This window comes from Mercurialis annua, linkage group LG6 (genome assembly GCF_937616625.2).
Source record: "Mercurialis annua linkage group LG6, ddMerAnnu1.2, whole genome shotgun sequence".
NCBI lineage: Eukaryota > Viridiplantae > Streptophyta > Magnoliopsida > Malpighiales > Euphorbiaceae > Mercurialis > Mercurialis annua.
Window position 1 is genome coordinate 10,448,203 of NC_065575.1, and position 71,583 is coordinate 10,519,785.

The 71,583-nt window shown below is 31.7% G+C and overlaps 7 protein-coding genes and 1 long non-coding RNA gene across 9 annotated transcripts; 7 read left to right on the forward strand and 1 right to left on the reverse strand.

Moving 5' to 3' along the window:
- Window positions 1-8,427: 8,427 nt before the first annotated feature.
- On the forward strand, window positions 8,428-11,930 carry LOC126686443 (enolase 1, chloroplastic). Its single transcript, XM_050380493.2, has 7 exons — window positions 8,428-9,031; window positions 9,698-10,005; window positions 10,362-10,516; window positions 10,594-10,911; window positions 11,073-11,219; window positions 11,322-11,372; window positions 11,464-11,930. Exons 1-7 carry the CDS (start codon window positions 8,646-8,648, stop codon window positions 11,527-11,529), a joined length of 1,431 nt encoding a protein of 476 aa, XP_050236450.1. The 5' UTR covers window positions 8,428-8,645; the 3' UTR covers window positions 11,530-11,930.
- Window positions 11,931-12,091: 161 nt separating this feature from the next.
- LOC126686446 (plant cysteine oxidase 3) lies at window positions 12,092-16,236 on the reverse strand. The gene is made up of 5 exons (XM_050380496.2): window positions 15,930-16,236; window positions 14,354-14,505; window positions 13,685-13,847; window positions 12,682-12,882; window positions 12,092-12,531 (listed from the first exon to the last, which is right to left on the reverse strand). The coding sequence occupies exons 1-5, from the start codon at window positions 16,141-16,143 to the stop codon at window positions 12,404-12,406; spliced, it is 858 nt and encodes a 285-aa protein (XP_050236453.1). The 5' UTR covers window positions 16,144-16,236; the 3' UTR covers window positions 12,092-12,403.
- A 5,422-nt stretch (window positions 16,237-21,658) lies between these two features.
- LOC126686445 (protein STRICTOSIDINE SYNTHASE-LIKE 10-like) lies at window positions 21,659-23,053 on the forward strand. Its single transcript, XM_050380495.2, has 2 exons — window positions 21,659-21,905; window positions 22,650-23,053. The coding sequence occupies exons 1-2, from the start codon at window positions 21,661-21,663 to the stop codon at window positions 22,969-22,971; spliced, it is 567 nt and encodes a 188-aa protein (XP_050236452.2). The 5' UTR covers window positions 21,659-21,660; the 3' UTR covers window positions 22,972-23,053.
- A 298-nt stretch (window positions 23,054-23,351) lies between these two features.
- Window positions 23,352-23,812, forward strand: LOC130015683 (protein STRICTOSIDINE SYNTHASE-LIKE 11-like). The gene is made up of 2 exons (XM_056106324.1): window positions 23,352-23,367; window positions 23,427-23,812. The coding sequence occupies exons 1-2, from the start codon at window positions 23,352-23,354 to the stop codon at window positions 23,810-23,812; spliced, it is 402 nt and encodes a 133-aa protein (XP_055962299.1).
- A 1,284-nt stretch (window positions 23,813-25,096) lies between these two features.
- LOC130015624 (protein MIS12 homolog) lies at window positions 25,097-29,359 on the forward strand. Its single transcript, XM_056106094.1, has 7 exons — window positions 25,097-25,410; window positions 25,500-25,557; window positions 25,657-25,776; window positions 28,080-28,172; window positions 28,299-28,402; window positions 28,903-29,034; window positions 29,125-29,359. Exons 1-6 carry the CDS (start codon window positions 25,289-25,291, stop codon window positions 28,922-28,924), a joined length of 519 nt encoding a protein of 172 aa, XP_055962069.1. The 5' UTR covers window positions 25,097-25,288; the 3' UTR covers window positions 28,925-29,034; window positions 29,125-29,359.
- Window positions 29,360-34,457: 5,098 nt separating this feature from the next.
- Window positions 34,458-35,404, forward strand: LOC126686453 (uncharacterized). Its single transcript, XR_007643964.2, has 2 exons — window positions 34,458-34,998; window positions 35,198-35,404. It is a non-coding gene; the product is annotated as an uncharacterized LOC126686453 (long non-coding RNA).
- A 4,038-nt stretch (window positions 35,405-39,442) lies between these two features.
- Window positions 39,443-41,856, forward strand: LOC126686444 (protein STRICTOSIDINE SYNTHASE-LIKE 12-like). Its single transcript, XM_050380494.2, has 3 exons — window positions 39,443-39,725; window positions 40,202-40,471; window positions 41,290-41,856. Exons 1-3 carry the CDS (start codon window positions 39,496-39,498, stop codon window positions 41,771-41,773), a joined length of 984 nt encoding a protein of 327 aa, XP_050236451.1. The 5' UTR covers window positions 39,443-39,495; the 3' UTR covers window positions 41,774-41,856.
- Window positions 41,857-64,859: 23,003 nt separating this feature from the next.
- On the forward strand, window positions 64,860-68,997 carry LOC126686451 (protein MIS12 homolog). Of its 2 annotated transcripts, XM_050380501.2 has the most exons (7): window positions 64,860-65,101; window positions 65,191-65,248; window positions 65,333-65,452; window positions 67,709-67,801; window positions 67,932-68,070; window positions 68,515-68,646; window positions 68,737-68,997. In XM_050380501.2, exons 1-7 carry the CDS (start codon window positions 64,980-64,982, stop codon window positions 68,796-68,798), a joined length of 726 nt encoding a protein of 241 aa, XP_050236458.1. In that variant the 5' UTR covers window positions 64,860-64,979; the 3' UTR covers window positions 68,799-68,997. The 2 variants fall into 2 exon arrangements, with proteins under 2 accessions (XP_050236458.1, XP_050236462.1); XM_050380505.2 differs by lacking the exon at window positions 65,333-65,452 and having other exon boundaries at window positions 64,861-65,101.
- Window positions 68,998-71,583: the final 2,586 nt, after the last annotated feature.

Here is a 71,583-nt window from a genome sequence, read left to right on the forward strand (position 1 = left end):
TTGACACAGAAAGGTGTTAAGTTTGAGTGGACTGACAAGTGCGAGGCGAGCTTTGAGAAGCTCAAAGAGATTTTGACTACAGCTCCTGTGTTAGCTTTGCCATCTGGCATTGAGGGGTTCACTGTGTATTGTGATGCTTCCCGTATCGGTTTGGGTTGCGTTCTGATGCAACATGGTAAGGTGATTGCCTATGCTTCTCGCCAGCTGAAGAAGCATGAGGTAAATTATCCTACTCATGATCTGGAGTTAGCAGCTGTGGTTTTTGCTCTCAAGATTTGGAGGCACTATCTGTACGGTGCGACTTGCGAGATCTTTACTGATCATAAGAGTCTGAAGTACATCTTTGATCAGCGTGAGTTAAATCTGAGGCAGCGAAGATGGTTGGAGTTACTGAAAGACTACGATTGTTCTATTCAGTACCATCCGGGCAAGGCTAATGTGGTAGCCGATGCGTTGAGTCGCAAGTCTTCGGGCAGTTTGGCCCATATTTCTGAGGTTGGGCGGAGACCCATGATTCGCGAGTGGCATAGTTTGTTAGCTTCGGGTTACAGGTTTCAGATTTCGCAGAAAGGTTGTTTATTGGCACAGTTGCAAGTGCAACCGGTTTTGATTGATAGGATCAAAGCTTCACAAGCTGAGGATCCACAATTGAAACGGATTATGGATGAGATCCATCTGGATGGGAATTCTGAGTTTGTTCTGGCGGACGAAGTTCTCAAATACGGTTCTCGACTGTGTGTTCCGGATTCGGATGGTTTGAGAGACCAGATTCTGGAAGAAGCGCACAAGTCAGCTTATAGTGTTCATCCGGGTTCTACCAAGATGTACCATGATCTCAAGGGTACGTACTGGTGGAGCGGAATGAAAAAGGATGTTGCAGAGTTCGTGTCTAAGTGTTTGACTTGCCAGCAGGTAAAGTTAGAGCATCAGAGACCGTTTGGATATCTGCAACCGCTACCTATTCCAGAGTGGAAATGGGAGCGAATCGCTATGGATTTTGTGGTTGGTTTGCCACGCACCCGACAGGGGTATGATTCGATTTGGGTGATAGTTGACCGTTTGACCAAGTCAGCTCACTTCTTACCGATCAAGGTTACTTACCAGGCTTCGAAGTTGGCACAGTTGTACATCGATCGGATTGTGAGTCTCCATGGTGTACCAGTGTCGATAGTTTCGGACAGAGGTTCAGTTTTCACCTCTCGGTTTTGGAAAGCGATGCAGGAATCTTTGGGTACGAGATTGGATTTCAGTACTGCTTTTCATCCTCAGACTGACGGTCAGTCTGAGAGGACTATTCAGACCTTGGAGGACATGCTCAGGATGTGTGTTCTGGATTTTCAGGGTAGCTGGGATACTCATTTGCCTTTGATTGAGTTTTCCTACAACAACAGTTACCACGCTAGTATCGAGATGGCACCTTATGAGGCCTTGTACGGGCGCAAGTGTCGATCTCCTATCTGTTGGGAGGAGGTTGGCGAGCGCAAGCTCTCGGGAGCAGAGATTATTCAGATTACCTCAGAGAAGGTACCATTGATCAAGCGGAGATTGGAGACAGCGTTTAGTCGGCATAAGAGTTATGCTGATCCGAAGAGAAAAGACATGGAGTTTCGGGTTGGAGATTTCGTGTTTCTTCGGGTTTCGCCTATGAAGGGCGTTGTGCGTTTTGGTGTTAAGGGGAAGTTAGCACCGAGATATGTTGGTCCGTATGAGATCATTGAGCGTATTGGAGCAGTGGCATACAAGTTAGCGTTGCCACCAGATATGTCGTTGGTTCACCCAGTGTTTCACATTTCCATGTTGAGGAAGTGTATTTCTGATCCTTCTCATGTGATAGTACCGCAGAGTGTTGAGATTGACCATGAGTTATCTTACGAGGAGCAGCCTGTTGAGATTGTTGATACGCAGGTTCGTAAGTTACGGAACAAGGAGATTCCGATGGTCAAGGTTTTATGGCGGAACCATTCTGTTGAGGAGTGCACGTGGGAGACCGAGTTGGATATGCGGAATCGCTATCCTTTTCTATTTCCTTGAGGTACAAACTTTTGATTGCTACCTGATTATTATGAATCTTTTTTTGATATTTGAGTTAATTTTGTGCTATGTGTTTATGGTGTTTAATTCGAGGACGAATTTTAAATTAGTTGGGGAGAATGTAATACCCCGTAATTTTTTTTTATATTTTTGAAGGTTTTTCGGTAATTTTTCGGGCCTTTTTGATTTTTGTGGTTCGATTAAAGGTTCGGTTCAAGTTTGGGTTTGATTTTTCGGTCCCCTTGTGTCTTGGTTCAACCAAATGGTTGAACCAAGGAGAAAAACCCAGGTCTCATGAGAGACCTGAGTTTTTCTCGAACGGTCTCGTTCGAGACTGTGGCTGTCTCGAACGAGACAGTGCAATTTTTGCACTGGTCTCGAACGAGACCAGCCTGTCTCGTTCGAGAACCAGGCTTAGCTGCTAAGGGCAGTTTTGCCCTTTCACCAACCCGTCTTTGCCTCACTTTCTAACCTAACAAACTCCCTTGAATCAGCAACTTTTCGATCCCAATCTTTTCACCACACTGCAATCAATCTCCAGCCGCTTTCCATACTCAAAATCGCTGAGTATTATCGAGCTAATCATCAACCAAAGTTTGGTGAAAATCTTGGTAAGTTTTAATCCAACTTCAGTTTTGATCAATAAACGACGCCTCCGTTCAAAACTGATATCTCACTCGTTTCAGACCCAAATCCAGTTCCGAAAGGTTCCAGTCAAAGAAGACTCACGTATCTACAAATCCCAATTTTCGTTTCGTAATACGGTACGCTATATTTCTCGTATCAATCGCCGCCGTTTTACCGTTTTAAGAAATTCTGTTTTTGAGTTCTAAATCGATCTTCCTGAATTTTGATCCGTTTGGCAGCCGTTCGGAGGTCGAAATCAATTCCGTTTGTTTCCCGTGAAAGTAGACTCACACATCTACGTTTCTACACTTTTCGTTTGTCAAACGGTACGTAATCGAACCCGTAATGATCGATGCCGTTTCATCGTTTTTCACGTGCTATTTGGTTCTAATTGTTAGTTTGTTTTCTGCCGGTTTTTGTTATAATTGATAGGCTATGTTCTTGTGATTCTGAGTTTGAGTCTTACGGACATTGATTCATAGGTTTTAGTTTTACTTCTATAGCTTCTTGAATCGTTCCTTATCTTACGGATTTGTTGGTTGGTTGTTCGGTTTCGATTTCAGTTCTTAAGCTTCACTGCTATGTTTTAAATTGTCCAGGGAATGTTTTCTTGATTTGGAGATGCTATGTAATTCTTGAACTCTTGATTGTTGTCCTTGATTCATTGTGTTAATTTTGGTTGATTAATGAGTTTATAAGGAATTGATGTTTTGAGGTTTGGTTTCGTATGTGCAATTATATAACCTGGGCTTGTTTGAGTTTTGAATTGGAGAAGAAGGGGTAGGTGGCTATGCATGATTGGTTACTTAAAATTCTGAATTGGTTAAAAGTCTGTTTTAACCATTGAAATATTGTGAGTAAATTGAATAAGTGCTTAAGGTTAATTATTAACTAGTTATACCTTATTATTTTGAGTTTAAAATACTAAAATGATTTCGACTTAATTATTTAGCGGTTTAAATAATATTATTTTATAATTTGAAATTTCTCCGGGCACTAATATTTTAAGTTTAAATTAAATATTAATTTAGTTATAGTTATACATAAAATTAACTATAATAAATAAGTATTGGGGATTTTCTTTTATTTGAAAGTTTGTCAAATTAATTATATTATTTTTAAGGCATAAAAATAATATTTGAATATTTAAAAATTAAATTAATAATTATTATTAATTATTAATTAATTGTTAGATTGATACTTTTGGCTTAGAATGCCTTTGGAATTAAATTATATTTTAGCTTTGTTTGTTATTTAATTATTTGAGATATTTGTCGGTAATAATTAATTTCTTGGGTTTCAAGCTATTGAGTTTTATTTTAATTTTATTAATTATAAACTGTGGTTTATAAACTCTGGAATATCAGTTGGGTCGGTTTAGACTTGGGTCACCGACATGTGGGTTTAGCTTGGTAGTTTTGAAAAACTCGGCTAACCCACTATTTGAGGAATTGATTTTATTTATCAATTAAATATTATTTTAATAATATTTTCGGATTGAATTTAAGTACGGACTCAATAGTCTTGAATTAATTACGGCATTATATTTTATTTGGGAATTGTATTTCTCTGTGATTTATCTGGTTATTTAATTGTGCTAGTCCTACGTGGTGTCTAGTGATCTTAGAGTTAGGGGTCAACGGATTTTAACCTATTTATTATTTTAGACCCGTCGACTGCTCGTGCTTCGGAGTCTACGCAGGGTTAGCTGTTTGCCAAGATCACGTGGATAAGCAAGCAGTGAGTTTGTAGTGCTATTTACCGCTTTATTAAGTACCGCATCGTATTTTAATATTATAAATGTTTGTGAACTGTTTTTACGGATTATGGATCTGGATTGAAACGAGCTACTCGATAGGCTTATATCGAGACTGTGTGCACCGGTAAGTACTCTGGGAAACGGCAGACTAAAGTCTTGCTCACGCTGGTATATTTATTTGACGAGGATTTGTTCCCGTCCACTCTGGGTTATCGGTATGCTAAGTCATACTTACGCTGGGATCATTTCAATACTGTTTTTCCATAATCATATTATATTAGTATAAAAATGTTTTGATTTAAGGGTTTTAAACTTAATAAATGTAAATAGTATTGCGAACTCATCTCAGTATATCTGACCCCGTTGTTTTCCCAAATTTTCCAGGTTTATGATTTGAAAGCTGGTCCACTCCGATTCTTTTGACTCCTCGGAGGTTTTTATGTTATTAAACTAGTTTCTATTTTTCGAACTCTTAGACCGCAGTAGAACTAGTTTATACATTACTTATTATTGTACTTTGGGATTGTCGATTTGAGCGACTATTTATATTTGCCATGTTCACTCTGAAATATTATTTATTTATATATAAGGCATGCTGTTGAACTTTTCAGATATTTAAGTTATTTATATTGTTTATTGTTTTTCCGCAAGGCTTGCTACGGGTTTTGGTACGACCATACCCATACCCTAGCGCCGGTCACGATCCACGAAATTGGGTCGTGACACTTTCTTTATTCTTACAATTCCTATTAGTGGGATTAATGCTTATAATTACTTGATCACCAATTACATGATTAAAAATCGATTTGTTAGTAAACGTCATTAAAACAAGTTGGTTGGAAAAGCTAATAAGAACATAATATAAAACATGAGTCCATCCACTATGTTTGTGTTGCGTTGTCTATGTGGATAATTTATTTATAATGCTTTGTTTATAATTGTCAGATTATTTTCTATTATTCTTTAAACTGTAGCAATAAGGACGATTCGGGGTAATCGGGTTATAATCAATAGGTTAGCATCCCCTACAAAATAAGGGGTTAACAAGATTTGATCTATCCGTCGTTGCAAAGAATACTTAAAATGGGATTGATATGAGTTAAATTTGTAAGAAATCAAAAACCCATACGAAAGCAATATTCTATGTTTTTTTGTTATAATTGTCAACTTCTTTTATTTAGTATTTAGTATTTTCATTAGTTTAATTAAAAATACAAAAAAAATCATATTCGATTGTTCAAATAATAGTTAGCTAACTATTTTGGTATTAGATTCATTTCTCATGGGTTCGACACTCTACTTACTCTTTATTACTTAATCACGATATTGTAAACTTGTAATTTTGTGCATCAATACTTTAGAGCTTGAGCGTATAGTATTCATTAATTTCAACTACTTTTGCAAAGAGGCCAAAAATTTTTGGCTTGAGACTTAAAAGCCTTAAATCTTAGTCTTTTTTTAGAATCAAGGAAATTTCATTAAAGATCGAAACAGTTCCAATCGTAAGAATTCAGGAAATTTGAATATTAATCTTGATGACCTGATAAGGAACGAGCATTACACGCTAAAGAGTGTGGAGCTTAATTAGCATACCGTCCTACAAAGACAAAAAATAAATTAGAGAACTGTTCGCAAGAAAAATACAATCATCGATCAACACATTGCCTTCTAGAAGGCCCGTATTTCTGATATGTGAAATGACTTCGAGCGCATCCGACTCGGCTACTAGATTATTCCACCCTTTTAACCAACTAAGAGCCTCTTTGATGCCTATAATTTCTGCTTCTCTAGCCGTATAAGTGCCTAAGAAACCAACATGTCTAGCTTGCATCACAATCCCCTTCTCGTTTCGACAACATATCCAACAGCTGTTCTACCTTATTCACAAACGTCGCTGCATCAATGTTAAACTTCAACCAAACCTTATTCGGACGAACCCAGGAAATAGCCTCGTCATCTTCAGCAAGCTGCAAGTCTTTACCACCCTTATTAAATCCCCTAGCACATTTCCAGGGCAGCAAATGATGACCAGTCGAGTTTACCAGAGCTAAAACTGGCGAGGTCTTCTTTTTCCAAATGATGTTATTCCTGTTTTTCCATAATCTCCAATAGATCATTTCCATAAGATCCCGATCCTTTAATTTTTTTCTCTATCAACCATTTGCAGCACCATCAGAAGCCTTTTAAGTTCAAGTCAGATCCAACGTCAATATCAGCTTCCTTCCAACAACTTGAAGCAAGCACACAATCTCTAACAAGATGAATATCAGATTCTGTCCAGCTGCTACAAACCTGACAATCATAATTGATAAAGCCCTCCTTAGTAATTATTAGCGGTGGGCAAGAAACCGGAACAAAATCTCTAAAGGAAATTATGAACATGAAACGGCACATTGAGATTCCATAACATGTTCCAGCAATCTAACATACTCCCATGTAACGTAGCATCCAACTCCCCATGCAATCTTTTATATACACTTTTAATAAATAATTTTTAGCATCTAGAGTTCAAGTCCAACTATCTTTAATATTTCTAATACTAAGAGGAACTGAAAGAACCTTTCCATAATCAATACTATCAAAAATATCTTGAACCACATCCATATCCCACTCTTTCTCCTCCATTTTGAACAACTGCCACACACTACTGTTCTATAAACCTTCCACAATATTAGGTGAAATAAAACTTGTGTCTTCAAACAATAACTAAGGGTCACCCCAAATATTTGTATATACCATCACCAATTCTAACTCTCATTCCTTTTCTCATCACTTCTTGGATAACAAATATGCTTCACCAAACATAACTCAGATTAGTTCCTAGTTTAGCATTTAGAAAATTAGACTTAGGGATATTTGACTCTAAAAGTACGAGTCATAAGAGAGTCATTTTTATTGATTAGCCTCCAAGACTGTTTAGCTAACATAAAAATATTAAACTCGTGAATTTTCTTAAATCCATTTTCTCCGAATATTTTTGTTTTATATAATTTATCTCAACTAGTCCAACAAATCCTTTTTTTTCTCCTCTCAATTTCTATCTCATCAAAACGAGTTCCATCATTGTCACCACAAATATTAAGGGGAATAAGAAAGACATTCATAATATAATTGGACAATGCTTGTGCTACCATTTTTAACAAGATCTCATTCCCACCTCTAGAAATAATTTTCGAATTCCACTCGGTAATTTTATTTCATATTTTTTCACCAATAAAATTGAAAATTAGATTTTTATTTCTACCCACAAGAGAAGGTAAACCGAGATACTTGCTTTGATCACTAACTTCAACCACTTGCACATTGCAAATATTGACTCTAACATCAGACTTAACATTGCTGCTAAATAAGATGTTGGTTTTCTGAAAATTTATCTTCAGTCCCAAAATAGCCTTATAGTGTTGAAGAGTGGAAAAAAGATAGCATTCGTCTGCAAACAACAAGTGGCTGATCGACGGGGCTCCTCTACAAATGACTGCCCCATGGATCTTTGCCTAAGGCTCTTTCTCAAATAACAAGCAACTTAGCCCTTCAGCACGTAATTATGAATAAATAAGGAGAAAATGGGTCACCTTGCCGCAAACCACATAGAGGGATAATCAGGTTGTCTGCAGATTTTAATAAATAAATTTACAAGGACCTGATTTAGAAAAACACAAAAATACAGGAACTAAAATAAATATTATGCCAATAAAAAAGCTGCAGAGTCAGTCCATTGATTGGAGAAATTCTTGTGTGAACCTAGTTCGCCACGTAGGATTATGAACCCTCCATTAAATACATGACACGTGGCGTAATTAAATATCATAACCAATCAATAAATAGCATTTAATTCTTATTAAAAGATCACTAATTAATGTTATATTTATTGATTGGTTATGATATTTAATTACGCCACGTGTCATGTATTTAATAGAGAGTTCATAATCCTACGTGGCGAACTAGGTTCACACAAGTATTTCTCCATTGACAGAGAAACATGCACAAACAGACTAGTTACAACATAGTTACACAACACTTACCTAACCCAAACTTTTGTTGGCTTTTGGCCTTTGCCACCCGCCACCAAAGTCTCAGTTTATAAATAATAACGCCCCTCCCAACACCAACAACCATCTCCACCTAGCTTTCATCGCCCCTCGGCGGACATTCCTAAACCCACCACCACACCACCATCACCATAAAGAACCAAACTTCACACCACCCACCTAAAAAAAAACTCACAAAAATGGCAGCTTTAGCCGCCACTTCGCAGCGAGCCCTTTTCAACCCTACTTCAGTCTCCATTCCATCAAGGAATTCTCGGTCTTTAGTTGTCCGTAACTCTGTGACTGTTGCACCCTCTTCAGCTACCAAGATTGCTAAGGAGTTCAAAGTGAAGTCTGTGAAGGCTAGACAGATCATTGACAGTAGAGGGAATCCAACGGTTGAGGTTGATCTTGTTACTGATGAGCTTTACCGATCTGCTGTCCCCAGTGGCGCCTCTACTGGGATCTATGAAGCTTTGGAGCTTAGAGATGGTGATAAGAGTGTTTATGGTGGTAAAGGTGTGCTTCAGGCTGTTAGGAATATTAATGATGTTTTGGGTCCTAAGTTGATTGGTGTTGATGTCAGGTAATTATCAAAGTTTGTAACTTTTTTCTTTTTTGGGTTTATGATTGTTGGATGTAATGAAATGTTTGCTAAATTGTCTGTTGATTGGTTGCTTATAGTTGGTTTTGCTTGAATCCTCGTTGTGTCTAGGATCAATTTTATTTTGGTAAATGTATAAAGTTGAGCATCATTTTAAATGAAATGTTATTGAGTTTTTTTCTTTTACATAGATAGCGTTCCGACTATTAGAGTCTCGATTGTTAGATGTTAGTTGCAGAGGCGGGTTGGAACCCGCAACCTCATGTTGCACTTGGAGACGCCTTAGCTAAGCCTATAAATTATTGTATAGTACAATATTGAATTATGTGTTTTTTTTTTTGGTTCTTTTTTGCTATCTTTGTTTCATGTTTGTGTTGAAATCTATACTACTAAAATCATTGTTTACCAAAAGTGTTGCTTGCATATAACAAATTTGTAACTTTTGAGTGTAGGGTCCTCTGCCTTTGGAATTATGGAATAGTTTAATTATTGTGGGCGCAGACATGTTAATACTGCCCCAATTACCATGATATTTGGCACATTTTATGCCTTGGATATTTTTCATGCCGTAGCAGTTGAGTCCCGTTATTTGCAGATTTGTTGGTTACGAGGTTAATTATCAGAGTGTTGCTTTTTCTGTTTCTTTAGAAACCAAGATGATGTGGATGCTGTCATGCTGAGCATTGATGGAACTCCAAACAAGTCTAAATTTGGAGCAAATGCAATTCTTGGGGTCTCGTTGAGTGTATGTCGAGCTGGTGCTGGCGCCAAAGGAGTGCCTCTGTACAAGCACATTCAGGAATTGTCAGGAACAAAGGAGCTTGTTATGCCAGTTCCGGCTTTTAACGTGATTAATGGAGGCAGTCATGCTGGTAACAATTTGGCCATGCAAGAATTTATGATACTACCAGTGGGTGCAACCTCATTTGCGGAGGCTCTTCGTATGGGTAGTGAAGGTTAGCTAACTAATTCTTTGCTTCGATGGGTCTATTTTAGTGGAATCATTTAGTATTGTAATGTGGACTCAAAATTGGAAATAGCTAGTGCCCTTATGTTGTGTCCTTTTCTTTTTCAAATTGTTTGGCTAGATCAAAAAGAAAAGAACAAAATTGAAACTGAATCGCATCTTTTTAGTTGTTCGACTGATGCGAATCAAAATCACCATTGGAATGAAATGATGAATTATCATCTATTTCAGAAGTTATAGTTTGCCTGCAATTCTTTTGTAGTTATATATGCTTGGGTACTTCAAAAACTCTCCATTCTTGAGCAGCAGATGACCGGTATTTTTGTTGATGACATTATGTTTCAGTTTATCATACACTTAAGGAAATTATCAAGAAGAAGTATGGACAAGATGCTTGCAATGTTGGCGACGAAGGAGGCTTTGCTCCTAATGTTCAGGATAATAGGGAGGGACTAGTTTTGCTCATGGATGCAATTGAAAAAGCCGGCTACACAGGGAAGGTAGGTTGCTTATAGTTTCTTTACCATTTAAACAGCAACTAATGCTGATACTAAATGTGGACTCGAAAATGCTGTAGATTAAAATCGGAATGGATGTTGCTGCTTCAGAATTTCTCACGAAGGATGGCAAATACGATCTCAACTTTAAGAAACAGCCTAATGATGGGGCTCACGTTCTCTCAGCTCAAAGCCTTGGAGATCTCTATAAGGAATTTGTTAGGGATTTCCCTATCGTGTCCATTGAAGATCCTTTTGACCAGGACGATTGGAGCTCCTGGTCTTCACTACAGTCTTCAGTTGATATCCAAATCGTAGGGGATGACCTGTTGGTCACAAATCCAAAGAAAATTGCTGAAGCAATTAACAAAAAGGCTTGCAATGGTTTACTTCTCAAGGCAAGACTCAACTCTGGTCTTGTGATTTTTGTTTTTGTTTTTAATTCTGTTTCCGAACTGTGGATGAGAAAAATTTGTATAAATGATTACTCCAGCGTTAGCAAGTGTGTTTCTCGTCAATCTGGCTTTTAGCTCATGTTTTATTAATTGGAACGTTTCAGGTTAACCAGATAGGAACAGTCACCGAGTCCATTAGAGCAGCACTTGACTCAAAAGCTGCTGGTTGGGGTGTGATGGTCAGCCATCGAAGTGGTGAAACTGAGGACAACTTTATTGCTGACCTTTCTGTTGGCCTAGCGAGCGGACAGGTTTTACTGGCTCAACTTCCTAAACCTTTTCCATCTATTATGAATTTTGGTTTGAAAATATAAAACTAACTCTTCACATCTTTTCTTCACATCTTTGCATAGATCAAGACTGGAGCTCCTTGCAGAAGTGAACGGCTGGCCAAGTATAATCAGGTAAATTGTTAAAATCTATCTTTGTGTTTGAACTTCTATGGTCTAAATGTCATTCTAATAACTTCCTTTTCGGGTTTTAATTTGGCTGCAGCTTCTGCGTATTGAAGAGGAGCTAGGAAATGTGCGTTATGCAGGTCAATCCTTCAGATCCCCTTAGGAGAAAAAGGAACAAAATTTTACTCTGCGGGTTAGGGTAGTGAATAAATAATCATCATGAAACACAATTACACTGGAGTTTGAATATGTAGAGAAAGTTTTGGCGGAACCGGTCAACAAACCAGGTTTTGATTAAAAAGCGCAATTGTCTAATTGATTAGGCAATAGAAACCAGGTTTATTGATCATGGAAGATGCAAGTTTAACTTTGAATAAGGAAGTTTTACCTGAGTGTACCTGTTAAATTATTAGAGAATATGGTGGGAGTAAGTCTGTTTTTAGAAATGTACTAGTTTTTTTAGTTTTTTTAATGAGAATCTGTATCTTCATCGCCCTTTTAAAGCTTTTTGCAGATTTTGGAAGTTCTGGTTGAGTAAAAAACATGAAAAGGTTCAAATGCTAATTGCTATGTTTTTCTTTACTTCTAGGTATTAGATAACTAAATTCTTGATGATTTAGTTACTTGTAATTATAATATCAAAGAGAAACGGTAAATTTTTAAAATTCAGAAAAAATTTAATAATTTTAACTTAATCTTAGGAGCTATCCTAAAAGAATAACAGATTGTTGTAATAGCACAAAAGGTGCAAAGCAGTCACTAGATGGGATCAATCCATGAAGCAAAATACAGTTCATATACATGTTTTGAGTTGTTGAAGGCAAACAACTAACTAAAAGCTTTGTAGGAAAATTTGTACAACTTCATGATCACAACTCAGAAAAGTATTTGTTGATGTAGTCGAAACTGAATATGTAAATTGTAGCCAAAAGAAGTAAAGCTTGCGCAGGCATACTTCTGTGATGTTTGAAATTACTTTTATGATGCTTGAACCAAATGAGATTAGAAGCTTGGATCCTACTGATAAATAGTAAAAACTAAATATTGATAGCCGGACCGGCATATACTCCTGGACGCATGTAAAGAGACTCCGGTGTATCTATCTCCGCTAGCCAAGCATACTCCTCTTCTTTTCCATCACCGATCTCGGTTCCAGTTTCTGTAGCTGCAGGGTAGCATGTTCAACAAGCTACTTAATATCTAAAATTTGGTTACAAGTTGCAATTAAACATTTTCTATCTGCATATCGTCGTTGAAGGGTATTGAAGAAAAAACAAACTACTCTAACAAAAAATACAGGATTAGGATTACTTACAGAAAGAAGAAAAAGGGTAATCGTGGTAGTAAGTACATTTCCTGCCTGCATATTCCCTATAAGGAGGTGTAAGAATGTCGAGCACAGCACAAGGCGTAACTGCAGTGAAACAATGGACATTCCCCCCTTGTTTTGGGTATAAGACTGATGTCGCACACGGAGCCGTCAGAACTTTATCAACAGTTAACTTGGCTAACTTTACTGCCAAAGATGCATAACTTGTCATAATAGTTTGATAACTCAAAACAGTGAGATAAGCATTGCACTGCTGTCCGCACATATTTTTATCTTTTGCTATTTACATAATGTTCTGTTCGTTTAACTGAGTAACAACACAGCACCAAACAATCAACATAAGCACCAACATTCGAAACCTAGGTTGCACGAACATATTGACATGAAAAATACTTAAACAAGAAATGGCAAAACGACATTTACAAGAATATGTCATAAAAAAATGTTTTAGAATTTCAGAATCATTTCTCGAAACATAAACAGAACACCAAAACCCAGGGTTCGACAAGTTTCTATGTAACATAGTTGGAAACAATTAGCCATTTTTAACAGCTATAGGACAAACTATTCCAAGAAGAAGCCTAATACAAGTAGTACATATAATTGCAAACCTAGTACAGAATTTTTCTATGAAAATTAGAAATACAATGGTTCCTATTGACAATCATAAAAGAAAACTATAGCAGTTTCATATAAATTGCACAGCATATTGGTAGAGGAACTTTTCTTCTATATATTTGGTTCAATATTTAATTTAAGAGCTATTAAAGAAAATGACCAAGGTCAGGGTTCCATGCTAATAACTATAAAGAAAAGGAAGTTGAATCGATGCTAACAATTAAACTCAGCATAGGAGCATGCTGACTTAAAAAAAGCTAGAGCCTTGTGTGAATAAAATTAGGAGATCTACAAAGTAAAAGTAGAAAAAGAAAAAGAAAAAAGGTTTTAAACCATATAAGGTTTATAAATAGAAGATGATGAGTCAAACCTGGTGGATAACCGGATCCTTTGTTGTTATGGATACTGGCAGGCTCAACCCAATCATAAGCTTTCACGTGCAAGGATCCGTAAAGAAGTTTGCTGAAAACAGTCATTCCAGGATGGTCATGGAGTGGAATAACTGAAGAAGTAGGAAAACAGAATATACACATCTGCGCAAACAATTAATGTCCACATTTAGCAGTTTTGAACAGCAAGAGTATATTTACCATGTAATTTTCAGATAATATACTTCAAGTAAATGGCAATGCAAGGAAATTGAATAAAATCAAGTGTTAGAGATTGCTTCTCAATATGCATGGTAGAGTTGACACCTATATAAAAGCAACTTCTAGACTGAAGGTGCCATATTGCTTTGCTTCTCAACATGCATGAAAAAGCAGCTACAGAAGGTGCATTGATACTAAAAGATTTTGATGGTTATCAAAATCCGGCAAAAGATTTAATTTAAATAACATGTATACATAAAAGCAAATGAATTAGAAAAAATCCTGAATCCCATGATTACTGAAGCAAGCACAGTAAGCATGATAAATTAGCATCAGCTTCAAGAGTTTGTCTTTTAGATGCTGGCTGATGAAATATATCTATGGAAAGGATCATTGAGGACAAATTATTAAAGAAAAAATAAACTTTGTGATAAGAACTCAAATCTCACCGTAAAACTGTCACATTCATAAATGTCTATGTATGTAATTGGTTGAGACCATCTAGCCACCCTACTCAACCTATTCATTCCGAAAAACCCATGCCCTCGATCATCGTCTGGACTTTCCTCTTTGAGCCCTATGTCTGCAGGTTGAATTGTGTCTGCAAAACAGCAGTAAAAATAATGTATCAAAGCAACAAAGAGAACACGTGGCAAATCTGTAACAGTACACATAAATAGACAAGACATTGGAAATAGAAACACTCCATCATAATTATCCCACTTAATATTATCAGTGGCTAGGTAGAAATTAAGGAGAACAAGAAAGCAGTGATATACTGATAGCATAATTGTGAATCCTCCATGTACTGCAACATAGATGGTTAAATCACTCGCACCAAAAAGATGGACAAGTTTCTCCAAATACAACTCATAGTGTTAGATATTACACTTCAATTAGCAGTTTGATTTTGGTCTAATATACATAGAAAGGCTAAAGCAGACTGCACAAGATGGCCCTTATTGTCGGACACTAAATGAGAATAGCTTTTTCCAAAGATAGTGTTGCTTAAACATTCGGTTTCGTATAGCCTTTCCGACATTCTTTCTTTCTGAACTGCCCTGAATACCTTTTATTATGACCAGTGCACAACTCAATAACATCACAATGCTAGGATAACAGAAAACAATTTGATACCATTCAACTGAATCGCCTATCCGTAGTGAGCTATGGGACTCCAAAGCATCATATAGCTCGCCTATTCCCAACAAGCACAACATTAATTTAAATCCCACTAACCACAATCTCTGCCTATATGCTAGGAGCGCTGTCACATCTTCTACTCTTAAGGAAACGTGCAAACAGACAAGATGATTACTGATGCCTATAAGTACATTACTCGCACAGTTATCTAAGGTTGATCTTTTCTCACTCATTTTACCTAAATATTACTCTAGTGGCTGACTTAGGCGTCATAGTGGTTTTCGGGCAAAATCTTGCCCGAATCTTTCTGACTTCAATTATCCTGCAGGTTATCTCGCGGTAACTCCAACAACAGCAGTTATTCATTAATCATTTCCAGCACCTAACTAAGCCGATCCGTATCACAATTAAAATAATGTACCCACTGCATCGATGAGATACAATACGAATACACACTTGCTAGAATAGCTATGTGATCCACACTATGTTGTACGGAAACTTAGCAAGTCGTATCTTTTGAAATTCGGAAACTTTACATTATAACCTTTTTTTAGAAAAAAGTTATAATTTCGCTGTTTTTTCATTAAAGCCTTCCCGTTTCCCGACCAATATAGGTTCCACATTCTAAAATCTAAACCAACATTCAATTGTCTACAGATAATTCAACAACAAGATTGCAATCATTTCATTTCACTAAGCTTAGCTAAATGTTTCTCAAACTTTTTTAACCTAAGAAGCAAATTGACGTCCATCTTGAAAACTAAAAAACCTAACTAAACATCCACAAATTTAAAGCACCCACGTCACAATTTCTCAAAATTCACCATTAAAGAATCAAACTTTACAAACATAGCAACAAAAAAATACGAAATAAAAGAATACCCAGAAGAGAGCAGAGCTTGTTGAGAGCAGGTGAAGATTGAGAAGGGATTCCAGAAGGTGTAAAAGCGTTATTACAAAGCTCATACAAATCTTGAACTTTAGAAGACGGGGCCATGTTGGAGAAGCACACTGCAAATAAGGGGTTAGTTCTGGCTAACGATGAGACTATGCTTGCAGCCTTATCAGTAACTGCGTGGTGTAATTTGGACAGCATTTTAAAGGGACAGACACAGAAAAATGAATAATTGAGGATTTTTGCTTGGAAGTGTTGGGTTACGTTAGTTTAGTTTGATTGTCGAGTTCTTTGGTTCAGTGCCACATAAGCAGTTGTAGGTAGGGTGCGAGGAATCGAACCCAAATAGAATCAAAACTGTAACAATGGTTGGGTCTTAGAAAAATTACAAAACAATTTTTTTTTTAAAAGTACAAAACAATTTAGTTTGGCGTGTTATTATAAATATTCAGCTTTTTATTTGATTTCAAACTTTTAATTTATAAAATATTATCTTTCGAATACTCTAATTTAACAATATTAAAATAAGTATGTCATTTAAAAAAAAATTATAAAAGTTCTATAAATTTTAATAATTAATTTTATAACAAGTACTTCAAAAATTTACTAAATAAACGAGAATGAAAATAGACTGAATTCGATTGTAAGAGCATCCTCAATGGTATTCTTTAAAATAAAGAGCATTTTTTGTAAAATAAAAAACATCTTAAAGATAAAGAGTGATATTTAAAATTTTACTCCAATGGACTCTTTAATATCAGTTTTTTATTGTATATAATTTTAATAATTAATAATAAAATAAAAGTATTAAATAATAATAATATTAAATTAATTGCCTCTCTAATATTAAATTTTATTTTATTTTATTTTCATAAAAAATATTAATAAAATATTAAATATTAATAAAATAATTTTTTTATTTAATTTTTTGTTCATTTATTTATTCAGTTTTTTAACTAAAAGTAAAAATATAATATTTAAAAATAAAAATAACCATTTTATTTTTTAAATTTAAAAGTTTACTATTTGAAAAATGAAGTAAAGAGTGAAAATGGCTCTCTACATGTGGAGAGCCATTTTCACTCTCTACTCTAAATATAAAAAATAGAGAGTCAATTTGACTCCTAATTTATAGTCAAACTCTTTAATTTAAAGAGTTTGACAATTTTAGAGAGTCCATTGGGGATGCTCTAAGAATGTTTATAAGATTGAAAAGAAGGCTTAATACATCATTTGACCCCTAAATTATACACTTTTATTCTCTGAGACTCTTAAACTAATTTAATATTCTATTGGACCTGTTAACTTTATTTTTTGTTCTATTTAACCCGTCAACTGCAACTTTTTTGCCGATCTGACCTTTTTCCTCCAACGTGGCAAAAGCGCGCGTTTTCAAACGCTTTGAAGCGCGTGAAGGATAATTAAAAAGCATAAATTGTTCTATTGAACACACGAACTACACTATTTTGTTCTATTTGACCCCTGAATTTATTTTATTTTCCTATTACACCTTCAAACTTTTAATTTTTACCCATTTAACCTTCTCCAAAATACAATTATTTAATTTTTATCCATTTAATCTTCTAGAAAAATAAAATAATATTGAAATTTAGTCAAATAATTACATAATATAACTTCTTATATATGTAAATATTTGTTTACATTTCAATAATGATAAATGAAGTTTGTCTGTTTTTGACGATATTATAAAATATAATAAATTTACTATACTGTGATAATATTAAAAAAAGACTATTTTTTTTAAAATATTATAATTTTTAGTGTGTTTCACGAATTTCCAATTTTAATACGCCAGCTTTTAATTTTTTGCAATTTCAAACTTTCAAATCAATTCTGAATTTTTAAAATTTGTGTTAAAATTGGAAAACACGCTAAATTTCATGATTTTTAAAGCCTTAGATGATTTTTTCAAATAATATGTAAAGTACATCACTTTTTATTTTAAATTAAAAAAATATTTAGGCTTAATATATTTTTTGACCTATAAACCTTACCCTTTTATTCCCTATAACCTCTAAACTATTTTAGTGTTCCATTGAACCTCTTAACTATTTTTTTTATTCTATTTAACCCCATGTCAGAAAAACCATGTCAACAATTTTATCCACGTCATCGCGCGTGGTTTGCACATTCCGTGTGAGGGGTTAAATAGAACAAAAAAAAGAGTTAAGAGATCCAAAAGAACACGAAATTAGTTTAGAAGTCGCAGAGAATAAAATGGTATAGTTTAGGGGTCAAATTATATATTAAGCCTTGAAAAGAATGTAGTTTGTAAATTTTTGCCATTTATCCATTTACTCTTTATACACATTTAAAAAAGGCAAAAGATACAAAAAAAACTGCTGAAATTTTCCCAAAAATACAAACACTTCTTTTTGTTTTTTGGGTACAATTCAGCCCCTCATTTTTTTTATTGAACAAAATAGTCCTTCTTTCTATATTGCCGTTAATTGATGACGTGGCTTTAGAAAAAATGTTCAAAATTATATTTAATATTTAAAATATTTACCAATTTTATATTCATAAAAAAATTAACATATTTCCACCCCCTCTATTTAATTAACTCTACCTTATTGAAATTCTTATTAAAATTAATAAAAACCTAATGAAATCAAACTAAACTCAATCGAATCGAATACAATGAAATCTAATTAAATCAAACAAAAACCAATTAATAAAATCATAATTAAACTAATCAAAATATGATTAATCCAAGTAAAAATTAATTAAACCAAATTTAATTCAATTAGAACCTATTCTAAAAACCGTATGCCTTTTTAAAAATTCCCGTCAATTTCAAAACCACAACCGGCCTCGAAATTATCGCCGCTCCCAAAACCACCATCGATCCGAAAACAACCGCGACACAGGTGTGTTCTTAGCAATTGTTCTCGCCTGAGAACAGCAGCTGTCTGTTCTCCGGTAGAGAACAGCAGCGGTCTGTTCTCTACCTGAGGACAGACCTTCATCTGTTCTCATATTTGAGAACAGACGATGGTCTGTTCTCTACCTGAGAACAGACGATACCTTTTAACCATAAATTAGAGCTACTCATAAACTTAAAAAGAATGTTAATGTGTTTTTTTAAAATCTAGAATGTTAATGTGTTTTTTTAAAGGCATAAGGTACAAAAACACTCTTGAGGTTTTTCCAAAAGTACAAGACAGCTCTTTTTATTTTTGGGGTACAATTCAGCCTCCCAGGTTTTTTTATTGAACAAAAACACCCTTTTCTGAACAAAAAAACCCTTCCGTTAAAAAATGACAGTTAACGGTATCACGTGTATTTAAAGTTACAACTTTACGTTAAAGAAAAAGTAATGTTTAAATTATAATAACTTCTCATCTAATTGAATATTAATTTATATTTTTCAGTTTGTTAAATGAAAAAGAAAATAAACGAAAAAAACTTAAAACCACTATTAGTTTAAAGGAGAAGTTATGTTAATTTAAATGTTAAAACTTAATAAGAGAATAATCACAATCCAATTCAAAAAGGAAAAAGAAAACCTTGTACCATTGAAAGAGGTTTACTAAAAGCAAAATGTTAGAGAGAAAAACTATACACTCAAAAAGACATCAAATAAGTCATGGATCAAGTTATATTTATTTAATATTATTGTGTTATTAAATCTTAAAGCCCTAATATAATTGTATTGATTTAATTTTATAATTGTGATTAAATGGGCACATTATATATATATTTCTTATAATAGTTAGAAACATATTATCGTTAAAGTATATTTATATATAAATTGTTAGTTTATATATAAATACTTTAACGATAATATTTTGTAACTACTGTAAGAAACACATATATTATTTGTCCATCAATTACAATTACAAAATTAAATCAACACAATTATATTAGAGTTTTAAGATTTCATAACACAATAACATTAAAAGAAATCATACCTTGATCCATGGTTTACTTGATGATTTTTTGAGTGTGTAATTTTTCTCTCTAATCTTTTACTTTTATTAAATCTCTTTCAATGGTATAAGGTTTTTTTTTCTTTTTAATGGATGGTTATTCTATTTTCTTCTCTCTCTTTATATAAAAAAAATAAGGCTTAACTTTTTAATTCTTCAAGAGAAGTTATTTAGAACATTAATATATAATTTAAATTCTTAATGTTTCATTTCTTTTACTTTTCATTTAAGAAAGTAAAACCTATAAATGTTAAATTGCAAAAAGTAATTCAAGACAAACTTTAATTTTATATTGAATATGAAATTATTTAAATGAAACTTTACTTATATTTTAACGTAAGTTGTAATATAAATTATATTTAATTACAACTTATTTCTTTGATTAAATAACCACCTCACTAACCAATAATAACCATACATTATATTATTATATTGATAGTGTAAGAAACTTTATCATATAATTTAATAAAGGTAGAGACGAGGGTATTATCCCAATAGTTTAATTTATTAAAAACTAATAACCATTATATTAGTTTATATAATATTAGAGTTTAATTTGGAGCTCAAAATTATATTATGGTATAGATAGATATAGATTGTGGTTTCTCTGGAAATAGAGTAGCCACCTCGTAGGACTAGGAATGCGGTTTCTACCGATTAAAAGTTTCATTCGCTTATGAATGTATATGTCGTGCATCTAACTTAAAGATTCATATTTGTAGACACAATTGATTTTTATACTTCCATATTTTTTTTATTTTATTGATTTAATTGTATAATTCGAATTCGGCGTCTCTCCGGTTCCGGCCCGTTATAGACCCGACTCGGGATTTGACCGCTCATGGTTGGATTTGACTGGTCCGATTTATGGTTCAATCTAACCATGACCATCTTTACTTTATTTGTTGGACCGACCACCCAACTTTTTGGGTTAAAGTAACGACCATTCTCCTAAATTTTATTTTTTTCACAAAACTTATCCTTCATGTTTTGATTTTTAAGAAAATTTAGTTATTAAATTTCAACTTTTATACAACTAATCCCCTCAAATTTTATTTTGTACAAATTAGCCATTTTATAATGAAATTTCTAGTTTCATCCCTGCAACCGACCACCGCCAACTACCATCTCTATCCACCGCCGACCACGTCCAACCACCACTTAAACTCTAAACTTTAACCATTAAATATTAAATCTTAAATTATTATAGAGTATAGAATGTAACTGTTAAAAAAAATCTTTGCACAAAAAATTATGAATCGGTAATGTAAATTTTAAATAGTGAATCATAGAGCATAACTTTTTGGAAAAATTCATACGGAGATCTCTGTACTATATCATTTTTGTTCTAAAAATTCTTATAATAATTTTTCAATTTTTAATTTCTCTACTTATCTAATTTTTTAGTTTTAGATATCTTTTTTAGTTTTTTTCGGTCTCTCTACTTACAATAATTTGGTAAGTAGAAGGACTAGAAAAACCAAAAAAAAAATAGTACTAATATTTTCAAAATAAAAATGTTATAGTACATGGACTTTCACATGGGTTTAACCTAATTGTTTAATAAATTTGATCTTTTGGCATCATTATACAAATGGTTCAATTGTTGACTTTATTAAACCTAGAAATTAACCCGCTCAACCCTAACTCTATTCATGCAAGTTGAGAGGGTCCTCACAAGTAATTAATTAAAGCAACGTTTAGCTATACTTGTATATAAACTGGCAGTACGTACGCACCACAAAAAATATATCAATTTGTAGCCATGGCTAGCTCAATGGTAGTCATGGTTTTGAATATATTTTTGATTTTGTTCTCTCTTCTTCCTTACGTTGTTTTTTCTTACTCATTCAGCCGTCTCAATTTGCCATCGCCAGCCATAGGTTCCGACTCTACTGCTTTTGATGCGCTTGGCCAAGGACCTTACACAGGTGTTGCTGATGGTAGAATTCTGAAATATCAAGGCCCTAACGTCGGTTTTCAAGATTATGCTTTTGATACCCCTAACAGGTATATAAATTTTGTATATCTAATAAATTTTTAAAAATATAAAATGATTGTCATGTGAAATTTATTTAAAAAAATTATAATTAAAATAAAATGAATTGAAATTCGGTCATTAAAATATAATAAAGCGATTATTTAAATATCCTTAGGATTAGTTAACCTACATTTTTTATTAAATTTGTTTCAGTTTGATTAATTATTATTTATATTTTATTTCAAATTGAAAGTTCTTCAACCTGAATTGTCCTATATATGATAGTCAGATTTGTCATATATTACAATATATACATGTCGGTTAAAAACCACTAAAATATTTTCCAGTTCTTCTAATAATGCATATTAAAATATTGTTTTTAATATACTAATGATTAACTTTTTTTTACTATTACATTATATTTTATATCAAAATTATTATGTTGTTAATAAATTTTGTAGAGTTCTTTCCAGCTTACTGGTCGGCTTTATTGGAACTAAAATGATAGCAAAACAAAATGTATGAAACGTGACAAATGTGACTGTTAGTAGTTAGTACAATTCAGATTAGATTTTTTAAAATTCTGAAATAAAAATAACATTACATTAATGATTTGAACAAAAAAAATCCTTTAATCATAAAACTATAATAATGGTACACTATACAGTACACTTGTTTAAGGGTGTCGGATTTGAGCTGATTCAGACTAGATTCGACCGAAATAGTATACTGATAGTTTTGAATGCAAATCTGAGCATGGAGTTTTCGAACAGGTCCAAGGCAGTATGCGATGGAAATACAGACCCAAATCTTGGAAATGTATGTGGAAGACCTCTAGGTATAGGATTCTTGCGTTCGACAAGGCAACTCTTCATCACGGACGCTTATCTGGGATTCCTTGTTGCCGGAACTAATGGCAGGCTTGCAACACCAATAGCCACTGCTGCAGAAGGACTGCCTTTTCGCTTCACTGAGAGTTTGGATGTTGACCAATTATCAAGAAATGTCTTTTTCACCGATGCTAGTGTTGTATACAATATTAGGTATTTTTCTTCATATTCATTATCTAAAATTAATAAAATACACTACAAATAAAATAACCATATAATTTTTTTCTCTTTTGATATAGTTAAAAAACTGAATAGTAATTACAAAGTTTAAAATTAATGGTATAAGTGGCAACAATATACTACACTTGTTGGCAATTAATTTTGTTTGCCTAAAAAAATATAATTTTTTTCGTAAAAAGTGGACTAATTTGTTATAAAAATAGTCTAAAAAACAAATATTATTTTATTTGAATACTCCATATTCTATCTTTAATTATTGGATCTAATTGGTTCAAAATATAACATTTTCAAAATAAATTGTTCAAATTTTACATTCATAATATATTTATTAATTCTATTATAATCGTTGATAAAATTAATTATATATACTTACTGCTGTGAAATTCAACCAGCCATTGTCGCCAAATGATTCAACAGGAAGGTTACTAAAATATGATACAAATACCCAAAAAATAACAGTTTTATTAAGAAATATTTCAGGCGCAGCTGGTGTTGCTGTTAGTGGTGATGGAAGCTATCTTCTTTATACTGAGTTTATAGCACAAAGAATTCAAAAATACTGGTTGAAAGGTCCTAAAGCCAACACATCAGAAGTTTTATTAACATTACCAGGGAGACCAGACAACATTAAGAGGGCACCCTCAGGACATGATTTTTGGATTGCAGTAAATGTTCCACAATCACCAACTCAAAATAATGTTCTTATAGCAGTAAAAATCAACGGGTTGGGTAAATTATTGCGCAATATTTCTCTTAGTCAGGACTACAACTCCACCATGATAACCGAGGTTCATGAGTATGTTGCTGGGTCACTGTACATCAGCTCTAAGGAAACTAATTTTATTGGCGTGGTTAGAAATATTTGACATTTTGTCATGTCGTAATGCGGAAACTTCTCAAAATAAAAGCTTTGATGTATGACGCCTTTAATAATATTACAACAAGATTGTACGTGTTATGTATGGATAAAATCAATAAATTTATAAATAAAGTAAAATAATTTGATGTATCTATAAATATGATGATTTTTTTTATGATTTAATCATTCAAAAACATTTTACTATTTTGATTTTTTTTTAGTTTTTATTTCAATCTTTCAAAATCTTTAGTTATATCTCATTTTTCATATTTAAATTTCAATTGCAGCTATTATTCAAATTAAATTGAAGAGTAGTGATGTGGCATCCACGTGGACACCACATCACACTATTTCTTTTTCATTTATCAAATGCTTATTATACTCTAACTAATTAAACCGAACAATTGAATAAACTCAAACTAATTAGTTTATTTTTACAACAAGCCTTCTTATTTGTAGATCTTTCATAATCTAGTGATTTGAAGGAACAATTCTTTAAAAAAAGTGATCTTTTAGGGGATGGAAAACCACCTTCTAGTTTTTTATTTGTGTTTTCTTCAAATATCTAGAGTTATGAGTTTCTTGATTAAGATTGTTGGGTTCCTTAAGCGGTTTTAAGATCTTCAACTTAAAAAGAAAAAAAATAAAATCCTTGATTTTGGTCTTTTGAAAAAACTATTTTATTAGAGAAAGTGGTTTTTTTGGGGTTGAAAACAACTTTTTAATTTTATCTAGTAGTTTTTTCAAATTCTAAAATTGAGGTCTTAATTAGAAGTCTTTTTCTTGTTTGTCTTTGATTTAAATTATGTGTTGGTACTTTCTAATGTTATTTTTAGATCTATCTTGTTGGATTCATATTGAAGATGCGGATTGAGGCTAAGGAGCAAGCGGTTTCACGATATAATCGAATGGGTTTGATGAATTAAGACTCCGCGTCTCGGACAAAGCGCCGTGTTTAAATTTTGCGGAATTCGGCTTGATTTACTCCTTTTCGATTAATCTTTTGCTTGTTTTTTTATAGCTCCATATGTATTTTGTTGGTAGATTAGAGTTTTGAAAGTTTATATAGTTGGTTGTGTATAACTTTCATCTTGTACTTTAATCTCATCTATAAATCTATCTTGGAAAAAAAAAAGAATAAACTCAAACTAATTAGACATATGAAAAAAAAAAAATGAATTTCAATGCAAAATAGGTTAATTTAAGAGTTTAAAATACTGAGCCATAAAAAATAATAGGGACATGGATGACCCTTTTTACTATTAACTTATTAAGTAGTATAAAATTATTCAAAAAATACCAGCATGTGATAGCAGCAAGACAGATATTGAAATGGCTTGACTCAGAAAGATTTTTGTTTCTTTTGGCGGGAAATAATTAAGAATTTGAAAAGATCCCATTGAGATTTGAAGCTCTGATACAGTTCTCAAATTTTAGAAATCAGTATAACAGTTAGGGTTAGGGTTCTTGATAAGAAGACAAAATGGAAAGAAGGGAAAGCGAGGCAGTGTTTGAATCGCTGAATTTAAATCCAAGACTTCTCATCAACGAAGTACTCAACACCGTCGAATACTTGCTCGACGACGCCTTCGATTACTTTCATAAGTAACTCCTTTTCAATTTCAATTTCAATTATTATTTTTTCTTTTCAAACCCTAGGATCGATTTAATTATGTGTTTATTTTTGAATGCAGAGAAGCTTCGTCTTTATTGAACACCCAAGGCACTGATAGAGCTCAGCATCTGACTCAGGTAAACCCTAAAATTTAATTTTTGGGGCATTTGTTGTAGTTTTAGATTTGTTATAAAATTGCTTGTAATTGATGTTTGTTTTTGTGTTTGTTTTTTTAGGGAATTGATCAAATTCGTAATGTGATACAATCTAATGTGGGAACAAAATTGGGTTTGTGGCAAGAATACTGTTTTCGAAACTGTTTTACACTTCCTCAAGGTTTCTCTTTGCCGAAAAATGTATGCTCTCTTTATCCATCCTAGTATTCTACTTTTAGTTAATTGCTTGGTTTTGTATTGCTTCATTCCTCATGATGTCTGTTGGATTGTGTCATCTACAACAATTTAGCTTATCATTTGTTGTTTCTCTTTTAAAGATTAAGTGGGTCGTATTATTTTTTTCTTCAGCTCAAGGCTCAATTTCCTATATTATCAATCAATGTCCAGGAAGTTTAATCTATGTTGAGATCCGATTTTCATTGACTGGGCAATTCTCTGTAGCTAAACTGATGATTATTCATGTCCTAATTTTATCTATTTATTTGTTTTTCTTTAATTGTGATCCATCAATTTGTGTCTTAAAGCAAGAATCAAATACTTATGTGGGTGGAGTATTTTCATGTGAGTGCTTTGGCATGTTGTGTCGTGCTTGATCTATTGCTTCTACTTAATTTTTCCTAATAGTAGTTAAATGGAACATTCTTTCTAACAGAATTAGATGTCAAGCCTATCGCATATTCCATATTTGTTTTAAATTGTTAGCCACTCATATTGTGCATCTGAATACATTTTTTCTTCAGTTTTATTTCTGTTTATCTCATTGTAAACTATGTGATTATAAGATTTATTATTGGACAGAATATAGTCGCCAAGCATGAGATAGCCTTGGAAAGGTTCACTCAAGAGATGAATTACAAATAAGTTAGATGGTTGAATTCATTTATTGCTGCTATAGTCCTTTAACTTTGAGAATATGCTGCTAGCAAGAACAACTATAATGGAGAAGTTAACAATTTTGATTTTTTTGTCTTTTACACATTCATAAACTCTAGAAGCTGATGCTCAAAAGCAGTGACTGCACAGGAGAGGTTATGATCGCGTTCTTGCATTTGAGTCATATATGATGTCTGAGTGTAGGCATAATGTAGAAACAAGTTGGCATTGGATTGACTTGCTGTTTTCATCTTTTTTCCTTGACAAATAAGTGCGAGCTTTTGAGAGAAGAAATGTAAGAATCAAGTGCTCAGTTTATGTGAGCTAAAAGAGAATCTTTCCTTTTCTCGCTAAAAAAAGTAAAGATGAAGAATAAGAACAATGTAGTCTTTTCTGAGTTTCCTTTTTGTATTGAGATTCAATAGGCTTGCTAAGATCTTTGGTATTTAGGATTAATATATGGATAGCAGAGATTTGAGATTTCTTACTTGCCAATGTTAAGTTTATCAATTAAGGTAAAAATGGGGTTGCATATTTTTGAAGGTGGAGAAAATGGGGTATGGCTTTGGTAAATGGAAATGTTGACCAGTTAACTTAGTGAATGATTAATGCCAGTGGAATTCTGTCTTAGTTTAAGTGATTGATCAGCTCATAATATGGGTATTTCGTTGCTATTACCGTCTGTATTCAGTGAAACAATATTATGGAAGCATTTTGCAAATGTGTTTCTAAGTATTCGAGGACCCTGATATTGAATATAAGCAATAGGTATTAGGTAGTGATATCTGCTATAGCAAGAAATTATTTATCAGCCGTAGTCAAATTTTAAATAAGTTAATCTCAACTTTATATAAGTTTCTTATATCTTTTAAAAGTGCATTGATGGGGTTAAATTTATATTATATGAAAACTTCACTTGTGTTGTGATTAATTGGAGTTGAGAAATAAGTGGTTAAGTAGCTACAGTAGGTTGTCCATATTGAACTGTGTATGAAGATGCAAATTTTCTAATAGTAGTCCGCAGATGACACTGCACGTCGACATTGAAGTTACAAGCTTTGATGAAGATGCAGGGAAACCTTGGTAGTTTGAGAGAGAAATCAAATGCTGCTGAAGTGAGAATCGCAGAACATGAGAGGATCTATACAGATTTTTATGGGCTTTTTGCTGAGATTTTTTATGGAGTAACTTCAAACTATACTGCTAAATGTTGAGTTTTTAATGATGCTTCCTTAATCGTTCTTTTAGTTTAATGGCTTCTAATAGTGTTTGCAAGCTTATACAGCAATTTTAACAACTGTAGACTAGAGAAAGAATGAAAGAATCGGCATGAAGAGGTAGTCATGTATGTAATAAGTGTAACACAATGTAGTATATCTTGGTATTAGATCTTATGCAGTGAACAGTGTTTAGTAATAAATCTCAAGCATACATTAATTTTTTCGCCTAGCTTTATTTCAAAAAATTTGTTGTCTTTGTACTTGGAAGCTAGAACACAGATTATCACATCTTGGTGATGCACAGGAACTGATTGCCCTCTCCAATTATTGGATATATTGAACTTATTATGACTGACATCTTTTCTACAATCATAATGCGTTTTCTGGAAGGAATCATCTGATGAAAATTTGGCAAGCCAAGATGTGCTTAGTGATCCCGATTTGGATACACAATTGGATTCCTTAAGAGACAAGCTTAATCTGGTAAGAAAAATTATATGTTTTGTGCTGCAGAAACACAATATTATGATCTTTGTTTGCTCAAATCTGATTTTTCTTCTTTCATTTTAATTATAAAGTTGAATTAGCTACCGGAAATTGAATCTGTAGATTGAGAAGGAGAATGCAGAAATGAACTGCGAGCTTCAAGCGCTAGAAAGACAGTTTAATTCAAGCGATAGTTGTGCTGCACCTATCAATGAAGCATTACAATTGTATGAGCAACATTCCGCTGACAACATTTTTCAAGTTATTTTTGTTAAGTAATTAATTCTATTTAGTTTCAAAGTGGTTTTTGATGATTTATAACATAATACTTGGCATATGCAGAAAGCAACTTGTTAGAAAGACAATATAGGAAAAATTGGATAAATAGTGTAAATTGTGTTGTGGATAGGTGAGATATTGGAAGACTTTGGTTCTACTGCAGTATGTGTTGTTATTTATTTTTCATACTTGGAAAGTCCTAATCTGAAGCCATCTAAATGTGTTCTTATTGCCACCACACCAACTGTCCGCAGAAGAGCATTGACTCTAAAATCTTCTTTTTCTGAGATTTTTCCATATGTAATTAAATACATCTTCTGTTCCTTGTATCTTGTTTGGGTCAAAAGTGGAGCATGACCTTTTAAGTGCGTGTCATGTTTAAGCTCCACTCATCAATTAAATGTTTTATACTTATGCTGCTATTATTCTTAATGATTGCTTGCCATAGAGATGGTGAAAACTGCATCTGAGCTTCGTACAAAAGTAGGGAACTTAAAGACTAGAAGGATTGAAAACTTGAACAGCAATGCAATGAAAAGGATTTGTGATCCAAAAAGAGACGTACCGACACTGAATCATTGTACGTTTAACCACAAGAGCAAGGTTGTGTTTTTGATGTATCCAAGTGTTTTAATTGCTTATGTTAACTGATCCTTCTTTTAATCTTAAGGCTTCTCCAATTTGAAGTCGGAAGATCTTCAAGCATTTGTTGCTGATTTGAAGAAAATATGAACTTCACATGTTTGCCACATGCTGCAGAATTCAGGAATACCCCATCTAGTACAATACTGGTATGTCATCTGTCATTCTGTCAACCAAAGCCATATAAGGATTGTAAATATATATACTAGTGTTGTATGTTATCATAATGTGATTCCCTTGAATGAAAAATATTTCTTATGAAATTGTATCTGTCGGTTTGGTTTCGTTATTCTGTTTGGTTTGAATTTCACACTTTTATAAACTGTGCTTTGTGTTGTCCTGAATAGAGTTGATTAGTGGAAATGTATTAGCCACTGCATGTGACTCATGCTTTGTTAGTTATCATGAAAATTGAAATAACTGTAGTCTGCAGAGAACATTACTTGTGAGTTGTGAATGAGAGATTCTTTCTATTTACAGTTTCCTGATATAGTCGACCCTCCAATAATTAGTATGCATGGCCGATTAAATATTTATTAATTATTAGAATTATTAATTAACACGTAATATAAAAATTGGTTCCCTGAAATTTTATTAATTATTAGAATTATTAATTTATTGAGTATTAATTATTAGAAGGTCTATTGTAGATCGTAAGCTGGAGAATAATTTCAACTTGCAATTATGACTAAACCCCCACTATGCTCTAACTTCTCAAATTCAACCTATTTTTTTTAAACCTACTTGATCAGGCACTTTTATATCTTCGCAGTAGGAGAAATATGCACTCACTATCGGTGCGAAAAATTCATAATATTTGTCGATAAACATAAAATCCTTATTCCCCTTTTGGGACAATCTCTGATCCATGAAAAATTTATCGGCTTGTCCAATTAAATGTTAGAAAATCTAACACTGGTTTCTCTCTCAATATATCGTTTGATCAATTGTTGACTTTTTTTAATTCTATTAACTTCATTGTCCAACACCCTATCCTAGCCCCCCTGATGCGAACTGAGAGTATCCTCGCTAGTACTAATAAATAAACATTACTAGTTAAAGCAGTGTTTGACTATGTGTATGTAATCTTCTGAAAATTTAGTAAAAACGGATATTCCTTTTGCGATTTCTTTATTACTCATCACCATAAATTGTAGAGAAAAGTTAATTAATGAATGTTAATTCTCTTCACCATAAAGATTAACTTTTTTTGTTAACGGAGATAGAATTTATTGAAGAGTTTGTTTCATTATCTTTTTCATGTGTTGTTTACTTTTGTCGCAACCCAAAATTTCGGGACGAGACCGGTGCTGGAAAAAGAGTGTAGTAGCTCTAAAATACACAACCTTGAAAATATAGTAGATGGAGTTTGAGAATATGTAGTTTCCATTTCGTTTAAAAAAAATAACCTTTTAAATAAAATATGGTATGTAAAAGGACATATATAACAAAAAAAAAACGTGTAGTACATGGCCTCCAAATGGTTTAGCCTATATTTTATTACCTACCATCAACATAAACATAGTGGATTTCAATACTTTTGTTGTTGATGGGACCCTATCTCAAATTTATGCTATTTTATCTATTCTACTAGTATGAAAACCTTGCATTGTTTTGGGATAATTTTTATAAAGTATGTCGGTAAATAAACTGTAATAAATGTACAAATCTATATCTATTTATAATCTATCTATAACTATTCTATAAATGTGAAGGGGGGGAACAAGCAAAATTACAACATTAGCCATTAATAATTAAAATATTTATGAAATTTAACACAAGTCTAATTCTAATAAAAAAAAAACAATTGTAGAGGTTAAATTCTAATAAACAACTATAAAATTAAAATCGTTGGAACATATTTGAGAGAAGAAACCAAGAAGACGGTAAGTAGGACTCTAATAACTCAAACAATCTTCAAGGTATGCATTAATTGATTGCATGAAATACAAATTAAAATTCTGACATCCACGTTTAAAAGAAATTAAGACAATTGCAATCCATTGAGAGTCTAATTCAATATAGAATACATAAAGAATTAATTTTAATAAAAAAAATGAAATACTATACTGTTCATTTGCCAATTATATAGCTAGTAATACCGCATAGTTTAATTATGAAAGTCAAATTTTAACAAAATAAAAAATAAATAAGAGTCTAATAAATAAAAATTATTTAACAAATTAAGAAGTAAATAGGAATAGTATATATAAATAAATAAAAATCAAGTTATGAGGAGTAATAAATAGTTGAATACAAGTTAAATTCCAACAAATAAGAAGTTGGATAAACGTTAGTAACAACTATAATTGCTAAGCACACACATAAACAAAAATATTATCTAATTGTGTCTTATTAAAACACAAACATTTAAATTTTTTCTATTAAAAAATCATGTTACATTCCAAAATTTAATATTAACTTTTTCTATTAAAAAATCATATTACAATTTCAGAATTTAATATTTAAAATATTATATAATTAGATTAACTTAACAACTATACTAATTGCCGAAGAAGTCTACAAATTGATAGAGTCCATATAAATATATTCCACATCTAACTAATAAGTTTATTGACAATAAAATTTATAAATTCTCTATAAATTGATGTAATTGAAAGTTAAGTTAATGAATAAAAAATAATTCATAACTTATTATCAACACTATTTTATTTAATATTTGTTTTATTTTTAAATATATAACGGGTCATATGAATATCGCTCACGTGTGTAGCACGTGGCGAAAAACTAGTACTATATATAAAAGCACGGATGAGGGGGGGGAGGGGGGGGGACAGGCAAATTTACTGAATAGTCCTTTTCAGTTTACTATTAAATAAAGATTTTATAGTCATTAACTAATTAGTTATTTAATTAATCACTATTATAATTAAAGTCCTAATTAGAATATGTAGCTAAATTATCTCCAATTTAATTTTTAGTATGTAAAAAATAACTAAATTATCTCCAAATTAGTAGGAATATCTATCTTTTAGTTTGATTGAAGTATAAAATTAAAATACTGTATTTGGTAAATATAATATTATTTAAATTTGTATCTTGTTATTTTTAAAAATATTATTAATAAAATTAAGTTAATTATTTAATTATGGTTACTGAATGGTCCTTTTCAGTTTACTATTAAATAAAGATTTTATAGTCATTAACTAATTAGTTATTTAATTAATCACTATTATAATTAAAGTTCTAATTAGAATAGGTAGCTAAATTATCTCCAATTTAGTTTTTAGTATGTAAAAAATAACTAAATTATCTCCAAATTAGTAGGAATACCTATCTCTTAGTTTGATTGAACTATAAAATTAAAATACCGTATTTGGTAAATATAATATTATTTAAATTTTTATCTTATTATTTTTAAAAATATTATTAATAAAATTAATTTAATTATTTAATTATGGTTACTGAATAGTCCTTTTCAGTTTACTATTAAATAAAGGTTTTATAGTCATTAACTAATTAGTTATTTAATTAATCACTATTATAATTAAAGTTCTAATTAGAATAGGTAGCTAAATTATCTCCAATTTAGTTTTTAGTATGTAAAAAATAACTAAATTATCTCCAAATTAGTAGGAATACCTATTTTTTAGTTTGGTTGAACTATAAAATTAAAATACCGTATTTGGTAAATATAATATTATTTAAATTTTTATCTTATTATTTTTAAAAATATTATTAATAAAATTAAGTTAATTATTTAATTATGGTTACTATAAAATCAAAAAAAAAATAAATTCAGTATGAAAAAAAATTTAATAACCGAATATATTATATTTATTTTTACAAATTTTTTTAACTAATTTAATATTAATTATAAATAAAAAAATTGATATAATTATAATAAATTTACTAATATGTTCATTGACGAGTTACGTTACAAGTCACGTGCATAGCACGTAATGCGAAACTAGTATCTATAAACAAATGAAAATTAAATATGTACCAATAAATAAATAAAAAGATATTTAATAAGATTGATTTAACATATATTTTTAGAAAAGACAATTCAAAAGTATAAACATTCCAATATAAACTCATATACTATGGTGCTTTTGTTCAACCGATAAAACAAACGATATCCTTTATTCATCACGAATTAATTTTCGATTCACATCGGTCGTGTAAGAGCGAGTCAGATCATATTATTCATAATAGAGGCAGCATCACGACTGCTAGAAAATGACATAAATATCAATACCAGAGAAAATTTGAGCTACTAAATTGCACATTGCATAAATTGGAACATGAGAAAAAAAATATTATCAATGAATAATACTTAAATATTAAGTGTTCAAGCTTTTAATATTAATTGTAAATAAATTTGTGTATTTATATAATTATATAAATATAAAATTGTGTTTATATCAATCAAAGTATATATAAATTATTAAAATTAGACATTAAGCATATATATATATATTATTGTTATACACATACTAAATTAATATATGATAAGTTCTTAATATAAAAATTCTTAAATTTTTAATGGTAGATTAAGAGAGTAATCAACACAGATCACATTATGGACACACTTAATCCAATACATTAAAAATAAGGAATTTTAGAAAAAAATATATTTGTATCTAGTCTTGTAATAAAAAAAAACTAAATGACATTGATGGTTAAAAAAGTCCTTGTCGATGACTACTTTCGCAGATCTCATCATTTCATTTTGGAATGGCTCACTCATATTTGTTGAGGAGTCATTCATATTCATCATTGTATTGGTCATATTGATTATAATGAAAATTAGCCTTTGAAAAAAAAAAAGAACTAATCCTAAATACAAAAGAAAATCGGAGAAAGAACGCAAAATGACATTGTGTTGGCCAAGCTTGATAAGCGTCCGAATGTAGCGAGTCAAGGCACGAATAAACTGCTAGCTAAACACACAAGACCGTAGAGAAGCCTTCGAACGAAAGGAGCCTTCATGATCAGATGCTGTAAGTTGTGACCAATATATACATTCAATTGATTTAAGTGTTCGACCAATATGTATTTTAACTCTTTAAGTAGAAGAAGTTTCTTTTTTAAAACTTGGCAATTGAAATGTGTAATTCCTTATGTAGCTAGGTGGAATCCAAGTAGTACAGATCAGAATTTTTTGAAGAGTTGAAATGTCTGGTCTTGCAGCTGAATTTCAATATTAGAAATAGTAGACACCATGATTTATTTTCATATACTCTTAGATAACATAAGTCATTACAAAAAAAAAGTTCAACTTTTAGATCACAAATAGCTTTGGATAGTTTCTGAATTTTAAAAAATAGGTTAAATAAATGACAAATTTAAATGATAAATATCAATTCTCCACCCAAGACTAGGGGTGAGCAAAAACCGAACCGAACCGATAAACCGCACCGAACCGAACCGAAAAAAATTATGGAGTGGTTAAAATGGTTAATACGGAGTGGTTTGGTCTAGAATTTTTACAAATCTCGGTTTTCGGTTCTGGTTTGGATTTAGGGCTCGGTTAACCGAACCGAACCGAAAACCGAGAAACCTAAACCTACGTCGTTTTATATATGGGGTCTGAGAAAAGAGAGACCAAAAGACACTTACTATAAAACCTATCTTTAAAATTCTAACCCTAATTTATCTATTTTCCAGCCGTCATATCTTCTCCACCTCTTCTTTCTAACCCAAACACTTTCCTTCTCCTCCATCAATTCTTTTCCACCCAAATATTTTCCTTCTCCACCTATTTTCTGCATAGATTAATAGATTTTATGTCAAAAACCTCCATTTTAATGATTATGTGTTCTATCAGAGGTGGTATTCTTCGGCTTTCCTGTCGCCGGAGTTCGAGTTGTCGTTGAAAAAAACTTATTTGGCGTTTTTATACAAGATGCCTTCCATCAACAGCTTATTTTATAAGGTTTGTTTCATTCAAAAATCACATGCATTAAAATTGATTTCTTTTTCGTGGATCTATCTTTTATTTTATGATTTCTTGTTTGAGATCTTTGGTTAAATCTTGAAAAAATCTGTTTAACTCTTTAGATTTTTCAACATTTGTTTGCTATTTTTCATTTCAATGTCTAATTTAATTGAATTATTGTTTTCAACTTTTGCAGGACTATCAATTTTTTCAGTAGATCTATGAGTAAAGGAGCTAGAGAGAAAAACAACAATATTTTACATTTTCGATTTAGATTTGTTGAGAAAAATTGTAATATTTTGCATTTTAGTTTTAGATTTGTTAAGAAAAATGTTAATTATACTACATTCAGTTAATGTAATTAATCAAAATTATTTAATTTTTATATTTAGATCTCTGGTAATCGTTTTATGTTTTTTGAATTCGGTTAATCAACCGAACCAAACCGTAAAAAACCGATATTTCGGTTAACCGAACCGAACAAACCGTAGACCGTATTATTAAAATTTGGTTTTTATTTTATAGGGGTGGCTTGGTTTGGTTCCGAAGATTTGCGAACCGAACCGAACCGTGCTCACCCCTACCCAAGACTAACCTTTATAGTGATTTTTATCAAGTGATTTTTAATTATTACTTATTTTTTTATCGTTTAATTTCCCACATAACTAACGCACAATTAGTTTATTATAGAAATGACAAGACATAACAATTGCACTTTATAATTATCCCCTAAAGTGACCCCTGCCAAAGCTAGCGTACCGCTCGTTACTTAGAGTATCTAAATGACCCCTACCGAAGCTACAAGGACTGCAGAATTTAAGACAATTACAATTAAACCAATAAATCTAAATGCAACGGATTCCATTAATGAGGGCTTATATGGGAGAAGCAAAGTTACTGTTAATTGTACAATAATTCTGCTTTTCTTTTATACTATACATATAAATTATTATTTTCTCCTTTCTAATTAAAATAAAAATTAAATTATTTATATATTTTTTAAATCCGCCATAATAAAAGAGATTTCAGTATTAAATAGTAATAAAGATAAAATGAATTAAACTACCCAGTATTATAGTCTATTTGCCATATATGCCACGATCTTCAAATTTTGCTAATTTGACCCAACATGTTTTTTGTTTACCGTCAAATACATCCATGTCTAGGTTGAAATTGATATGACAGAATATTATATATGGCAAGGAACATAAATTTTATGTACAATATAACATTGTGTCATGTCATGTCAGCTTTAAAAATAGGTGCTGATATATATGGTGGAGACTGAAAAAAATAATTGATAAAGTTGATAAATTTTAAAGATCCTGGAAGTTTTGATAAACGAGCTATAATTGTGGATAGATAAATTCATTTTGTCAATAATATATTGAGATATTTCAACAATGAAAATGAGTTCTGTGAATATATTTGTAGTTAATTTCTTTATAATAGTTTTAATTACGAGTGTTTATTCCACATAATGGATGTGTCACGTCATTTTTACAACAAACCAATAATAATTTGTGATAGGGAATCTTTATTTATTACTTATTTTTTTATTATTAAACATTTACATATAGCTAACGCCTCATCGGTTTATTACACGAATGATGCGACACAATCGTTGCGTTGTATAATTATTCTTTAATTACTGTATTGATACTTTGAAAGTTTGTCTTTCTTTATGGAAGTGTACATGTATTTCACTATATCCACTGAATGAATTTATCTTTATCGATATGCCAACCGCAACTAATATGCTGTATACAACTATTCCAAAAACATAATTGATGAAAGTTAAAGGAGAAACTATTTTAATAGTATGATTTATAGAGGTGGTAAATGGGTATTTGAGGGTGGATTTAAATGAGCTTATTTGGATTTGGACAATTTTGAATAGGGCAATTTTGGATCATAATATTTTTGGTCAGTTTTAAGTTGGCTTGCGTCATGGAAGCTCAAAAAGAAAAAACCTAAAATAGAAAATAATTCTGAAAAAAATTTGAAAAATTTATTTTTCCAAAAAAAAATATTTCTAGATAATTGGAAAAAGAATATTTTCTATTTTTGAAAAAGAAATATTTTTGAAAAAGAATATTTTTGGAAAAAAATTATTTTCTATTTTTTGAAAAAATGTTTTTCTGGAAAAAAATATTTTTTCGGGAAAAATTATTTTCGGAATAAAAAATATTTTTTAATTTGAAAATAAATTATACATTTTCTGAATTTTGAAATTTAAAATCTATTTCTTATTTTAAAAGAGTCAAATACTCTTGAATTTGAAATTTGTTTGAACCCAAATTTACCCATTCGGTCATTTTTATAAAATTATTTTGACCCAAAATATTTTAAGCTAAAATGAGTTGGGCAAAAATTACCCAAGCTTTTTATTAGGCAAAAATGGGCTGTATTTTCTTGGATGGGTTGGGTTGGATGTTTGGGTTGGACAACTATTTACCATCTCTAATGATTTAGAAAAAATTAGAATAAATACTCCATTTTCAAAAATAATTTGGTTTACTACCTCAATAAGACAAATATAAAAACAATGCTTCACTCTTTTATTTTTTTATTTTCTTTATTCTAACACATGTTTATATTATAATTATACCTAACTTTTATTATTATTTTATTCTATTCATATACTTCCTCCATCCACAAAAATAGGCTAAATTGCTATTTTAGACGTCCCAAAATATAGGCTAAGTTTCATTTAGTTTAGTTGAGATGTCAAGTTTACCCTTAATCAATTCAACCATTCAAATTATATTCTCATAATCATCATCTAATATTCACATAATTCAATATAAAAATTAATAGCAAATTTGATTTTTCAAAATTTATTTGTAATCTCAATAAGCAATTAGGTGTTTTCAAAATATATAATTAACACTATTTAAAACATTTAGATAATTAATGTAAGGCTATAATAGAAAGTTGACTAACAATAACTAATTTAACTTCTATTTTAATTCCCGCACAAACTCAATTACGCTTATTTTTGTGGGACGAAGGGAATATTTTTTACTTCTTCTTCTTTTCTCCATTTTTGTTCTCTTCTTCGTCGTTCCTTCATTAGTACGCCGTTGCTCCGCCTTTTTTTATATTTGATTTTAGTGATTTTTTTCCTTAATTCGTGGTGATTAATACGATTTATATTAACTTTCATATCTAAATAAAATACTCTTTGATAAATCAACATAAAAAACAATTTTATGATGAAACAAACGGTTTTCTGCACAAAAAACGATTTTCTGCAATAAAAAAACAGCGTCTGATTATCATATGAGTATCATTGTATTATCATATTGGTATCATAACACTGTAGAGGAAAATAAGCTTTTTTTTTAGAAACAATGTTTGATATCATATCGATCATTATATATCATAACATTATCATATTAATAGCATAACATTATACAATTATGATAATGTATGATAAAGTTGTGATAATAGTATGATACATTAATGATAATAATATGATAATTGATAGATAATGTTATGATAATAGTAGGATAAGGTTTTTATGATAATAAAATGATAAGGTTATGATAATTGTATGATAATATTATACGTACATTTAAAAAAATATAAAAAAAATTTAATAACGAGATGATAATATGATGATAATAGTATGATTAGATTTTATGATAATAAATTGATAATGGTATGATAATAGAATTGATAATGCAATACTTACATAAAAAAATTACAACAAAATTATGACAACGAGATGATACTTACATGATAACAGATTAAAGTCATAATTATTTTAAAACAGAAAGTAAAAAACATAAATCTGAAAAAATCATGGAGTATTTTCTAAAAAATTTCCGTTTTGAGGTAAAAAAACAATTATTTTCAGTTTTTGAGAGAAATATGTAACCATCCTAATGATTTATATGTTTTTTTGAATCCTTATGAATTAATTTATTTATCACAGATTGTACCCAATGGTCATTGGTAGTAAAAAAAGCTCTTATATAAGACATCACCTTTAAATTTTTCAAATTTATACTAATCCCTACTTGAACCGGGTAGGTCTCTTACGGGAGCCAACCTCTAACCCCAAAATTTAAACGGCTGCATATATAAATACGGTTCGAACTCGTGACCTCATTTAAGTTAGGAGAGCATCTTACCAACTCATATGCGCCTTGGGATTAAAAAAGAACTCTTAATATTTATTTTAATTAAAATATTCTTTTAGTTTTGCCATTTATTGTAGCTTACTATATATATTATTCATCAAAAGAAAATTAAAGTATTCTTTCAATAAATTATTTGGTCAATTGTTGCCTTTATTAATCCTAAAAATTAACTCTTTTAATTAGCTAGCACTCTACCCTAACCCCCCTCATGCAAATTGAGAGAGTCGTCTCTAGTAATAAACTAAAGCAGCTGTTGGCTATGTGTATATAAACAGGCATCATGCAACAACATATACATCAATTTAGGATTATTGTTCATCAATTTATAAGCATAGCTAGCACAATGGGAGTCATGGTTTTGAATATATTTCTGATTTTGTTTTCCCTTCTTCCTTACTTTGCTATTTCTTACACATTCAACCGTCTCAATTTGCCATCGGCCACAGGTCCTGAGTCTACAGCCTTTGATGCCCTTGGTCAAGGACCCTACACTGGGCTTGCTGATGGTAGAATTCTCAAATATCAAGGTCCTAACGTGGGTTTTCAAGATTATGCTTTTGATACACCTAACAGGTACTAATTGATCATCAATGAATTACTACTACTCTATGTGCCTAATTGATCAAACAATGAAAATGATCATCAAAATTATTAATAAATTAACAAAAGAAAGTGAAATTTATTTGTATACATCTCTAGCTCCTCAAGCTTTGCATTTCCGGCCAATACTTACCTATGCGGCAACGAAAAAATTAGGTGATATATAATTTTTAATCAGCAACATAAACGATAGTCAATTTTAATTTATTTTATTTCAATTGCAGTCAATTTTAAAAAAATGTAAACAATTTGAATAAATTCGACTATAATTGAAACAAATAAATTAAATATTAGCTATAATCGATAAAGTTGAAAGGGTTGGATATAATTATATAAATGTTTGGTTTTATTTTGTTATTTAGCAAAATAAAATAATGGTCATCCAGTATAAAAAAAATTTAATTTAGAAATTTTAACCCGCTAAAAATGTGATGATGTTACGAGAACAGGTCGAAAGCCGTTTGCGATGGCAATCCAGACCCAAATCTTGGAAATGTGTGTGGAAGACCCCTAGGTATACAGTTCCTGCGTTCCACAGGGCAACTCTTCATCGCCGATGCTTATCTCGGACTTCTTGTCGCCGGAACTAATGGCAGGCTTGCCACTTCAATAGCCACTGTGGCTGAAGGACTGCCTATACGCTTTGCTGATGGTTTGGATGTTGACCAATTGTCAGCAACGGTCTTTTTCACCGATGCTACTGCTACATTCAAACTTAGGTATGTATAATCTTCACAACCCATCAAAACATGTCCAAGCAGATTTTAAGAAAAGTCTGTTTTAAAAATTGGCTTAAAACTGGAAACATGAAAAAACGTATACATAATACATATATAGGAATATATTTGTAAATTTTAAATATTATAAAATTATACTCCCTCCATTACAAGATAATCGTCTACTTTATCATTTTCACACCGTTAAAAAAAAATTCAATCAATGTTCTAAACTTATATGAATTTATCTTCATTTTTTTCTATTTTACTTTTATTAAATACTATGGCTAATTTACCTTTTCGGAATAATGTCAATAAATAGTGAACTTTAAATATGGGTAATATAGCAAGATCAATTTTAAAGATTGTGATTTACTAGACATAGGCAAGTATTTAGCACAAAAAAGAAGAAGAGAAAAATCCGTGAACAATTATTTTAGGGGCGGAGGGAGTAAAATTTTATACATATCAAAGTTTATTTATAAAATATATTTTTCAAGTAAATAAATTATAGAGATTGTATTTTAAAAAGAAGAAGAAAAAATTTGTTCATGGACAATGGATAACGTGAATAATAATAAAATTTATAATGAATTAATTATTAGTTTTTTTTAAAAATATAATTATTTTTTTGGAAACAAGTGTCTACCTTTTATTATTTACTCGAAACGGCTGCAAAATATTTCGAATAAGTTTCCGAGAATTTCAAAACAGTCGAAACGCAAAAATGCAGTTTTCTTAAGGTTTAGATGCAATACAAGATTTAATTATAATAGAGTTTGCAGAACAAGAATAAAATTTGATAATTGTATTAATTGCAGCCAATTAGACGAACTCTTGGCTTCGAACGATTCAACAGGAAGGTTAATAAAATATGATCCAAAAGCAGAAAAAATTACAGTGTTAATGAGAAATCTTTCAGTCTCGGGTGGTGTTGCAGTTAGTGGTGATGGATCCTATCTTGTTTTCACAGAGGTTGTGCAACAAAGAGTTCAGAAATATTGGCTCAGAGGTCCTAAAGCCAACACATCACAAGTTTTGTTGACACTGCCGGGGAGACCATTCAACATTAAGAGGACCCCCTTGGGAGATGCTTTTTGGGTTGCAGTAAATTCACAAAATTCACCTAACCAAACTAATGTTCCTACAGCAGTAAAAATCAACGGGCTCGGTAAAATTTTGCGAAACATCTCTCTTAGTCGGGACTATAATTCTACTTTGATAACTGAGGTTCATGAGCATGGCTTTGGGTCATTGTACATCGGCTCATTGGCTAATTTTGTCGGTGTGGTTAGAAATATTTGAGTGTTAGAAACTTCGAAAAGAATAAGAACACGGTGTTACTGTTATTAATTATAATACTAAATAAAGTAATATTTTATGTGGACTGTTTTGGGTTGATGATTAGCAGAGGCGGAGCTAGGATTTGAAGTCAGGTGGGACGAGATTGATCGACAATTTTGTTTATGCCTCCGGCAAAAGCGAAGTCATTTTTTCATAAACCAAAATTATATTATTTTGACGTTAGTAATTTTGAAATCAAAGGATCTGACCGACATCATTTTAACATAGACCAAAATCACATCGTTTTAGCATTAGTTCTTTTAATAATAAAAAATCATTTTGACTTCTAAAACCTGAAAAACAAAAATCAAAAACTACAATTTAAATCTGAAATAGACATTCATTGGTGCATCGATTCATTTATCTAATTTATCAAGTATTCATTTATAAATGGTCTAATATGTAAATACCAATACATACATATATACATACATACATACATACATACATACATATATATATATATACTAGTTTCGCATTACGTGCTACGCACGTGGCTCGTAACGTGACTCGTCAATTTATATTAATTAAATTTACTATAGCTATATTAATTTATTTTATTTATTGTCAATGTTACTTTAGTTAGAGTTTTTAATAGAAATAAAGACAATATTTCAATTGGTTAATTTAAAATTAATTAGATAAATATATTTTTAATTTAATAAATATATTTAATACATAGTTATTCGTAAGAGATTATAATTTTTTTATTTTTGATACAAATTATGAACTACTTTTATAAATAAATTATTATAGCAGTAATAGTAATATTTCTTATTAAATAAAATGATAATTTATTTTAAATAAATTAACAGTGTGATTTTGTAATTAATAAAAAAAAATTATTACATTTGAAAATAAAAATTTGCAAACCAAATTATCGTTTCAAACAAAGTATTAGCATTGAGGGTTTCATGTCATAAAAATTTAATATTTCTATTTTTTTTTGTTTTGCTATATTCATATTAGAATACTTGTTAGTTGCCGTAAATCCAAACACTTTGTAATTGACCAAAATTATTAAGCTACATTTTAGAGTCATGAAATGAGTTTATTTCTTCTTTTTAAGTATATATTTTAATTTTATAAATAAGAATTAAACGACAATAATAATTTAGGACTATTTAGTAAATATTCTCCCATCCATGCTTAGACATATAGTATAAAAATGTCATAAAATTTAGTTACAGTCAAGTTATAATTTTCATCTAGTTCTTTAATTAGCCACAAAATAAAAAAAAGGGAAACATAAAAAAATCATGCATGAGACTTCTATCGGTACTCAAAGAGTAAATATGGAGAATGAAAAAAGGCCACAGAATAAAAAAAAAGAAACATAAAAAAAAAAATCATGCATGAGACTTCTATCCGTACTCAAAGAGTAAATATGGAGAATGAAAAAAGAAAAATAGAGAGAAAATCGTATATATAAATTCCATATGAAAATTGTATGTATATTTTTAATTTATAAATATTAAAAATATGTTATGGTTATATTAGGATTCTAAATTCTAATCTAAAACATATAACTAATTTACGACTCTATTTACATACTTTGGTTAATGCTAATCGAGAACATAAAGCTATCATAGGACTCTAATATATAGTTGTTGAACATGTTGAACATTATTCATATTCAAACTATATATTAGAGTCCTATGATAGATTATATAAAATCCAAAACAAAATTAATATTTATATTTTACATATATAAATTATTTATGTTCACTACAATCTCCAAAAAGCTCATGTCTAAGCCACCACAGATGAAAATTCACTTTCCCGCAACACCATACCACCAACTTCAAATCCATAACTCAGTGCCCTCTATTGCTTCATGCTTTTCGTTAGCAACAAAATCATCAAAACATAATTAAGAATTAGGTCATTAATCAAGAATCAAATAGGTGGATTATATATAATATAATTTTATTCTAATTAGGATTCTAATTATAATAGATTTTTAGTGATAAATTAAATAAATAATTAGTTAATGACCATAAAACCTTTATTTAGTAATCAACTAAAAAGGATTATTCGGTAAATTTGCCTGTCCCCCCCTCATCCGTGCTTTTATATATAGTACTAGCATTTCGCCACGTGCTACGCACGTGAGCGATATTTATATGACCCGTTATATATATACATTAAATATTATTAAAATTATTAAAATATATTACTATACTTTATAGTGAATTATTATAAATTATGAAAATTGAAATTATAGTACGTGATGATATTTACATGACCCGTTATATGTAGTAAATATTAATTATATTTAATATATTACTATAGTTTATAGTAATTATTATAAATTATTGAAATCATAGCATGTGATAATATTTACATGACCCGTTATATAGTAAATATTAATATTAATAATTATATTATTTAAATTAAAAACTATCTTTTATTTTAATTAAGATTAAAATTGTAAAATGTTAGTGATATTTATACAACTTTTTGTATAAATTAAATATTAAATCTTGATTATATATACTTGCATAACATGAAAATATTAAATCTAGAGTATATACATCCTCGGGTTTGAATGTTTTACATTATGATGTACGAATTCAATTACGATTTAATTATTAGAAAAAATGGATAGCAATCAATTATGATTCTATCAAGAAAAGAGAAAGCAATCCTAAACCAATTGAAGCAATCCTAGCCCAGTTCTGATTCCATTAGTTGTTTTAAGTCATAAAAAAAAGAATTAGTTGTTTTAGTAAAATTAAACTTCTATTTAATTACTATTAATTTCTTTATTTTTTATAAATTATGCCCTTAATGAAGTCTATTACCGCGATATTACCAATTAACGAAAATTAACTAAAACAACGATATACTCATTTAATGATAGATCAACCATTGACATATATTAAGTAGTTGCGTGAGTGTAAATTTTTCTCAATTTCGTACATATACATGTTTATAAATACTTTTATCTTGGTATTGACTATTGATTACTAATTCTAATAATCTAAAAAAAAATTGAAAAAAAATTAACAAAAAAAATCTAAAAATCAATAAATTAAAAATACATACAATGTGAATCAACAAATTCCTTTCATTGGAATAAAAGGCTTCTCATGATCCAATGTATCTCATATAAATTGATGACAATAATAATTCGAACCAAAATTTCATCTATAAAAATAATAATTTGAGTCCTATGATTTTCTTTTTTATTGATAAATAAACTCAAAACCTTGCACAGCAAGGAGGAACTGATAAAAAAAACAAATTAACCAAAACTATTCCAAATCTATGTCTTCTTTCCAAATATCCTTCCAATTTTCTAGGACCTCTTCTAACTAAACTTTCTCTTAAAAAAAAAATGCTGCAGCTGCTATGTGGTGAGCGAGTTTGTTGGCTTGTCTTGCCTTAAAAGACCAACTAATGCCTTGGAAGCTTTTGGCTAAATTCCTACGTTAACTATATATGTTATAGATTAGACTTAGAATCCTATTATAAGAGCTTTTGTTAAAGTATTTTTGTATTTATAAACTAATGAAAGGCATATATTCGGATGCTTCTATTGTAGTAGTCCATTTGCATTTAACTTCTACTATTTACATGAATTAAATTAATTTTTTATTATTTTATCTTTTTTACTTATACCCTTAATGAAGCCTATTCGCGTAATTTTGCCTGTCCCCCCCCCCCTTCCCACATATAAGATAGTCATAGATAGATAGATAGATATATATATATATATATATATATATATATATATATATATATGACCATCTTTTCGTAATTTATGTCGCTACACTATTTGGTGACTTATTTATAAAAATTGCACAACTAACGGACACGGTAAACAGCGTTACTCATTGTATTAAAAATACATAAAATTAAAATTGAAGAATAGAGCACGATTTTGATTAGCTCCCAAAATAGAAAATGAAGAATAGAGCACTATTTTGAATTCCAAATTCGATAAAAAAATTCTCAGAGATTGAGTGAAGTCGCGTTAGTTTTTGTTAGAGGTAATTGATTGAAATCGTGATTCATAGATAGAATTTAAAAAAGGAATTGATTGAAATCGCGCCACATTTGTTTGAAGTAATTGATTGAATTCGCGATTCATAGATTGAGTTCAAATAGGATTTGATTGAAGTCGCGCTAGTTTTGTTCGAGGTAATTCATTGATTTGATTTTATTTGATGTCAAATTTCATTTAATATTTGATAAATTAACAAAATTAAGAAACATTTAATTCATTTAAAATTAAGAAAATGGTAGTTTTAATACAGTACAAATAAAGATATGGAATATAGAGATTTCAAAATCAAAGGAGATACGATTGATAAAAATTGCAATTATAAAGCAATGTTAGATATGCTAAAAAATCAACTTAAACTTGAAGACAATGATTATAAACGATATCATGTACTTCTTAATGTAATGTTATTAGCAAATTATTAGTGTATAATTATTGAGTTTTTGGTATATTGATGATGTTGTCTTCGTTTCTTATTGATGCATTGTCAGCTAGATATTGTTATATTTCTTGTTTAATCCAAGTGTAATGTTAGTATATTGTTGGTGTATTATTGGTGTATTATTCGTATATTTTTGTTTTTAAGTATATATGAATATAGTAAAGACGAATTTCCGATTTTAAGTTTGTTTTTCAGGCAAGAATCATCTACCAGCAATTACAATAGATGATGATCAAGCATTGTCTTTCTATTTTGATTCACTACTAATCCGTCGCTAAATGGTCAAATTCCGTCGCTTAGCGACGGACAACGTCCGATGCTATATATTTGGTCGCAAACAAAATTTACGACGGAACAAAAAAATTTGCACCGGATTTTTAAAAATTTAGCGACGGATTTAGTGACGGATTTAAATCCGTCGCTAATTTTTAAAAATAAAAAAAATAAAAAAATATTTTTTTTTAATTAAAATCGTAAAATGAAATATCATTTAAACGGTAGCCCACCGTCACTAACCCACCCGCGATAGACCACACACTGTCACCCACCCGTAATTTTTGCAGACTTCCCAACTTCCCAGCAGGTCACCCATCCTCCCATTGCTCCACCCATATCTTTTTAACCATATAATTCCCCCGCGCAAAGCACCATTTTACCCAACTCATATTTCAGTTATATATCACAGTGTTTCATATTTAAATATAACTGAAAAGAAAAAATATTTACTCCCACACTTTATTCCCGCATTCTAAATTGATTATTTTCATAATAATTATTTATATATAAAAATTATTGCAACATAATAATTTATTTATTTTTTAATAATTTTTTTATATAAAAATAATTAATAATTGTTTTTTGAAATAAATAAACAATAAATAATTTTTTTAAAAATAATAATTATGTTTTCAATTTTTTTTAATAATGTTTTTTAATTAATTATATTTTAGCGACGGATTATGAAATCCATCGCTAAACTTGTCTCTAAAATTGACTAGAATTATTTCGCCAATTTTAGTGACATTTTCAAAATCCGTCGCTAAATTTAGTGACGGATTTTGAATCCGTCACTAAAATTGGCGGAAAAATTCCCGCCAATTTTAACGACGGAAAATTCGTCGCTAAAGTTGGCGGGACAACTCCCGCCAATAATTTGATGAGATTAGCGACGGATTCAAAATCCGTCGCTAAATGTAATTTTAGCGACGAATTTTGAATCCGTCACTAAATGTAATTTTAGCGACGGATTTTGAATTCGTCGCTAAAATCCGTCTCTAAAAGCAGAATTTCTAGTAGTGATTTAAAATAAAGAGAAATAGATAACACCATGTTTCCAATTTCTATTGATATTCAAAATATATCAGAACAAAACTCTTTCTACTCAATGGGACAAAAATCAGTTGAGTTTGAAATTTTTGAAGAACTAAGTTCAAGAATTTTTGAAAATGTGGTAGAAAAGCTCCAAGATATCAATCCATCCTTTCAACTAAATGAACATGGTCAACAATGAACATCAGCGTTGGGAAATTTTGTTACATATTGTATTCCAGAGTTAGAAGATTTCAATGATGAAATAGTTATAATTACAGAAGAAACATATATGGAGATGAGAAAGGGATAAAAATTCCAAAATAAAGAAATATCGAAGGAGGTAATTGCAATTTGTGCTATTAAGGACCATTTTCAATATAGAGTTGATAAATCATGCAAGCTGGTATTCATTGTCAAGTGCATTACTGAAGATTGCTTATGGAGAATGAGAGTTTCAAAGTCGGTACGAACAAAAATTTTCATTATAAGGAAGTTTTATAATCATAACAACTGCACAATTGACTCAAGATTGGCAAAAAATAATCAAGAACGTCAAAGGCAGTTGGTAGTATAATCTAACATAAATTGCTTTATATAACGTCGGCTTATAAACCAAATGACATAATAAACGATATGAGGACTGAGTTTGGTTTAAATATGGGTTATCAACAAGCTTGGAGGTCAAGGGTCAAAGTTATGGAGAGTATAACTGAAAAACCAATTGATTTATACGGTTTACTACCAAGTTTTATGTATATGATAATGAAGAAAAATCCAGGCTCATCTGTGGAGCTAGAAAGTAGAGATGATAAATTTCTTTACATTTTTATGGTGCTACATGGATCTATTGTTGGATGGAGATCCTGTAGGCCTATTATAGTAGTCAATGGAACTTTCTTAGGTTCATGTTTAAAAGGAATGCTATTATCTGTAGTAACTCAAGATGGTTGTGGTAAGATTTTTTCACTAGCTTACTGTATTGTTGATTAAAAAAAAATTCATGGGAATGGTTTTTGCATAGATTGAGAAATTGTTTTGGAATAAGAAAAGAAGTATGTATTGTTTCTGATAGGGATGACAGTATTAGTAGAGAAGTTACAACTGTCTATCCTGAAGCATTTCATGGAATATGCATCTATCACTTGTTGAACAATGTGAGAGAAAAATTCAGAAAAAATTCTAAAAACATTAGAATCCATTTCATTTCATCTACTAAAGCATACACATAAGCAAATTCAAGTATCATATGAGTGAGTTGGATAATATTGATGAAGGGATAAGGAAGTATCTTTTAGAAGTTGGATTTGAAAAATGGGCTAGAATAGAAGCAGGGCACAATAGATACTGCACAATGATTTCAAATATTGTTGAATCAATAATTGCTGTAAGCAAGGCAGCAAAAAGTCTACACGTGTGTGTGTTGCTAGAATTCTTCCGTGTTACAATACAAGAATGGGATCACAAATATAAGATACTAGCAAAGTCAACAACGTCGATATTGACAAAGAAAGCTGATGAAAATTTGAAGAACAATTACATTGTTTCACTACCATTAAAGGTGATTATGTATTAGAATATTTTTAATTTATTTGCAGTATTCATTTTTTATTGGTGCATTGCTAGATAATTATTGATATATTGCTAATTTAATATTGGTGTAATATTACTGTATAATTGGTGTATAATTTGTATATTTCTATTTTTAAATTAATATGATGTTGAAGAATTATTGATAGATTATTTTATTAATCGTGTAATTATGATATTATTCTAGAATAATATCAATAGATTAGTAATTTATTATAGTTGTTATGTCTAATTCATATTTGTTATGAAGCTTTTGTTATATTGCTGATGTAATGTTAGTTTATTATTATTGTATTATTATTGATTTACTGTCATAATCTTTAGATATATTTAATATATCTAGGGGTGTAAATGAACCGAGCCGTTCGCGAGCAGCTCGGTGTTCGGCTCGATAAGAGCTCGGTTCATGTTCGTTCGTATTCTAAACGAACCGAGCTCGAACTTGATTTTATGTTCGTTAATATAAACGAGCCGAACATGAACATAGTGGTGTTCGGCTCGTTTATGTTCGCGAACAGCTCGAATAAGAGTTCATGAACAAGCTCGTGAACGAGCTCGATTAAGAGTTCGTAAACAAGTTCGTGAACAAACTCGTATATAGTTCACGAACAAGCTCGTTTAAAAACTCGATTAGGTGTTCGCGAACTAATTCATATTTAGATTAATTTGTATAATTATGTTTCTAATTTATTCAGCTCATATTCGTGAACGAGTTCGATTAGATTGTTTTTAATCTATTCAGCTCATATTCGTGTTTGTTCATTTAAAAGTTCATGTTCGTTCGTTTATCCGCTAAACGAGCGGCTCACGAACGAGCTCGTTTAGTAGTTATCGAGTTCGTTCGCGAGCTTGTTCGTGAACGAGCTCGTTTAGTACTTATCGAGCTCGTTCGCGAACTTGTTCATTTAGCGGCTAAACGAACGAACACGAGCTGAACACGAACCGAACATGAACACTATAAAATTTAAACGAACCGAACATGAACACTCTGTTCAAAGCTCGACTGAACATGAACCGAACATGAACACCTTGTTCGCTAAACGAGCCGAACATGAACACTCCAAATCTCGGCTCGGCTCGGTTCATTTACACCCCTAAATATATCTAGTATATTTTTACTTAAATATTTTTGTGATTCTGTTTTATTTCAGATTAAACCTCTTAATGATTTTGATTATGACATGCATAATATGGAGATTATTTACACGATTGACATACAAAACAAAAAGTGTACGTGTAACAAATTTCAGCTTGACGATTTCCTACATTCAGGCTGTAGCGGTTTTCAGATTTATAAATTGTGGTCCAATTTCATATTGCTCAATATTTTTCTTGAATAAAACAATGATTAACACATATAGTCAGACAATCTTGTTAATTGACATTGAAAGCTCATGGACTGTATCAGATTTGTTTATTTACATATAGAATGCAGAATAAATTAACAATGTATGGTGTATCAATAATGTATTATTAGTGTATATTTAGTGTATTTATAATATATTTATAAATCAAATTCATATATTAATGGGAGCATACAAAATAGAATAAAGGAAAAAGCATATGAACGAAAATGCATTTTAATTATATTTTAAAATTAAAAATTATATTAATAAAAAAACATCAACCTTTGTAATTTTGAAAAATAAAAATATTTTTTACCATCTGATAAAGCAATTTCATCAGAAACAGATGAACATTAACAAGAATAAGAATCAATTGAATTCTTCCACAAATCATCACATATTTCACGAAAATAAGGAAGCATTTGTGGAATATCAAGCCTATTATTGTTTTAATTGTTGTCATAATTGTTTTTCTCACTTCGAATTCTCTCTTGCATCCTATCCAGAATGGAAAACATCTTGTCAATCAGATTATTCTTAACCTCTTGTTGAGTTAGAATCCTTGATGAAGATTCGCTTGAAGTATCCTTTGAACCCTATTCATAATGACTACTATTTATAGAAATAAAAGTAAAACTATACGAAAAGACACGTTTGGTCGTTTCCTCTCATATTATATAATTAATTAACTTTATACTATTAACTAATAGTGTATATTATTAGGGTACATTAGTTGTCAAAGTTCAACTAAAATGCATGTTTAACAGATGACAGTTAATTGAAGAAATAAATTTGCGACTTCTCAATAAAATTAAATATGTATTGTCAAATCTCAAAATAAATTATGTCCATATGCATAGTTAGCATGCATAGTTAACATACACAATCAAATTTCAAAAGTAATGATTACACTATTCAAAAAGAACTATGGTTTTTTTTTTGATGAATAAAAGTATATTAAAAAGCCACAAGGAGTGGCAGAGCCTAAAACTCTAAACTTTCGCACAAGAAGTGACACACGAATGGTGTACTAGAGGCTACGGTTAGAGAGCGGCAAAATCAAGAATCCGAGAACAAAATGGCATAAGGATTTCTAAAAAAATCCAAACCTGAATAAGAAAAATCTCTATTACAACCTTTAAAGAAAAAGACTGCTTTCATGAAGCAATTAAAAATCACTGTATCCTTATTAGTGACCGAGTTTGAAAAAACTCTGGCATTCCTGCACTTCCATAACTCCCAAATCACAAGAAACCATAAAGTCTGCCATAGTTTTCGATACGGTCCTCTATGAACAATACTCTCCCATTGAATCATGAAGTCTTCAAAAGTACCCGGAAAAATCCAAGTCAGGTCAATCTTCTGAAGTATACCATTCCAAATACTTCTAGCGAAATCACAATGAATAAGAATGTGTGCTTGCGTTTCAACAACATTGCAAAGAGAGCACAAAGAATTATCCATTGTAATAATAGTACGTCTAACCAAAAAATTAAACTAAATGTACAATCTAGATAAGAATGAATTTAATGATTTGAATCAAAGAAACGTTTAGTTGTTTCCAATGCTAGTTACATCCATATTTTAAAAAATAAATACAACGTTTAGTCGTTTTTGATATGTAAACCACCTTTAAACCATAGTTGTCTCTCATCAAATAAATTCAATCTATTGACGGATAAACATGATATTAATGAGTTAGTCCACATTACAGAAACTAATGCATTTGAGACAAGAAAACTATTTAAAATGAAAAGAATTTACAATTTAAAAATGAAAATCTCAATAAATAAAATTTTCTTGTTAAATAAATATTAATTATTATAAAAAAAACAAATGATTAACAATAAATTATTACATTTTAATAATTTTAGTAGTCCAGAGATTTATTGATTCAGATTATAATATTTGTTTAATTAAAATATAAATTTACAAATTCATTCAATTATTTAAAGTGTATATTAAATTATTTCAGTTACAATAGCGTAATATTAGTGTAATATCAATGTATCTGTAATATATTTATGTAATAAATATATATTTATATATATACACATTAAATCTTATACAATTTTAAAGATCAATAAGAACAGTAAACAAGATAAAGAGAAAATATGTAAATAATATATTTCATATATATAATAATATTCGGGTTAATGTCAAAAAAATCACGAACTTTACACGTTTTTTCATTTTAATCATACAATTTAAATTTTCTCATTTTCATGCACGAACTACCACTTTTTCTCAAATTCATGCACGGTGCTGAGGTGACACTCATTCATTGGTGTAAAATGACCTCCACCTCAGCGAATTACACCAATGGAGCCGTGACAACTCAGCACCGTGCATGAATTTGAGAAAAAGTGATAGTTCGTGCATGAAAATGAGAAAATTTAAAATGCGTGATTAAAATGAGAAAACGTGTAAAGTTGGTGAATTTTTATGACATTAAACCATAATATTACTTGTTTACAATAACAGAAATAAAATATAATATAACTTATTCTAAAAAAAACTATTTATACATGCCTATCAAAGATTTCTCGTACTTCACGAGAAAGAGCAAGAGTCTTTTCTACTCTTTCCAAGCCAATATCGTCTAGAGGGATCGTTGCCTTCGTACTCTCAACTATAGAGATCATCCTCTCCATGACATTCTTATTATAATTAATTAACGTCTTATTTTCTTCAGAGCCAGCAGAGACATAGGAAGTTTGCTTATCCATTTTTCTTCACAGTATAAACAGAGACAGAAGAAGTAATTTAAGAATATAAAGATTGTGAAAAAATTATTGTGGATAATTATTATTTATAGCAATAAAAACGCAGTTATATGAAGACACGTAGGAGCAGTTATATGAAGAGACACGTATGAACAGTTACACATTTTCAAATTTCAAAAGTTATGATTACAACAAAGAAATAAACCATAAGTCAACCTGTAATACCCCGTAAATTTAAAGGACTAAATTATTCCATGTAAGGAATAATTAATAGGATCTGGAGAACGTAAATTAAATTTGAGGGTAAATTTAATTTATAGTATATCTGGAATTATAAAATAGTTATAGAAGTTAAAATATAAAATTTGGATATTTATATTTGGGTTAATTACATATAAAATCACGACCTTTACACGAAATTGCAATAATAACACGACCTTTAAAACGTGGCAATTCAGGGCACCACCTTTCATTTCTTTTCAAAAATAACACGGACACATTTATAGCGGCATTTTTGCTGACGTGGCATGACACGTGGCACTCCCATCGGGTGTCCAAGTCAGCAAAATTTTATCTAAAAATGTGCGCATGTTGTTTTTGAAAAAAAATGAAAGGTGATGTGATAGGAGTAGAATACTCCTAGTATTTAGATAGTTTTTCCATCACTTTATTACGTTTTGACATGTGTTTTTAGGTGTTTCGATACCTTATTATGTGTGTTGGCGTTTCAGGTGATTTGGAGTGTTTGCGGAACTATTTGGGCTAAAAAGAGTGAAGAATTAAAGAAATATCAAAGTCGGAAGCTAAAGCAAAGAGTTAAAGAGAAATCAAGTTTTTAAAGCATGTCTTGGAAGAGAAGTTCATGAGCAAAAGAGAAGCTGAGAAGCAAAAGAGACATGTGTAATTTAACACATGTCTCGATCAAGACATGAGCTTCTCGACCAAGACATGAAGTACCATTTTGCACGAAGGTTCATCAAAGGAGCTTCTCGATCGAGAAGCTCAACTTAAAAAGTTAGGTTTTTAGTTTCAGTTTGCTCCCAACTTCGACGACGCCTAGATTTGACGGATTCGATCAAATTTCTCGTTGCTAACTCGAATTTCTTCGGTAATTTTTTATTAATCGAAGTAATAACCGTTATTTTGATTTTGGTTCTATAGAGGTTACCGTATCGAATCGAACGTATACGTATTGATTTTGCGTTTCGATTGCGTAATATAGTTGTTTGGTACGTGAATTGGCGTTTTGAGTCGAGAATTGAAGTTTAAGTAGTTCGGATTGAGCCGGGGAACAAAATTCCCGTGGCTGTGCGTTAGCACAGTAACCTATGCGACCATGCAGCCTAGCCTGTGCGCACGCACAGCCAGACTGTGCGGACGCACAAGGGCACTGTGCGGCCGCACAGGGCCTTGCGCCAGCGCGCACTTCCGACATGATTTTGCACGTCAAGTTCTGAATCGACGAGGTTCAGACAATTTTGGATAATATGTTCAATACAGAATCAAAAGGACTTAGAAACACGAACTAGGACGTTTAAAGAACTAAAAAGGACTTGGACAATTAAGAGAGTTCAATTAAGTAAAACTTAGAGACGTTTTAATTAGGTCCTCCATTAATTAAAGTGATTAATAGTTATAGGACTAGGAGTTGATATCAAGGATGAGAATAGATTAGATATGTTATATGTCTAGTAATGTCAATAGAGTCTACTCTTTAGAGTTACAATTCTTGTTTCAATTGTGTTTAACAATTATTTTCTAACTAGATCCGACGAGCAAGCAAGCTACCGGACCAGGAGAGTAGAGGGTGATCGAAAACTGTTTTGTAGATAACGGTTTTATGAGTTTGCATATTTTACTTTTGAATATTAATGCCAAAACATTTATAACTCAAAATGGAATTGAAATTGCATTGCATTGAGTCGATTTGAATCCCATATAGATCCACTAGAACGTGCTATTTATTGGGTAACAATAGGACTGTGTGATCACCGGTATTAATAAATCATTGCATTGTATTGCATATTGGTTGGGTCTTTTGGCTAGACGCTTGCAAAGCGGCCTAAACCTAACGGGTTGTCCTGGGGATCCAGTAATTCAATTTACGGCCCAGCAACCTTACACAGAGTTAAGATGACTGTGACATTGTGAGTTCACAGTGCATCTTGTGTTAAACAACTGAGCATAAACTTTGGTGTTAACCATAGTTAACCAAAAAGGGTTTCTCTTAGGGTTTCATTTGGATCGGTTATTTGCCAGCACAAAGTGTGTTTACATGCGATTTCTGCTTTTATTAATATGCTTAAGTATCTATGTGAATTCACTCACATTTGACTGCCGTTGATTTCCTTTTCACAGGTAAATGACATTTTGACGTGACAAGACTTCCAATTCTTCTTCCTGAATTTGTAAATAGATAAAGATCACTCTATAGCTGCATGGTAGTTCTGCTATCGCACGGTAGTTCATTTATAAATGTTTTAACTATGATGTGAAACAACTGTCAGTATCATTTTGGGACAAAAGCATGTTTTATACAAAAGGGCTTTTGCCAGATGTTACAAAGAAACCTGATTTTGATAAAAGATTTATATTTGTTTGGCATGCTTTAACCGGTTACTTGATGTTTTAACTGGTTTGCACCGCTGGCAATATTTTCAGATAGGGTTATAATAGGGTACGTGCTGTGTACACGTACTACCCCGAGTTCAAAAATACAAACGTACGGTTTTGATTACACATTTATCTAAAGGTTTTCAAATACTTGTGAAAAGATATTTAGACCTTTTATGTTTTCAAAACGCGAAAAGTTTTACTATTTTTCCTAGGCTTTCTACGGGTTTCCGAACAACCATTCCCATTCCCTAGTGCCGGTCTCGACACGAGTTTCAGGGTGGAAATCGGGTTGTGACAAACTTGGTATCAGAGCAATGTTATAGAACTAGAGCGTCTACAATAACATTGCCGATACTAGAACGATAGAGTCCAGAGAACTACTGCAGCAATAGGATTCGAGTCATGTCCTTGTTATGTCATCATTTGATTGTGAAATATTCAGCTTATCCTTTAGGCTGTGAGTCTATATTGTGTTTGACACGAGTTGTATACTGTGATACACATGAGCACATGAGGTATGACCATTGAGATGGTTATATGCGTGTATGTTGAACTCGTATATGTTGTATATTTTGTTTGATTACAGTGTGGTTTGATTTAGTTAGGATGGCTGATCAAAGACAAACTCGTGGCCGAGCTGCAATAATACGAGATGCACCAGAAGAGGCTCATGATGAGTCATCTGTGCATTTAGGGCAACATGAACCGGCTAATGCGGCAGTTAGAGACCGTGGGCGCGGTAGACCTAGAGTTAGAGCTAGAGGTCAGGCAGTAGAGGAACATGAACCAGTTCAGGCTCCTGGAATGCCTCAACAACCTAATGCGCCAGGCTTTGACTTTAATCAGTTCTTAGCTGAAGTTTCAGCTATGCAGGCTAACCAAGTGGAGAATCAGGCTATGCATAGGGAACAACTATTGCAACAACAACAACGAGTTGGTGCAAATGTTGACAGAGACAGTGTTTTGTCGTATATACGGCTCAAACCAACAGAATTTGACGGTTCTGGTGATGCGTTAGATTTCTTAAAGGTTATGAGTCAATTTGTTCAATAACAAAAATTAAATGAATTAATGTAAGAAAATTAAATTTTTATAGCTTAATTAGACCCCTTTTGAAACTACACTTATATTTTAATCAAATTTTCAGCACAACGGTTAACTATTTTAATTAGTAAACTAAGTGAGAATTAAGATAGAAAAACATAAAACTAATGGATTTTGTTTGAGAAATTCTTACACAACATTATAAATAAAATTTTATTTTAGAGCGTGCGCACGCATATTAAAGAGTAACAAATAATAATTGAAATTTGATGATAATTAATTTTCAATCTTAGAAAAATTCTCAACCATATTCAGAGTTACAAATTATCTAAATTAATTGTAATACCCTATAATTTTCCGGTTAGTTCGGATGAACTTTCCGGATTTGTTACTTTGGTTTCGCGTAGCTTTTATGTTGTTTAATAAGGTTTGGTATGTGTGTTATGTGCTTGGGTGTTGGTTAGGTTTGTACCTTGATGTTTTGAGTGTTTCAGGCTTTGAAAGTCAGGCCTTTTTGCGTTTTGGAGTGAGGTCCGGCCGGACCAAGTGTGGTCCGACCGAACCATCTTTTTCTGTCACGGCTGATTAGCCCTGGACCCTTGGTCCGACCGGACCAAGGGATGGTCCAACCGAACCACCTGTTTTTATGAAGGGGTCCAACCGGACCAAACTGTAGTCCAGCCGGACCACTCCATCAGCAGCTCGGGTTTTTTCTTTAAAAACCCTCTTATTCGACCTAAATTCATTCCTAACCTTTTCTAAACCCCTACAACGGTTGAGACCTCCCTTATACTCCATTCTTAACTTATCCCTTGCTAGATTGATCATTGGTAAGTGTCCTAAATCTAATTATCATTATTAAATTCATTGGTTCCTTGTTTATTTCGAATTAGACTCAATAGCTATGGGCTTATCTACGATTGTAGGCTGTTTCAGATCTTTGGTTTTCGGGTTTTGTTGATCTTATCTTATCAAGAGGTATGTGTCTCTTTTCTCTTGATTTGTTATGCTAGTTTGGTGAGATTATTGTTTTACTGGAATACTTGGGTGTTGTAGTGTTATTTTTTGTTTTGCCATAAACTAAAATCTGGAAAGTTTGATTTGATATTGTATTTGGCTTGTTCTTGTCATTTGCACTTTGGGTGGATTGGTTTGGTTGAGCTATTTGAAGGATCGATCAATTGGTTGGTATTTTGCATTGTAAATTCTGATTTTAGGCTTATTTAAAATCTGGAAATATTAATTGAAGTTGATTTTAGATTGCTAGTCAATGATTAAGAATGGTGTTAATGGAGATTTTTTTCCACTAATAATTCGTTGTTTTGAGAATTTATCTAAGTGGTTGGAAATTAGTAATTTAAGGGCTAATTTTACAAATTAAAACATGACTACTTTGGGTGTATATTCTATGGTTAGCTTATTGTTGGATTTGGGTATGCATTACCTAATCTATGTCAATCACTTAGGGTGGTTTTAATCAAAATGTAAGGGTTGGAAATATATTTTATAAACTGTTTTGGTCATTTAAAAGGAATGAGTTTACTTTGGATTGTTTGATAATCAATTGTTGAAATGGCATATAAGTTGTGGAGATTTTTACAAAGGTTTTAAAGCTATTTAAGTTTGTATTTCAAATTTAAGTTAAGTCTTTAAAAGGTGCTCAAATTATATTGATTTCATTTAAGGTGGCTTGTTAAGTGATGTCTACATTGAGTGAAACTTGCTGAGTGTTGGCAAGTTATATGGCTTTTTGTTTCTTATGGTTGTGGAATTGTTAAACTAGAGATCGAGTTCTTGCTTTCAAATGACTTTGGTCTTATTTAAGGATTGAGTTTATACTTTGGTTATACATTGGGTTGGGTTAGACGTGTGTCGCCGATATGTTGTGTTAAGCTATACAGTTAAAGTTTGTAAACAACATTAGAGGAATTTGTCTTGCTTTGTATTCTCAATATGTGTTGATTATATACACTCAAGAGTTCTTTAATCATAGGAATCTCCAATAATACTACAGCTATCAAATCTCCTAATAACAACAGCTACCTTAATTTACATGATTAACTAAGGAAAGAAAATAATCATATGAGATATAGAAGATGCTCTAAATCTCAGCTTATCATAAAATATTCTAGTCAATATCTCAAAACCCCCTCTCAAGTTGGAGCGTGGAGATCACAAACGCCTAACTTGCCAAGTAAGGTTGTAAACTGCTGAGCACCCAACGCCTTAGTAAGTATATCAGCTAGCTGCGCGGAAGTATGGACGTATATGGGCTGAATAAGTCCGGATTGAATTGCATCACGGACGAAGTGACAATCAACTTCAATGTGTTTTGTGCGTTCATGAAAGACGGGGTTATGGGCGATGTGCAAAGCTGATTGACTGTCACAAAAGAGTTTTGTAGGAGTTGGAAATACCCCTAGAGAAGAAAGGAGACCTCGTAACCATTTCAACTCGCAAATAGTGCTTGCCATGGAACGATATTCAGCCTCAGCTGAAGAGCGAGAGACAGTGGCTTGCTTCTTAGTCTTCCATGAAATAGGAGAGCCACCTAAGAGAACAAAATATGCTGTCAAGGAACGACGAGTAAGTGGACAGCTTCCCCAATCAGAGTCACAATAAGCTTGCAAACATAAATCAGAGTTGGCCCGCAACAAAATGCCTTGTCCTGGTTGTCGTTTTAGATATCGAACAACACGTACAACAGCTTGTCAGTGAGCGTTCTTAGGATTTTGCATGAATTGAACAAGTATGTGTATGCAATAAGAGAGTTCTGGCCGAGTGATGGCCAAGTAAATAAGACAACCAACGAGTCGTCTATAGGATTCAGGATCAGCCATCTCATCATCCTCAACTAAATCAAGACGATGATTTTGCTCAATAGGAGTACTAGCAGGACGAGCACCAAGAAGGCCAGTCTCAGAGAGTATGTCAAGGGTGTATTTCCGTTTAGAAAAATGCCAGAATTGTTACGAGCTACTTCAAGACCCAAAAAATACTTTAAACGTCCAAGGTCCTTCATATGAAAACAACGACTCAAGTAGTCTTTGAAGCGGCTAATAGCACCTGAATTGTTACCTCCAATCACGAGATCATCGACATAGACAAGCACATGTAAGTCCACACCAGAACTAGAATAAAAGAAAAGAGAGTAGTCAGAATATGATTGAACAAATCCATATTCCTTCAAGGCTGCAGAGAGCTTAGAAAACCAACAACGTGGTGCTTGTCGTAATCCGTAAAGTGACTTTTTCAACTTGCATACTTTTCCGGGCTGATTGGTATGATATCCCATGGGTATTTTCATGTACACCTCCTCGCCAAGATCGCCATGTAAAAACGCATTGTGGACATCCATCTGATGGAGTTCCCACTGCCGAACTGCAGCAACAGCCAAAAATACTCTCACAGTGACCATTTTAATTGTGGGTGCAAAAGTCTCATTGTAGTCGACCCCCTCGACCTGCCGGTTGCCCAAAATCACCAAACGAGCTTTGTAGCGTTCCACAGAACCATCAGCTTTGTACTTGATTCAGAGTCGTTCATTATAGTATTGTTATTGTTACCGGAGTCATGAGGTGGCGTGCTAGGGACTACTGTAGCTGGTTCATCATTAGAAGAGGTATTATAACGACTTGTGTCGAGACTGAAATTGTCTTCTTCGTCATCACTTACCACATGACTCGTGTTATCAAGGAAAAATTTGAAGTTAAATTTCTCCTGATCCACATGAACAGATTCAGTAGCAAATGGAAAAGTTGCTTCAACAAAAATGACATCTCGTGACACAAAATTCACCTTTTTGTCGAGATCATACAATAGCCACCCCTTCTTTCCAAATGGGTATCCCAAGAAAACACATCGTCTACTCCGACTAGCAAACTTGTCATTATCCTGGCGAGAGTAATGAGCATAACACAAAGAGCCAAAAATCCGAATGTGTTTGTAAGAAGGCAATTTTCCAAAAAGAATTTCAAAAGGAGTTTTACCATGCAACAATATAGAAGGTGTGCGATTAATTAAGTAACCAGCTGCCAACACACATTCACCCCAAAATTTCACCGGTAGGCTAGCCTGAAACATTAATGCTCGTGCAACGTTTAAAATATGCCGATGTTTACGTTCAACTCTACCATTTTGTTGAGACGTACGTACACATGTAGTTTGGTGTAAAATGCCATGCTCAACAAAATATTCCTTTAAACAAGTGAATTCAGTTCCATTATCGCTACGTATCACTTTGACACGTTTATCAAAAGGGCGTTCAATAAGAGCAAAATAATTTTTCAAGAGACGAGAGACATCACTCTTTGAGTTAACCAAGTAAACCCACACAACACGAGAATAATCATCAACTATAGTCAAAAAATAATTTGCTCCACACGAAGCTTGTGTTCTATAGCTTCCCCAAAGATCACAATGAATTAACTCAAAAGGTTCTACAATATTATTTTCACTAAGCGAAAATTTATCTCTAGTTTGTTTAGCCCGACAACAAATTTCACAAGCAACCTTATTACCACCAGTGCGACTAACAAAAGGCAATAAATCAACTACTTGATGGGTGTCCCATTCTTTGATGCCAAAGTTCATGTTTGTCAATCTCCCTAGTAGTACAATCCCGCACCTCTTCTGATTTCTTCAAGTAGTAAAGCCCCTCACATTGTTTATCCACACCAATCAGCGTCCCCGATACTCGGTCCTGTATCACACAAATTTCATCAATAAATAGCACTATCATTTTCTTGTATTTAAGCAATTGGGATACTGACAATAAATTGCAGTTAAAATTTGAAACATATAACACATTATTTAGCACCAATCCAACCCCAATATTCACATCTCCTTCTTTTATGGCCATGGTAAGCGCTCCATTAGGCAGCCCTACAGGACTTGCCTCAATGTTACGCACATTATTAAGTAAAGAAAGATTGCCCGTAATATGTCGACTTGCTCCACTATCAACAAGCCAAACTTCATTATTTGTCTTACCAGTTAGACGATCATTAGGCTTAATCGGGGACTGCACATAGTTCTTAAAGTGATCCCACTGCTCGCTAGACAAACCAAGAACATTTGCTCTCTCGGCATCTGTCATGCTTGGATCATTGTTGTTGCCGATTTGTACGGTATTGGCTCGATTTACAGTCACGCCTCGCCCTCGAATTCCAGTAGTAGAGCTTGAGGTTGAGGATTGAATGCCTTTTCCTTTCAGATTCCTCGAGCGCTCTTCCTACCACTCCGGATAGCTAATAATTTCAAAACATGACTCTGCCTCATGATTCTTCTTTTTGCAGTGACTACAAACCATTCACCCTATGTCTTTACGTTCCCCCCTGAACTGCGAGTGCCTGCACTAGTACGCACAGCAAAGCTCATGGGCTCGGGGTTGTCTTCACGCACGTTACCCCGAACGCGTTCCTCCCTTATCACCATTGAGTAGGCCTTGTTCATGTTGGGCAGCGGCTCTGAGTTGAGAATTGTAGATTTCACATTCTCATATTTGGGAGTCTCCAGACCCATCATAAATTGATGTACACATTCATCTTCGCGACGTTGAATCAGAGTGGTACTGACATTGCACCTGCAATCAGTGCAAAAACATACAGGTAATTTATCAAAATCGTTAAGTTCATCCCAAAGCTTCTTCATGCGACCATAATAGGCAGCCACACTCTCATTCTTTTGTTGCTTGCAATTGGCAAGATCAGATTTAATTTGTTGTATCCTCGGTCCATTTCCCACTGAGAAATGCTCTTGCAAATCATCCCACAACACCTTCGCTTCATCCACATATGTGATGGTGGATCTGAGATTCGGTTCGATGGTGTTGAAAATCCATGACACCACCATCGAGTTCACAGTGTACCAAAAATCCAACTCATCGGTCTCGGTTGGACGTTGAATGGAGCCATCAACGAAACCAGTTTTTGTCTTCGCTCACAGTGAGCCTTTGAATACACGAGCCCACTCTTCATAGTTTTCTCCTTTTAGCTGAACATGGGTGAGAATTTGTCCAGGACTATCACTTGATGACAAGTAATAAGGCGATCTCTTCTCGCTGCCAAAGCCTGAGTCTTGACTTGACTGTTTCCCATCGTTAATGATAGTGTTTTGCTGTTTCTACAAACAATGCTCTGATACCAAGTTAAAGTTTGTAAACAACATTAGAGGAATTTGTCCTGCTTTGTATTCTCAATATGTGTTGATTATATACACTCAAGAGTTCCTTAATCATAGGAATCTCCAATAATACTACAGCTATCAAATCTCCTAATAACAACAGCTCCTTAATTTACATTATTAACTAAGGAAAGAAAATAATCATATGAGATATAGAAGATGCTCTAAATCTCAGTTAATCACAAAATATTCTAGTCAATATCTCAAAATATACTGCAGTAAGGCTAACACACTATTTTGGGAACTTCTTTGGTTTTAAATTGATTATTTAAGTATTTAAGAACTTCAGATTGATTTCAAATGTAAGAACTCATCTAACCTTAACTTGCCTTATTTGTTGATGTGAATTGTATGGATTCCTTGGGTTGGTTGGTACATGAATGTTTACCTTACTCTGGCTTATACTTTGGTTGTGTTGAGATGCTAATCCTATGTGGTGTCTAGTATTCTTAAAGTTAGGGGTTGAATGGTTTCTAACTTGTACCTTGTTTTTCGACCCGTCGTCTGCTCGTGCTTCGAAGTCTGCACAGGGTTAGCTTGCTTGCCAAGATTATCACGTGGATACGCAAGCAGTGAGTTTATATTATTATTTACCGCTTTATTAAATACCGCAAATTATTTTAGTATATCAATTGTTTACGAACTGTTTTAAACGATTACGAATCTGCATTGGAACGAGCTACTCGATTGGCGAGTATCGAGACTGTGTGCCGCTAAGTAATTTGGGATTGGATGACTATATGTCTGGCTTACTTTGGGATTGATGAGGATTTGTTCCCATCTACTTTGGGTTATACTTTGGGATTTTATTTCAATATTATATTCCATACTCTTATGTATATTAGTATAAAAGGATTTGATTTTTAAGGGTTTTAATCTTAATAAATGTAAATAGCATAACGAGCTCATTTCAGTATATCTGACCCCTTTATTTTCCCAAATTTTCCAGGTTTATGATTTGAGAGCATTGGTTATCTCCGATTCTTTGATTTCTCAGAGGTTTTTATGTTATTTAAACTAGTCAACTGTTTTAAAACTCTTAAATCGCAGTAGAACTAGTTTATTATTTATGGATGTCTTATACTTTGCTTTATCGAATTGCTCCGATTGTTTTATTACACCTTTGGCATATTATACTTTACATTATTTGTATATGAGGCATGTTTTGTAGTCTTGGTTTTGAGGCAAGTATTTTAGTTATAGATCTGTTTATATAAACTACAAGATTTAGATTGGAGTCTCGGTTGCCCCCGAGCAATGTTTTTCTGCAGGTTTATATGTTTGATTGTTATCCGCGAGGCTTGCTAAAGGTTTTGGTACAACCATATCCATACCCTAACGCCGGTTGCGATCTTTGAATTTGTATCGTGACATTAACATAGTATTTACACATCTGACGCGATCTTTATAAGTGTATTTGATATTGTTATTGTTTGCTGAAAAAAAGACGATGAAGGCAAATATTAAATTACAACTCAATTTAATTTCTAGGGTCTGTGAAGTTCGGAGATTTAGGGATTAAAAGTCTCGTCGGGGATTAGAAAAAAATGAAGATAACCCTTATTAAAAAACAATAATATAATAAAAGTACATCATTAAATATCAACGGAAAATTAGCCACACATGCATGATTAAACTCACGAAGTCTGAAAAGCAATAAAACAGTGTCAAATTGGGGGTCTGATTGTTCAATTTTTCAGATGTTTGGGCTTAAGTGAACCTTTCTGAATATTAAAATCTCACTTGATCCTAACCCTCACTATACTATAGGGGCATGGATGAACCTTTTCTCTTTAGAAAGATTTTTCTTTCTTTTGGCGGGAAATGGCTAAGTATGTAAAAGTTTTCCATTGAGATTTTAAGCTCTGATACAGTTCTCACAGCTAGATAAGAAGACAAAATGGAAAGAATGGAAAGCCAGGCAGTATTTGAATCGCTGAATTTAAATCCAAGACTTCTCATCAACGAAGTACTCAACACCGTCGAATACTTGCTCGACGACGCCTTCGATTACTTTCATAAGTAACTCCTTTTCAATTTCAATTTCAATTATTATTTTTCCTTTTCAAACCCTAGGATCGATTTAATTATGTGTTTATTTTTGAATGCAGAGAAGCTTCCACTTTATTGAACACCGATGGCACTGATAGATCTCAACATCTGACCCAGGTAAGCCCTAAGATTTAATTTTTGGGGCATTTTCTAGGGCACTTGTTGTAGTTATAGGTTTGTAATTTGTGTTTGTGTTTTTAGGGAATTGATCAAATTCGTAGTGTGATACAATCTAATGTCGGAACGAGATTGGGGTTGTGGCAAGAATACTGTTTGCGTAACTGTTTCGCGCTTCCTCAAGGTTTCTCTTTGCCTAAAAATGTATGTTCTCTTTATGTATGCTATTTTTAGTTTGTGTTGCTTTATTCCTCATGATATGTCTGTTGATTGGTGCCATCTAGAGCAATTTAGCTTATTGTTTGTTGTTTCTCTTTTAAAGATTAAGTGGGTCATATTGTCTTTTTCTTCAGCTCAAGATTTGATTTCCTATATTGTCGAACAATTTCCAGAAAGTTTAATCTATGATGAGATCTGATTTCCATTGACTGGGCAATTCTCTGTAGCTTAACAAAGTTATTCATGTCTTAATCTCTTTAACTGTGATCCATCGATTTGTGTCTTGAAGCCAGATTTAAATACTTATGTTGGTCGAATATTTTCATGAGTGCTTTGGCATATCGTGCTTGATCTATGGCTTCTACTTAGCTTTTCCTAATAGTAGTTAAATGAAATATTCTTTATAATAGAATTAGATGTCAATTCTATCTCATATTCCATGTTTGTATTAAATTGTTAGCCACTCATATTGTGCATCTGAATATGTTTTTTCTTCAGTTTTATTTCTGTTCATCTCATTATAAACTATGTGATTATAAGATTTATTATTGGACAGAATATAGTCGCCAAGCATGCCTTGAAAAGGTTCACTTAAGAGATGAACTACAAATAAGTTAGATGGTTGAATTCATTTATTGCTGCTATAGTCCTTTAACTTTGAGAATATGCTACTAGCAAGAACAACAAAATGGAAAAGTTAATGGTTTTGATTTTTTGTCTTTTACCCATAAATTCTAGAAGCTGATGCTCAAAAGCAGTGACTGGGCTGGAGAGGTTGTGATCGCGTGCTTGCATTTGACTGATGTTTGATGTCTAAGTGTAGATAGAATGTAGAAACACGCTGGCATTGAATTGACTTTCTGTTTGTGTCTTTTTTTCCTTGAGAAATAAGTGCAAGCTTTTGAGAGAAGAAATGCAAGAATCAATTGCTCATTTTATCCGAGCTAAAGAGAATCTGTCTTTTTCTCGCTATAAAATAGATGAAGAACAAGAACAACGTAGTCTTTTATGTCTTTCCTATTTGTATTGAGATTCAATAGGCTTGCCGGGATCTTTGATATTTAGGATTAAAATGTGGATATCAGAGATTTGGGATTTGTACTGTCTTGCCAATGTTAAGTTTATCAATTAAAGAAATTGGGGTTGCATATTTTCCAAGGTGGAGAAAATGGGGCATGGTTGTGGTAAATGGAAATGTTGACCAGTTATCTTATTGAATGATTAACACTATTGGTATTCTGTCTTAGTTCAAGTGATGGATTAGCTCACCATATGGGTATTTCATTGCTATTACCGTTTTTATTCAGTGAAACAATATTATGCAAGCATTTCGCAAATTTGTTTCCAAATATTTGTGGACCCTAATATTGTTTATAAGCAATAGGTAGCGATATCTGCTATAGCAAGAAATTATTTATCAGCCATAGTCAAATTTTAAATAAGTTAATTCTCAACTTTATATAAGTTTCTTATATCTTTTAAAAGTTCATTGATGGTGTTAAATTTATATTATATGAAAACTTCACCTGTGTTGTGATTAATTGGAGTTGAGAAATAAGTGGTGAAGTAGCTACAGTAGGTTGCCCATATCGAAATGTGTATGAAGATGCAAATTTTCTAATAGTAGTCTGTAGATGACACTGGACGTTGACATTGAAGTTACAAGCTTTAATGAAGATGAAGGGAAACGTTGGTAGTTTGAGAAGTTTGAGAGAGAAATCAAATGCTACTCAAGTGAGAATCGCAAAATATGAGAGGAGCTATACAGATTTTTATGGGCGTTTTGCTGAGATGTTTTATGGAGTAACTTCAAAGTTCAAACTATACTGCTAAATGTCGAATTTTTAATGATGCTGCGTTTATGGCTCTTTTAGTTTAATGGCTTCTTATAGTGTTTGCAAGCTTTTACAGCAATTTCAACAACTATAGACTAGAAAAAGAATGAAAGGATCAGCATGAAGAGGTAGTAATGTATGTAATAAGTGTAATGCAATGTAGTAAATCTTGGAATTAAGTCTTATGCAGAGAACCGTGTTTAGTAATAAATCTCAAGCACACATTAATTTTTTCGCCTAGCCTCATTTCAAAAAATTTGTTGTCTTTGTATTTGGAAGCTAGAACACAGATAATCACATCTGGGTCATGCACAGGAAAATTGATTGCCCTCTCCAAATATTGGATGCTTTATTAAACTTATTAGGACTGACATCTTTTCTACTATCATAATGCATTATCTGGAAGGAATCATTTGATGAAAGTTTGGCAATCCAAGATGTGCTAATTGATCCGGATTTGGATGCACAATTGGATTCCTTAAGAGACAAGCTTAATCTGGTAAGAAAAATTATATGTTTAAGTGCTACAAGAACACAATATTATGATCTTTCTTTGCTCAAATTTGATTTTTCTTCATTCATTTTAATATATATAAAGTTGAATTTGGTTCTGGAAATTGATTCTGTAGATGGAGAAGGAGAATGCAGAAATGAACCGTGAGCTTCAAGCACTAGAAAGACAGTTTAATTCAAGCGATAGTTGTGCTGCACCTATCAATGAAGCATTACAATTGTATGAGCAACATTCTGCTGACAACATGTTTCAAGGTCATTTATTAAGTAACTAATTCTATTTAGCTTCAAAGTGGTCATTGATGATTTATAACATAATACTTGGCATTTGTAGAAAGCAACTTATTAGAAAGACATTATAGGAAAAATTGCACATATTGTGTAAATTGGAAAGGGTAGATATGGGAAGACTTTGGTTTTAGCTCACCGAAAGTAGTTGACAAGCATTTTGTAGTTATGAAACAAATAATTTTGCTGGCTGTATCTTTTGCTTTCTACTGCAGAAGAGCTTGGACTTAAAAATCTTCTTTTTCTGAGATCTTTCCATTTAAAGTAATTAATACATCTTTTATTCATTTGATCTTGTTTGGGTCAGAAGCAAAGCATGACCTTTTAAGTGCGTGTCATGTTTAAGCTCCACTCATCAATTAAATGTTTTATACTTACGCTGCTATTATTCTTAATGATTGCTTGCCACAGAGATGGTGAAAACTGCATCTGAGCTTCGTACAAAAGTAGGTAACTTAAAGACTAGAAGGATTGAAAACTTGAACAGCGATGCAATGAAAAGGATTTGTGATCCAAAAAGAGACGTACCAACACTGAATCATTGTACGTTTAACCACAAGAGCAAGGTTGTGTTTTTTATGTATCCGAGTGTTTTAATTGCTTATGTTAACTTATCCTTCTTTTATTCGTAAGGCTTCTCCACTTTAAAGTCGGAAGATCTTCAAGCATTTGTTATTGATTTGAAGAAAATGTGAACTTCACATGTTGTTTGCCACATGCTGCAGAATTCTGAAATCCCCCATCTAGTACAATACCGGTATGTCATCTGTCATTTTGTCTACCAAAGCCATATAAGGATTCTAAATACATATACTAGTGTTGTATGTTGATCATAATGTGATTCTCTTGGATGAAAAATATTTCTTATGAAATTGTATTTGTCAGTTCGGTTTCGTTATTATGTTTGGTTTGAATTTCACACTCCTATGAACTATGCTCTGTGTTGTCCTGAATAGGGTTGATCAGTGGAAATGTATTAGCCTCTGCATGTGACTCAGGCTTTGTTAGTTATCATGAAAATTGAATAACTGCAGAAAACTAATACAAAGATCCCTATGTTAAAAAAAAAAATATGCAGAGAACATTACAGGACTCGGGTGGTGAGAATGCTCTATTTTTTCCTTTAATTTACTGTTGAATGAGAGATTCTTTCTATTCTGATACACACTTTCAGCTGTAAAATAGTTTCAACTCGCAACTATGACTAAACTGCCACTACTCAAAATTCTCAAATTGAACTTTTTTCTTGAACTACTTGATACAGAAAAAATTCACAATTTTTGTCAATAAACATGAAATCCTTAATTATTTCAATATATCGTTTTGTTAATTGTTTGACTTTTTTAATTCTAGAATTTAACTTCATTAACACCCTATCCTAAACCCCCTCAAACTGAGAGTGTCCGCTCTACTTAATATTTAGGGTAATTGATTCTGACCATCATTGAACTTTCGAATTTTTTCATTTCAGTCACTAAACTATTTTTTTTTTCATTTTGATCACTGGACTTTCATTTTTTTTTCATTTTGGTATTTCAGGCCAAAAATGTTTAGGTGGCAGCTGGAATTTGACACGTGACAACCGGATTTTACAAGTTTTACTTAGAAAATTTATCATATATACATATTTTCACTTTGAAAATAAATTTTTAGATCAAATAATGCATGGATGGCAAATTTTCAGGTTAAAAAAAATTAATTTCGGCTGCCACCTAAGCATTTTTGGCTGAAAAATACCAAAATGAAAAAAAATGAAAGTTCAGTGATTAAAATGAAAAGAAAAATAGTTTAGTGACTGAAATGAAAAAACTCGAAAGTTCAGTGATCTTCAGGATCAATTACCCTAATATTAACATTACTAATTAAAGCAGGGGTCGGTATATGTAAACTTGTAAAATTGGATGTTTATAGAAATAATTTTCTTTTGCGATTTCATTATTATCATCACCATAAATTGTAGGAAAATGTTAATAAATGAATGTTAATTTTTTTTTTTTGGACAATGAATGTGAATTCTCTTCACCATAAAGATTAAAGATTTGTCTCATTATCTTTTCCACGTGTTGTTGTCTTTAAACTTATCGAGACTTGAGCATGTCTTTAATATGAATTGATGGTATGAAAATTACAAGAAATTGAAATCTTATTTACTGTAAGAATTTCTAATATAGTTAATCTAAAAACATGTCTACTCTAAAAATGTTGCGTGAAATAAGTAAAACAACTCTCTGAAAAAAGTTTTCTTTTTATTATTTATAAGCTATCCATAGTAATACTAATTATAGATTTAATTAGAAAATTAAATTAAATTTAAACATTCTTAATATATTATTCTCCTAATCATGTAGATATTTGAAATATTGTATATATTCTTTTAATTAAGAATATTTAGAATAGGAGGTTACACATAACTCGCAATATCCACCAGACACAATAAGATTTAATATTGAGTAAATAACAAAACTATACAAAAAAGGAACAATATTACAAAAATGTTAAGTCATCTCTATTATTATATCACCACCTAAAAAAGCTAAAACTTTACATTTCATACCTTTCCAATGAGAATGCAACACATGGTATACACAAAACAAATAAAAAAAAGTCAAAACGCGTCAGAATGGGTCAAAAACGCGTCTGACTTGCGTCAGTCACGTGTCAGTCACGCGTCAGTTTGTCAAAATTATTCACATGTATCATTTATGTATCCGCGATGTATCAGCAATGTATCAGAAACATATTTAATTATCATTTTCTCTTATTTTTAAAACAAATATATATGTATACATATACACCCAAACACACATACTATTTATATTTATTATTTATATCCCTATAAAGTGTATGTATAGTATATTTTAAATTAAAAGATACATGTATCATACTTTAAAAATACATGAAGTATGTCACAAAAAGAGTATCCATAAAAAATGTTCTTCCTACATGTTTGATGCGTGCCTTGTTCTTTTATTAATTATGAATATATATACATATATATATTCATACACACACTCTCATATATATATGTATTAAAAATGTGTCTTTAATGTGTATGTATAACATATTTTAAATTAAAGCTACATGTATGATATATTTTAATTAAAATTTACGCATCAATAACATTTTAATTTATTACTCGATATAAACATCTTTATAATTTGGTTGCATTTTTTAGCTCAGTTGCCTAACATTTAAAATTTATGTGTATCTTGTATGTATGTACAAGATATTTCTAACATATTTTAAGCATTATTGTTTCCGATATATCTATCAAAATATAAGACGTGTATCTGAAATGTATTTATAACATATATCATATTAAAAAAATATGTGTTATATATATATATATATATATATATATATATATATATATATATTAAATATTAGAGTTTTATCTAACAAATACAAGTAAGAAACATGTCAAAATATGTTTAATTAATTAATATATATTTAAAATATATACATCTGAACTGTTTTTTG

What these genes read in the sequence shown, in the direction of transcription:
- LOC126686444 (XM_050380494.2), top strand. Translation starts at nt 39,496, where the DNA reads ATGGGAGTCATGGTTTTGAATATATTTCTGATTTTGTTTTCCCTTCTT. An exon ending in GCTTTTGATACACCTAACAG is followed by an intron (nt 39,726 to 40,201) that starts GTACTAATTGAT and finishes TTACGAGAACAG; the next exon opens with GTCGAAAGCCGTTTGCGATG. An exon ending in ACTGCTACATTCAAACTTAG is followed by an intron (nt 40,472 to 41,289) that starts GTATGTATAATC and finishes TATTAATTGCAG; the next exon opens with CCAATTAGACGAACTCTTGG.
- LOC126686451 (XM_050380501.2), top strand. Translation starts at nt 64,980, where the DNA reads ATGGAAAGAATGGAAAGCCAGGCAGTATTTGAATCGCTGAATTTAAAT. An exon ending in GATCTCAACATCTGACCCAG is followed by an intron (nt 65,249 to 65,332) that starts GTAAGCCCTAAG and finishes TTGTGTTTTTAG; the next exon opens with GGAATTGATCAAATTCGTAG. An exon ending in CGTACCAACACTGAATCATT is followed by an intron (nt 68,647 to 68,736) that starts GTACGTTTAACC and finishes TTTATTCGTAAG; the next exon opens with GCTTCTCCACTTTAAAGTCG.
- LOC126686446 (XM_050380496.2), bottom strand. Translation starts at nt 16,143, where the DNA reads ATGCTGTCCAAATTACACCACGCAGTTACTGATAAGGCTGCAAGCATA. An exon ending in AGGATCCGGTTATCCACCAG is followed by an intron (nt 12,883 to 13,684) that starts GTTTGACTCATC and finishes CATCTTTGGCAG; the next exon opens with TAAAGTTAGCCAAGTTAACT. An exon ending in TTACCCTTTTTCTTCTTTCT is followed by an intron (nt 12,532 to 12,681) that starts GTAAGTAATCCT and finishes GCTACCCTGCAG; the next exon opens with CTACAGAAACTGGAACCGAG.
- LOC126686443 (XM_050380493.2), top strand. Translation starts at nt 8,646, where the DNA reads ATGGCAGCTTTAGCCGCCACTTCGCAGCGAGCCCTTTTCAACCCTACT. An exon ending in TTGATTGGTGTTGATGTCAG is followed by an intron (nt 9,032 to 9,697) that starts GTAATTATCAAA and finishes CTGTTTCTTTAG; the next exon opens with AAACCAAGATGATGTGGATG. An exon ending in GCAATGGTTTACTTCTCAAG is followed by an intron (nt 10,912 to 11,072) that starts GCAAGACTCAAC and finishes GGAACGTTTCAG; the next exon opens with GTTAACCAGATAGGAACAGT.
- LOC130015624 (XM_056106094.1), top strand. Translation starts at nt 25,289, where the DNA reads ATGGAAAGAAGGGAAAGCGAGGCAGTGTTTGAATCGCTGAATTTAAAT. An exon ending in GAGCTCAGCATCTGACTCAG is followed by an intron (nt 25,558 to 25,656) that starts GTAAACCCTAAA and finishes TTGTTTTTTTAG; the next exon opens with GGAATTGATCAAATTCGTAA. An exon ending in TAAGAGACAAGCTTAATCTG is followed by an intron (nt 28,173 to 28,298) that starts GTAAGAAAAATT and finishes TTGAATCTGTAG; the next exon opens with ATTGAGAAGGAGAATGCAGA.
- LOC126686445 (XM_050380495.2), top strand. Translation starts at nt 21,661, where the DNA reads ATGGCTAGCTCAATGGTAGTCATGGTTTTGAATATATTTTTGATTTTG. An exon ending in GCTTTTGATACCCCTAACAG is followed by an intron (nt 21,906 to 22,649) that starts GTATATAAATTT and finishes GTTTTCGAACAG; the next exon opens with GTCCAAGGCAGTATGCGATG.